This window comes from Tursiops truncatus, chromosome 5 (assembly GCF_011762595.2).
Source record: "Tursiops truncatus isolate mTurTru1 chromosome 5, mTurTru1.mat.Y, whole genome shotgun sequence".
NCBI classification, from domain to species: Eukaryota; Metazoa; Chordata; class Mammalia; order Artiodactyla; family Delphinidae; genus Tursiops; species Tursiops truncatus.
Window position 1 is genome coordinate 62,904,791 of NC_047038.1, and position 72,089 is coordinate 62,976,879.

Below are 72,089 nucleotides of genomic sequence, written 5' to 3' on the forward strand. Positions count from 1 at the left end.
GATGACAAATCTAGAATGCAAAACAAAGTGTGACTGGTTCCCAAGTCTGTGCTTTTAATCACTGCATGATGCAGCCTCTCTGGTGCTTACTAGCCATCTGGATGACCCCGTTGGTCCAAGATTAGGCTTCTGGAGATCTCACACACACCCACAAGGTACCACCGGAAAAAGTGGACACCTGAGAACAATGGGAAAAGCCAAAGATGTCGCTACAAAACTTCTTCAGAAAAATTGTAGGTTTATGTCAAATTCTGGAAGGCTCAACCTGGTGGGCACCTTAGAATTTCTCTCTTCTGAACAACTTAATATCCCTCATCAGAAGGATGGCTAAATCAAATGGTATATTCATCTAACAGGACATTATACAGAATAAACCAGAGCCACTTGCATCAACATGGATGAACCTCCAAACGTGGAGTTAAATTTTAGAAAAGCAAACCGAAAAAGGATGAGAATAGCCATCCCCTTCATTTCAAGTGTAAAAACAAGCAAAACGATGTGAGACGTTGTTTGCCATCAGGCGTAGGGTGTCAAAAATACACATGAGAAGGATAAACCCCATTAAATGGATAATGATTGTTTCTCGGGATGAAGAGAGGAGAATGGGATGAGGCCAGGGTTCAGAAGAGGCTTCAAAGGTATCTTAAGAACATATATAAAGAAGCAAATATGGCTAAGTAATAGGAGTTATTAGAGTGCGTGACAAGCACGTAAATGTTATGTTATTCTATACGAACTTCTGTTTAAAATATCTCATACAAACTTCTGTTTGAAATATCTCATAGCTTTTTTTTTTTTTCTCATAGCTTTTTAGACCCTCTAGTCCATCTCCCTTATTTCGTAAAGAAACCAAGGTCCAGGGAAATAAAATAACTGGCCCCAGATCACATAGCTGATGAGAGAGACAGTATTAAAACACAGGTCTCAGTGATCTGGGTTGTTTCTGTTCTGTCTTTCCATATCGAGGAGATTCCCTTGGGCTTTTGCTCAAACTCCACAGTTTAAGAATTGTGAGGCTGCCGTGTACCAAATGGACTGGCCTACCCTCTTGTCCATGTTTTATGTTTCTGGGTTCCCAGTTCTCAATCCTCATGACCTGAGAACTACAGACATTTTAATATTTGGAGACCTTGAAACTGGAAGTTCAGAGGACTTGCAAATGGATAGAATGATCGTGAACCGCAATTCTAACATGTTTGGTTAGCAGCTTCCCAGTTAATCAGAACATCACTGGAAGATTCCATTGAGAACACAGTAGAGGAGGAGGGAGGACAGATGGCTCCTAGAGGTGGAATGGTGGACAGCAACAGCAGAGAAAGAAGACATCTAAATGGCAAATTAAAGCATTATGGATCCTGACTCTTTAGTGTAAGTGGCAATCAGTTCATAAAAAATAAGTTAAATTTAAAATGTTTGGGGGCGGTGGTTGTCAAATCTAGATGCGTGAGAGGATCATCGGAGAAGCTTTTTCGAAAACATCCACATCTGGGATCCACCCTCACCAAATTCCATTCAGTTGTGTGGGTTTGGACCCAGGTATTGGCATTTCTATAAAGATCCTCAAATGATTCTCAGATGATTGCCAAAGCTGAGAACCATCATTTTAAGGTGTTAAGTCCTAAAATTCAGCTATTGCAAAACAAATATATTTGAGGGACTCTTTACTCCCCAGTAGAATGTGGTATAAAGGTTGTACTGCGTGTGAGTGTGTGTGTGTGTGTTTGACTCAGCTCTGCGCTCTAGACAGCTCCCCTGCCCCGAATCTCTGACCCTGACCCTCCCATGTACAACTACCCTGCAGCGACTTTCTAAGATCTCGGGAGTTTTCTCAGGCCTCTTTTCTCTCTCCATCCCAAACCTCCTACTTTGTCCAAAGCTTTTCCATTGATTCTATTTTCATGCATCCACAGCTCTGTTCAGCCTCATTAAAGTAATGCTTCAGGTGGGCTGTCTGCTTGTCTTGCAATCTGGCTTTACCTCTCAACTCTGACTTTTGGATTTCCTCTGCTCTCTCGCCCCTGCTCCCTGCCCCTTCAGCTCAGATCCCCAGAACTCTTGTCCAGGACTCACTTTCTGGGCCCCCTCCTGCCTGGAACTAAAGTTCAGACATTGTATACTCTTTCTTATTCATTCACTCTGGCAAACGAGTACAGTATGACTTTAGCAGCTCTAAGTTTTCTTGAGCAGCAGCCTAGTTAGACATTAAGAACGACCGATTTAAGATCTGTGATGTGGGATGTGCAGACTGGGTTGGCCAACCCTCATGTCCGTGACCCATGGGTCTGGGCGCCCCATTTCAAATCCTATGACATAAGATCTATACACATTTCAAAATCTGGAATCGCGAAGCTGAAGTTAACGGGTATGAAGATTCACTAGTCAAATGGGTAAAGTAATCAAAATCTATAGAACTTCTAAAACTAGGGAAGTGGACCATGAGTTCCATACAATTTTTTCTGAGCTTTCATTATACGTAATAATGAACGTTGTCATTCATTGAGCACCTCCTATGTGTTAGCACTAAGCAGTTAAGGTTATACACATTTTGCGGATTAAAAAACTGAGGTCATCTAATTCGTCCCAAATCACTTAGGTAATAAATGCTGGAGTCAGGATTTTAACCTGTGCCTGTCTGATTCAAAAATTATGTATTTTGGGCTTCCCTGGTGGTGCAGTGGTTGAGAGTCTGCCTGCCGATGCAGGGGACACGGATTCGTGCCCCAGTCTGGGAAGATCCCACACGCCGCGGAGCGGCTGGGCCCGTGAGCCATGGCCGCTGAGCCTGCGCGTCCGGAGCCTGTGCTCTGCAGCGGGAGAGGCCACAACAGTGAGAGGCCCGCGTAACGAAAAAAAAAAAAAAAAAAAAAAAAAAAAAAATTATGTATTTTACTTAAATTCTTTATATAGCAGCAACTCTCATTCATTCATACATGCACACACACACTCCTATCTTTCTTTTTGACCGCCTCTTCCAGTTCAATTTTGTTTAATTTTTTTTTTTTTTTTTTCAGTACGCGGGCCTCTCACTGTTGTGGCCTCTCCCGTTGTGGAGCACAGGCTCCGGACGCACAGGCTCAGCGGCCAGGGCTCACGGGCCCAGCCGCTCCGCGGCATGTGGGATCTTCCCGGACCTAGGCACGAACCCATGTCCCCCGCATCAGCAGGCGGACTCTCAACCACTGCGCCACCAAGGAAGCCCCATTTTTGTTTAATTTTAAAAAATCCCAGAAAGCATGAGATTCACTAAGATGGGAATAATATAGTACCTTATATTAAAAGAAAACAAAATGTCCCTGAAAAAAAGTTAATTTCTGCAAAACAAGTCAAATTTTCCCATTTGTGATTCCAGAGCTATGTACTTACAGAATGTTTTGACCTCAAGAAAAAATATATAGTTCAAAGTTGAAATGCCCTTCATCCCTGAGCAGTGCTGTGCTTTGTCAACCAGCAAGAGACTAAGCCCAGCCTACAAGAGGACTACGTGTGAGGCAACTTTAGCCTCTTTGTGCCACCTCCACGCCACACCCTTGCCCAAACCCTGCAGGGGCCTGAGCACCTAAATTTATTTCTTCCCCTAAAGTGACCACCTATGGCTCTTGCTAGTTTAATATGGAATAAAAGGGCAGATCTGTCAAGGAGGGAGGACATCTCTGATGCTTCCGGTTCTCCAGGGCATTGGGGTCACGCTCTAGGCCTGATCTCCTGCGAGGGTGGTGTCTGGTTGTCCTTTGGGGACACTCAGAAGGTGGTGACGACTGTCAGGAGATCATCAGCAGAGAACCTCTCGTATGACTCACTGTTAGGGCCTCGGGAGTTCCAAAGTCAGGAACTCCTCCCACAGTGAATGAATCAGACTCATCTGTTTTTCTGCTCAAATCCTTATAAGGTGTGCCTTTGTACAGTGGGAACCTTCTCTACCAAATAGGAAACCTGTAGATATGCTTTTTGTTTTTAACGTGGACTTTTAAGAAACATATCCTTACACAAACAAAGGATATTAATTAGTTCTACAGTGTCTCCTAAACTAAGGCCAGTTATGATAAGCAGAATTTTGAGTTTACAGTAAGTTGCAAAGTTGTATTTTTAAAAAATGTTCCCTGTACTTTTCCACTGACCTCACGTCAGCCCTGGAAGCATATGGTGTCTGTCTGATCATGAGTATAGAATAGCAAGTAGAATGTGCCAGGGCCATAGAAATCTAGAACACAGTAGGTATTTAACTAGTTCTTTGCCGTAGATTTGTTGATTGATGATAGGAAGCATGTGCCCTGCCTTGCTTGATCCATCTTCTCTGTTGGGTTTATGGCATTGACAGTCTCCCACAACTGTGCCCCTCCCCAAGGCCCACTGTCTCTCTCTTTCTCAGTTACCTGGACCTTGCCAAGATAACTCTGTTCTCTACTGAATGAGGTAATGAAGCAGTTAAAAAAAAAACGTTTTGGGCTTCCCTGGTGGCACAGTGGTTGGGGGTCCGCCTGCCGATGCAGGGGACACGGGTTCGTGCCCCAGTCCAGGAGAATCCTACATGCTGCGGAGCAGCTGGGCCCGTGAGCAATGGCCCCTGAGCCTGCGCGTCCAGAGCCTGTGCTCCGCAACGGGAGAGGCCACAACAGTGAGAGGCCCACGTACTGCAAAAAAAAAAAGTCTTATTTTTGAAAAACAACAAAAGCAGCAATAACAAAAGACTCCAGGAATGCACAAGCTTTCAAAACAGTCCGTCAAGACTTGAAAAAAAAAAAAAAACAGTTAGGGTCTGACTGTACTCTCTCCCACCCCCAAATCACCGCAGCTTATGACAACAGTCACTTAGAAGGACCACAGAATTACTGACATTGAACCGCGCTGGCCTCTAGTTTTACATACCCCCTCTCCGATAAACAACATCCTCTTTGAACCAGTGAGATACCAGTGTGGGGTTACTCCTGACTCATTCTAGTGGGGAAAGTACTCCTGGTTCAGCCCTTGTGGTGACCACGAGAGAATGATTGTTTCCTCCACGCTGAGGTCCTGATGCAGCCTCAGGAAATGTCACTGACACCATCACCAGATACCTTGAGAGGAACGGTTTCTGAGGCTTAGCCATGGCCAGATTTGTTGGGAAAGACCCTCTTCCCTTTCATCAGCACGGTGAAGCCACACACCAGCCACTTGAATTCTAACCTTGACTGACCAGACCTAGGATCTCAGTTGGAGCAGCGGAACTCAACTTGGTTTCTACTCACAGGAATAAACTTTTGTACTATGAGTGACCTGAGTATATGCACTCATGTAAAAATTAAAAAAAAAATTTTTTTATTGAGGTATAGTTGATTTACAATGTCATGTTAGTTTCAGGTATACAGCACACTGATATCTATCTATCTATCTATATCTATCTATCTATATATATATATCTTCTTTTTCAGATTCTTTTCCCTATATGTTATCACAAAATATTGCATATAGTTCCCTGTGCTGTACAGTAGGTCCTTGTTGGTTATCTATTTTATATATAGTAGTGTGTATATGCTAATCCCAACCTCCTTTCCCTTTTGGTAACCATAAGTTTGTTTTCTATATCTGTGGGTTAAATGTTTTGATGTCATTAAAATTATTAAAGTAAGAAAGCTGGTAAAAAATTAATGCATCTCTATTTACATTTTGGGGGAAAACATGGAAGAATAGAATTAGAGCAATGGTTGGCAAAGGATGGCCTGAAGGCTAAGTCTGGCCTTTCATGTTTTGTTTGTTTGTTTTTGCGGTACGTGGGCCTCTCACTGTTGTAGTCTCTCCCGTTGCGGAGCACAGGCTCCGGACGCGCAGGCTCAGCGGCCATGGCTCACGGGCCCAGCCGCTCCGCGGCATGTGGGATCTTCCCGGACCGGGGCACGAACCCATGTCCCCTGCATCGGCAGGCGGACTCTCAACCACTGCGCCACCAGGGAAGCCCTGTCATATGTTTTTATATGAGCCACAAGCTGTGAATGGTTTTTATATTTTTAAATAGTAAGGGTAAATCAAAAGAAAAATAATATTTCATAATCTATAAAATTATATGAAATTCAAATTTCAGTGTCAATAAATAAAGTTTTATTGGAACCCAGCTATGCCCATTCATTTATGTATTGTCCATGTTGGCTTTCACACTGTAATGGCAAGGTAGAGTTGCTACAACAGAGACTGGTGGCCCACAAAGCATAAAATAAAAAGAAAAAAAAAACAAAAAAACCTAATGTTTCACTTTCCCGAAGATATGTTTTTTTTCTATTTTTTTTCTGTTTTATTTCTATTGGTAAAGGAGGTCTTTCATTATTTTGTGTTTTCTTAAAATCATATTTTTCTCTTAAAAGAATATAACTTAACCACTATAGAAATGGAAAGTTGCACAAAAGAATAAAGAAGGTAAACATTCCCAATAAATAATCTCAATATCCACAGATAGCAAATGCTAACATTTCAGTACATATTCTTTCGATCTTTTCAATGTGTATTTTCCCAGTTTTTACAAAATTGAGCTCATGATATCTGGCATTTTGCTTTCTTTCACTTAAATTTAAATTATGAACATTTCCTGCAAACTTTTCAATATTAAAGTCGACCAAAATGAAATTTTTCTCCTCATTCCTTGAATAATGTCTTATGGACTATTTTATCACATGATAGAAAAATGGTCTTTTCCCATATATATGCTGTCTACAAGAGACCCACTTCAGACCTAGGGACACATACACACTGAAAGTGAGGGGATGGAAAAAGATATTCCATGCAAATCAAAAGAAAGCTGGAGTAGCAATACTCATATCAGAAAAAATAGACTTTAAGATAAAGAATGTTACAGGAAACAAGGAAGGATACTACATAATGATGAAGGGATCAATTCAAGAAGAAGATATAACAATTATAAATATGTATGCACCCAACATAGGACCACCTCAATACATAATGCAACTGCTAACAGCTATAAAAAAGGAAATTGACAGTAACATAATAAACCTGGGGGACTTTAACACCTCATTTACACCAATGGACAGATCATCCAAAATGAAAATAAATAAGGAAACAGAAGCTTTAAATGACACAATAGACCAGATAGATTTAGTTGATATTTATAGGACATTCCATCCCAACACAGCAGATTACACTTTCTCCTCAAGTGCGCACAGAACATTCTCCAGGATAGATCACATCTTGGGTCACAAATCAAGCCTCAGTAAATTTAAGAAAATTAAAATCATATCAAGCATCTTTTCTGACCACAACGCTATGAGATTAGAAATGAATTACAGGGAAAAAAACGTAAAAAACACAAACATATGGAGGCTAAACAATACGTGACTAAATAACCAAGAGATCACTGAAGAAATTAAAGAGGAAATCAAAAAATACCTAGAGACAAATGACAATGAAAACATGATGATCCAAACCTATGGGATGCAGCAAAAGCAGTTCTAAGAGGGAAGTTTATAGCTATACAAGCCTACCTCAAGAAACAAGAAAAATCTCAAATAAACAATCTAAGCTTACACCTAAAGGAACTAGAGAAAGAAGAACAAACAAAACCCAAAGTTAGCAGAAGGAAAGAAATCATAAAGATCAAAGCAGAAATAAATGAAAGAGAAACAAAGAAAACAATAGCAAAGATCAATAAAACTAAAAGCTGGTTCTTTGAGAAGATAAACAAAACTGATAAACCATTAACCAGACTCATCAAGAAAAAGAGGGAGAGGATTCAAATCAATAAAATTAGAAATGAAAAAGGAGAAGTTACGACAGACACTGCAGAAATACAAAGCATCCTAAGAGACTACTACAAGCAAATCTATGCCAATGAAATGGACAACCTGGAAGAAATGGACAAATTCTTAGAAGGTATAACCTTCCAAGACTGAACCAGGAAGATATAGAAAATATGAACAGACCGATCACAACTAATGAAATTGAAACTGTGATTAAAAATCTTCCAACAAACAAAAGTCCAGGACCAGATGGCTTCACAGGTGAATTCTATCAAACATTTAGAGAAGAGGTAACACCCATCCTTCTCAAACTCTTTCAAAAAATTGCAGAGGAAGGAACACTCCCAAACTCATTCTATGAGGCTACCATCACCCTGATACCAAAATCAGACAAAGATATTACAAAAAAACAAAATTACAGAATGATATCACTGATGAATATAGATGCAAAAATCCTCAACAAAATACTAGCAAACAGAATCCAACAGCACATTAAAAGGATCATACACAATGATCAAGTGGGATTTATCCCAGGGATGCAAGGATTCTTCAATATATGCAAATCAATCAATGTGATACACTGTCTTAACAAATTGAAGAATAAAAACTATATGATCATCTCAATAGATGCAGAAAAAGCTTTTGACAAAATTCAACACCCATTTATGATAAAAACTCTCCAGAAAGTGGGCATAGAGGGAACTTACCTCAACATAATAAAGACCATAAATGACAAACCCACAGCAAACATCATTCTCAATGGTGAAAAACTGAAAGCATTTCCTCTAAGATCAGGAATGAGACAAGGATGTCCACTCTCACCACTATTATTCAGCATAGTTTTGGAAGTCCTAGCCACAGCAATCAGAGAAGAAAAAGAAATAAAAGGAATACAAATTAGAAAAGAAGAAGTAAAACTGTCACTGTTTTCAGACGACATGATAATATACATAGAGAATCCTAAAAATGCCACCAGAAAACTACTAGGACTAATCAATGAATTTGGTAAAGTTGCAGGATACAAAAGTAATGCACAGAAATCTCTTGCATTCCTATACACCAATGATGAAAAATCTGAAAGAGAAATTAAGGAAATACTCCCATTTACCATTATAACAAAAAGAATAAAATACTTAGGAATAAACCTACCTAGGGAGACAAAAGACCTGTATGCAGAAAATTATAAGACACTAATGAAAGAAATTTAAGATGATACCAACAGATGGAGAAATATACCATGTTCTTGGATTGGAAGAATCAATATTGTGAAAATGACTATACTACCCAAAGCAATATACAGAGTCAATGCAACTCCTATCAAATTACCAATGACATTTTTTATGGAACTAGAACAAAAAATCTAAAATTTGTATGGAGACAAAAAAGACCCCAAATAGCCAAAGCAGTCTTGAGGGACAAAAACGGAGCTGAAGGAATCAGACTCCCTGACTTCAGACTATACTACAAAGCTACAGTAATCAAGACAATATAATACTGGCACAAAAACAGAAGCATAGATCAATGGAACAAGATAGAAAGCCCAGAGATAAACCCAAGCACTTATGGTCAACTAATCTATGACAAGGGAGGCAAGGATATACAATGGAGAAAAGACAGTCTCTTCAATAAGTAGTGCTGGGAAAACTGGACAGCTACATGTAAAAGAATGAAATTAGAACACTCCCTAACACCATACACAAAAATAAACTCAAAATGGATTCGAGACCTAAATGTAAGACCGGACACTATAAAACTCTTAGAGGAAAACATAGGAAGAACACTCTTTGACATAAATCACAGCAAGATCTTTTTTGATCCACCTCCTAGAGTAATGGAAATAAAAACAAAAATAAACAAATGGGACCTAATGACACTTCAAAGCTTTTGCACAGCAAAGGAAACCATAAACAAGACGAAAAGACAACCCTAAGAATGGGAGAAAATATTTGCTAATGAATCAAAGGACAAAGGATTAATCTCCAAAACATATAAACAGCTCATGCAGCTCAATATTAAAGAAACAAACAACCCAATCCAAAAATGGGCAGAAGACCTAAATAGACATTTCTCCAAAGAAGACATACAGATGGCCAAGAAGCACATGAAAAGCTGCTCAACATCACTAATTATTAGAGAAATGCAAATCAAAACTACAATGAGGTATCACCTCACACCAGTTAGAATGGGCATCATCAGAAAATCTACAAAGAACAAATGCTGGAGAGGGTGTGGAGAAAAGGGAACCCTCTTGCACTGTTCATGGGAATGTAAATTGATACAGCCACTATGGAGAACAGTATGGAGGTTCCTTAAAGAACTAAAAATAGAACTACCATATGACCCAGTAATCCCACTACTGGGCATATACCCAGAGAAAACCATAATTCAAAAAGACACACGCACCCCAATGTTCATTGCAGCACTATTTACAATAGCCAGGTCATGGAAGCAACCTAAATGCCCATCGACAGACAAATGGATAAAGAAGTTGTGGTACATATATACAATGGAATATTACTCAGCCCTAAAAAGGAACGAAATTGAGTCATGTGTTGAGACGTGGATGGATCTAGAGACTGTCATACAGAGTGAAGTAAGTCAGAAAGAGAAAAACAAATATCGTATATTAACGCATGTATGTGGAACCTAGAAAAATGGTACAGATGAACCAGTTTGCAGGGCAGAAGTTGAGACACAGATGTAGAGAACAAATGTATGGACAACAAGGGGGGAAAGCCACGGGGGCGTGGGTGTGGTGGTGTGCTGAATTGGGTGATTGGGATTGACATGTATACACTGATGTGTATAAAATTGATTACTAATAAGAACCTGCTGTATAAAATAAATAAATAAAATAAAATTCAAAAAGAAAAAAAGAAAGAAAAAGAAAATGGTCTTTTGGTCTAGAATAAAGAAGAAAGTAGTTGAACCCAATTTCTGTGACTAAAGTTACCCAGAATCTTTATGGTCTGTTTTATATTTCTTTGAAGAAATAAGACCTTTTTCTTTAATAAGCAAACAATTAAAAATACAGAATGCCTTTTTCTAGGCTTTTGCTTTTGAATCTAACAGGAGAATGTGAATCTTTCCAATTGGGGTTTTATTGGTTTCTATGTTGTTAAGGGTGTATTTCTGCATGTCTATAAGATCCTCCCTGTATCTATGTACAAATACTAATATGAAACATAACTATACTTGCAGAATTATGCCAATTCCTTTGTGAGAGTGATTGTTGAAAAGCATTACTAATTACTAGAAGGGTCATGTTACTTTATTATCAAGGGACATATATTGAAAAATAAAAGTTGTCTTGAAACCACACCTAGCAACAGGTTATGGTGATGCATACCTATTATCTTTAAGCCAAGTTATTTCCTTAGGTCTAAGTGGCAAAGAATCAACATAAAAAGATTAAAGGATTGGATTGGGGGCGGGGTATGCAGGGAATCTTTGCTGCCTTTTTCAAGCTTTCCTCGCTATCACAAATGGGGATTGCCCAAACTGTTGGAAAATAATCTACTTTGAAAAGGAGTGGTTTCAATTCCACACATGGCCCTTATTCTATGCAGAAAAAAGAGTTGCTTTTGTTTTACATTACAACTTCTATTATCCAGATGGAATTGAGGGACATTGAATCAATTTGAAAAACCAAAGTTTTTATTGTAAGTGATGCATATCAAGGGATTGGTCCTCGTTGTGGATAACCAGACTGCGGAGTTGGATTTATTTTGGTTCCCTTAACTGTGCAGAGGGCATCAAGTAAGTTTACTGTAGTGAGGACAAACTAGTGATTAGCTATGATGCATAAACCTTAGTTCACTGAAACCCCAATCTAGACTGTTTATTGCAATCGCAGTGATTTATATGCACCCCAAAAAAGGAGAGCAAAGAAAAAGTGGGGAAATGGGAGGAAGGAAAGAAGGAAGGGAGGGAGGGAAGGAAGGAATAAAAGAAGGGAGAGAAGGAGGGAGGAAGGGAGGGAGGGAAGGATGGAAATAAGAAAAGCTATTGACTTATAACATCTTTCACAAGCATCTCTGTGTGTTAACAATGGAACCATTGCAGCTGAGGAATTCTTTGATGATTTACAGCCAAGAAGAACTTCAACCCTGTGGACTGAAAATACAGGCATGTTTTCAAATGCCCTAGGCTCTCAGTCTTTGCTGCCAGATGTAGTGATGAAGTTAAGGAGATAATTCTTTCCATGGGGAGGAATGGGGCAAGGCAACAACGTCCTGAAATGCAGTAAGAATGACCACAGAAGTCTGAGGTTGAACTGTCCTAAGTGGTCAGATTGCTCATCAACAAAGCAGGCTGACAGTACCCCTGCCACCCCAGAAGGCGGAAGCCCCAAGGGCTATGGAAGAGCTTGGCACAGAGTAGTCTGCAACAAATGATTGCAGACCTTGAACTGAGGAAGTTCAGCGAAACTGTGGCTACCTGAAAACAGGAGTGCCTTTTGGGTTACGTGTAAGGAAGAGCTGGTATTTTATAAGCCACAGCACCAATTATCCCTCAGAGAGGTTTGGGTAGCTTTTCTTAACTCGGGATATTTGACAGGGTCTTTTCAAATGGATTAGCCATGTCTTGGCGCGAGTGTATTCTCCAACAATGTTCTAGGTGCTACTTCTTCTGGAAGGAAGAAGCTTCTCCCTCCCATCTGATTTAGCACCCGCATCATTAGCCAGCCTCTGGAAACAAAGCCAGCAAAAGGCAATCTGGTAAAAATTATTTTCTAATAATAATTCATTGTCAACTTCAGCTAAATGTGGCTGGCTCTGGGGTGGGTTGGCCGGGGGCCAGGTCGTGAGAATGGAAGCAAGAGGACTGAGTGGGGAGTCGGCATACTTCTGCTTGAAACTGGATTGCTGGGTTTGGGAGATGAAAGGTAAGCTTTGGGCATGGCCGGGCGGCAGAAGATGTAGCCAAACTCTGCTCCACACCTCCACCCCCCACCCCTAGCCCATGGTCCTCTGTGAGCTAGTAAACAGGGCAAAGAAATCCTGGCCACTGCCAATCCCTTTTCTCCTAGGAATCATGTGGAATGTCCCTTTGTTTATCATTGTTGGAAGGTAATTGTTTTGGTCACTGAACCCTAACCAGAAAGGTCTTTAGAAGATTCAAACAAGAGTTTCCACTGCAAAGAAGTGGCAAGGTTAGGATCCTGGCAAGCTGGGTGGATGGTGCTATAACTGTTCCCAGCCTCAGGAAGCCAGTAATAATCATAGCTAGCTTTATTAAGTGCTGAAACACATTCCTCTTTAATCATCACATCAACTCTGCGAGGTAAGCTTTTATTATTCCCATTGTACAGATACAGAAATGGAGACACAGAAGTTAATTAGCCCAACGTCACACAGCTGGTCCCATAGTGATCGTACCTCTGATTTTCTGAACACGTAACCTTTTAGAACAAAGACTTCATTTCCCAGCCTCCCTTGCAGCTGGTTACAGACACAGACTGAGATCTGGCCAATGGGCTATGAGGGGAAATGGTACAGTACAGTATGGGTAACTTCCTGGACTTACCGTTAAAGGGAAGGGGCTTCCCCGTTCTCTCCTCTTCCACCATCCTGCTGCTTGAAATGTTGAAGTAGTGAGACATCTTGGGGCTTACGGTTGTAGGCATCATCCTAGAGATGGTGAAATAAGGTTGAAGGAGCCTGGCTCCTGACAGCCTCATTGCACAGACCAGCTATACCATTCCTGGGCCACCTACCTCATACTATTAAGTAATGGAAAAAATAGACTTCTCTCTTGTTGAAACCTCTGTTATTTGGATTTCTTTTATATAGCCAACCAACTTATTTCAAAGCTGAGCTGGAATTTGAACCCAGTTCTGCCTGATGCTAAAGCCACGTTCTTATCCACCATGCAGTTATCTTTCTAGGTGCTATTATCAGATGAACAGTAATTCTTAATGGGAGAAGTATTTGTAATTTCTTCTTTAAAACAGAGGACCACTTTTTGACTTTTTGATTCTAAAGAATAACGGTGTCCAATTAAAAGACCCTCTCAGTATGAAGCTTCTATAAAATAAAGTTTGTGTGGCATTCCTAGGTAGTAATAGGGCCAACAGTCTCTGTGAGCTATTCACATTCATGGTTTCCATTAAACGAAAGAACCCGAAGACGTTCCCTCTTATTTCTGATATGGTTAAAAGTAAGCAGGGTGCGCTTAGAGGAGACTTTACATCGATGTACTTGAGGGTGGCTTTTGGTGCAACTTTTCACCCTTCCCAGAGGTGATTCCTCTCTTAGTTCTGGTACCTGGGCCACCTCCTTATGGCTCACCCTTTGCCAAAGCAGGAAAGGCTCTGATATCTGGAATCCATCGCTGTGACATCCCAGCCTCCCTTTTCCTATACACTTTACTCCTAGTCCAACAGTGCCAGGAAGGGGCAATCTATTCCTAGGAGGTGCCTGGGACAAAAGCACCAATTTTCATCCCCTCTTGAGGCCTATGGTCAAGAGGGGTTAAGTAGCAGGGGTTACTATGTAACCACAGCCAAGTCCCTAATCTCTAATAGGAATAATAACAGATCTCACAGGGCTGTTGGTTGAATTAAGCAAGATGATAAATGTGAATGAACCTGGCTCACAACAGATGCTCAGGGAATGACCATTCTCTGAACTTAATTGGTTCTCTGCTTCTTCCTTCCCTTTTTCTCCTGAGCCAATAAGGTTCACTCCACGTTCCAAGCCGTAATTCCTCTTATTCCACCATTTCAACAACCTAGGTAGTTTTCAGATGATGCCTTATGTCCTGTCATTGTATCTTATATTTTAAGTATCCCAGCACATTAGTAATTCATAGGCCTGAAAGGCTAGGGGAAGGGTGGTGGTTACAGGAACCCAGACAGGACTATAACTGCAGCTCTAGGAAAGGCTGTCTGACCAGAGCTGTGGCCTTTCATAGAGGACCTGGGCCACTGCCACCTCTTGGCCCAGCAGCAGGGCAGCCAGGGGAATAGATACCCCATCTCCCTCTCCTCCTGCTCTCTGATCTCAGCTGGTGCCTCCCATTGGCTGATCCTGACCGGGAAGCTGGAGGGCAGGAGGTGTCCACTGAAGTACCCACATGGCTTGCCTCCCAGGGGCCAGAGCAAAGTGGAGAAGGAAGGAGAGTGGATCTGGGTAAACAAAAAGCGTCCAGCACAGGAACCTGGCGTGCACATCATGCGTTTTCACAGCTGGTGGGATTGGGTGAAGGCCACATAATCAAACACATTAACATCTCTGTAGCAAAACATACAAAAATCTACACTGCGTGGAATAAATAGAGAGGAAACAGCCCCTTATCAGTCAGGTAGTGTTGCCAAATAAAGATGAGTCCCCTTGCTCCCAACCCCATCAGAGGTATAGGTAAGGAATTAAGGCCTGCACCAGGAAAGGAGAGGTATTATGGTAAGTGCTTCCCAAGTCACTCCCCTGGGCGGGTCCCCTCAGCTTTGTGTGTTCCTGCTGCCTCTCCCAGTCCTGCCAGGGACCACCACAAACTGTGCTGGCAGCCATGTCTAGCACACCTGAGGATGTTCCCTGGAACACAGTCCCAGCACAGAGGAGGCAGAAGGGTGGGCCACCCCTGAGTTGCTGGCCCTCACTGAGACGGCCACAGAAGTCCAGAGTCTGCAGACCCTGACTGTGTCCCCCCAGGGGAACGCTACAGCGCCTTCTGCTTTGGGTGACTATCTGCTACAGATAGCACAGTAGACATGCAATAGATACTTGTTGAATAAGAAGACAGATTAAGTAATAAGTTGTATCTTCTTCCTACATTGATCACCCCCATGACCACAGCTTAAACATAAGTAGCATAGTTAGAATTTGGACTCTAATAATATATGTAATGCAGATACCCTTCACCCCTCCAGTCTTTAATGCCACCCCATAATAGTCTGAATCACCATCTTCCTTAAACATGGGGAGTTCCTGATTCTCTTCTCCATGTTCCACCCTTGCCCACTTGTTTCTAGGAATCCTTGGGAGTCCATATTCCACGAGCCTGTCCTGGTTGACGAGTGTCCCTTTGATTGGCCATAACCCTATCTGCCCTGACATCATTATCTCAAGAGGAATATCTTTCACATTATTAGAAAGGTAGACTTTGGCATCAGAAAGCCTGGCTTTGGCAATCAATGTATTTAATATCCCTGTGCCTCAGTCTACTCATCAAAGGGCCATTTGAGGATTAAATGAATTAACGTATGTAAGGCACTTAGAAGGGTACCTGGCACATGGAGATGCTAGTTGTCATTATTGTTAGTATCTGGGCCTGACACATAGTCCCACAAAGTAGCCCTCCCCAAACCAATCTGTGCCACTGACAGATGGCAGGCTCCATCTAACAGGCATCAGATGCTTTCAATCTTCCCAATGGCGGTTTTCTAGGTTGCAAGAAGTCAAGATCTAGTCCCCATCAGCACCCCACTATATCATAAGAACAAGAAAATAGTTCAAGAGGTTTACTGATTTTAGCTAATAATTAACATTTAGAGAATTTTAAAAGGAGAAATTGACCATCTAGTAACATTACTCTTCTCAATGTATCTATCAAAGTTATGATCCTTGACCCAGCTAAAGTCTAGCAATGATTAGCAAGTGATAGATTCAGTCTGTGTAGATATTTGGGTTTCATCCTATAGCTTATTTATTTAACCGATGACTGCCCTCCTTCTGAGCAACTGGAAGAACATAAAAAGAACATTTGTTGATTGTGACAAAGTTTACCAACATTTGTTCTTTTCAAGTCTAATACGTATCAGGTTTACTTTTTTATTAATAACTTTCAGAAGACAGTACTCTTCTCGACAGGCAAATTGTTATTGCAAACAGACCTGTCAATAAGGGTATGATAATCCCTTATTATACCGATAATCAATTCAAATTAGGCAATTTACAGATGTACACTGTTATATCTCTACCCACCTGCAACCAGCAGGACACTGTACCATTAATATGGCATACTGCACAAAAATAAAAGCTTCTGCTGAGTTGAAAGAAAAGACAAACGTTACAGACTAGGACTAATATATACAAATATATATGTATATGTACGTATGTATATATATATATAAATTGTAAATATATATGTATATTTACAATTGCCTTGGATATTTTATATGGAAAGAGAACAGGCTTGGATGAATCATCTGTTAAAATGTATCTGCTCTCATCTTGTTTAATTCAGAGGAGATAATATGAAATTAAATTAACCATATGTTCCAAAAGCTAATGTTTTATCCTCTCAAGCAGCAAGTCACTGTTAGCAGTATTTATGCCTCCTGAATCTTCAAACTTCATTGTGACTTTCTCTATTGATAGAACAACTTTCTAACTCCGTAGCAGTCAGCTGTGTGACACGCTTTCCAGCGGGAAGCCAGGCCTGAAAATAAAATCTAAGGTGAAGGTATCACACAGAGACACTTAAATCAGGCCTGATTCCTCAGTCCATTGTGAGTTGTGAGAATCTCGGTACTTTGTGTCCCCAAAAACCGTCCGTAGCATGAAGTTCCCCATGGAGGTTCCCAGGTTAATATAGTCACTAAAGATTTCACATTTAGTCAATTTCCCTTTGCTCTCAAAACCATATCTCCTTTTTGTACTTTTTTCTGATTTGAGTCAAATCAGGACGTATTCACTTTACACCAAAACTTCCCCATCCTTTCATTAATGAGGAGGGCAGGATAGGAAGGAGAAACTGAAAGTGGGGAGGGTAGATGGAGCGGTGTGGTCAGGGCACCTCCCCTGTCCCCGCTGTCCCAATTGTTCACTTACAGTTTTACCTCTAGGAAGTCTACCTCTATAAATATTTCTTCTCTAACCCACCAAATTCCAGGATCTCTGAACAGTTTCTTGTCACTCTCTTTTTTGCTTTTAATGAATTTGTTACTTGTAAAACAAAATTATTCAAAGACAGTTTCTACAATTACCTCAAATATATATATATATATATATATCAGCAGCTGTCAGCAGGCTTGATTTTCCCAGCAGACCTGAGATAAAAGGGTAGTTCCGTTTCTCTTACTAAGATTAGGAACCGAGGTGTCAAGGGTGGCAGTGGTGACGTTCCCTCTGAAAGCATTTTGGCTTTTCTGTAGATCACCTTGCCTTCAAATGCAAATTTAAACGGTCTTCATTAGGAAGTATTAGTTCCCTTTTTAACCTCAAGCATCAATGCCATTTGTGATAGGCAATTACTATAATTGGACCCTAGGCTGACAATATACCAATAAAGCAGGCTGCTGGTTCATGGGTGTGGTTGTTAGGGTATCCACCCCATGAAATTCCCACCAGTTAAGGTACTTTCCTTGAAGGAAGACATAGTTTTTCTTTTAATCTGCAAATATATAGTGAGCTCATGATCCGGCTCCCCTTCAGTCCCTTTAATTCTTATTAATTATCACAAAAATGAAGACACTTGAAGATTTTAGTTCCGCTTTCCACTGCCCCAGTCAGGCCTCGACATCCCTGACTATTGTCCTAAACACCTAACTCATCTCCCAGTGTTCAGGTCTCATTTTCTAAAGTTTGAGTTATTGGTCAAAGATGTGATCACATCACTGCAGGATAAGGGCCAGGTTCCATTTGTCTGCAGTCAAAGCCTTCATAAACTACCTCTCACTTTTGCAGCCTTTTCCCCACCATGGGTATCTTACACTGAGATTATAGAAAACCAGGTAACCTGAATCACTTTGCTCCCGTTGTTCATGTAGTTTCTTTGACCTAGAATTTCCTTCCCTGCATTCTAACACTCAAGCCAATCAAAATCCAACTGATCGTCAAGACCCTGTCAAATGTATTTAGTAAGCCTTCCAGAGCCCCTGTTCTTCCCTCTCACCATCATCCACTCATAAATCTATTTTTCTAGACATACAATAAAAACTATGGATTAAACCAATGGTTAACTGGACAATCTTTCACCTCCTCCCCCTGGCCCCCATAAGGGACATTTAGCAAGGCTGGAGACATTTTTGGTTATCACAACGGGGGCTGGGGGTGGGGTGGGAGGCGCTGGCATCCAGGGATGCTGCTAAACCTCTTCAATGCACAGGGAAGCCCTTTCCCTCCGACAAAGAACCATCTGGCCCCCAATATCAACAGTGCTGAGGCTGAGAAACCCTGGATTAAACAAATGTATTTATTACTGCCCTACCGCCAAGCCCCATTAAATTGACAGTAAAGGTATTTAGAAAGATCAAAAATGGAAGGAGACCAAAGTTTAGAAGAAGAGACAAAAGTGGGCCAGAGCTGTCCAAATTTTGCACATGGAAAGCAGATGGTGAAGTTGATGACTGCCTTAGTAAAGAAATCATTTAACCTAAATCACTTTGCTCCTGACTTGTTCATGTAATTTCTTCGACTTAGAATTTTCTTCTAGAATTTTCTCCCCTACATTCTAATACTCCAGCCAGTCTTACAATAGTCAAAATCCACTGATTCTTCAAGACCCAATCAAAATGCCATTTCCTTTGTAAACCTTTCAAAGCCCCCTTTTCTCTTCTCTCTCTACCATCCATTGATGAATTTATTTGCTAGACATCCAATTTTTTTAAAAATGAAGGAAGTGAAAAAGTGAAGAAAGCAGAAACCTAACTCTCTTGGGGTCAGGGGATGATGCCAATAAAAGCAAGCCCATTCAAATCACAGCACCCTGGAAAGACTCAGTAACTGGAAGCCCAGTTTGCAACCATGCAGGGACAGGTAGGTCTGGAAATATCAGGACTGGTTCAAAATCTTAATGAAGGATAATCAGATACCTAGATTCCTACCTTCACCCAGAAGAGTGAGGCAGCTGCCCTTCTCCCACTGGGTTTATTCTCAGAGAAGCCAAACTGGAATTTTCTGTGGACAGAGGAGGGCAAGTGGGGAGCTCCTTGTTGAAGTCAAGGGGGTTATGTGCTCCCTGAACAGTGAGATTTCTATGCCTTCCCCCTCTTGACCCCAGAGAATTCTTCTCCAGAGGAATACAACTTGGAATAAAAAAGACTCAGAAATACAGGCATTTATGAGTCCCCCCATTTGAGTCCCATTTAATCACCTTATAACCCACAGATCAACAAATCCTGTGCACAGAGCTTTCATCATCTTGTTAGTGCCTCACTCTTAACTATAAATGGACATCCAAGGATCATCAGACATTTGAGGAAAATTAACATGAAAGACAGAGACCAAACCCAAACAACCAAATAAACAAATGGAAGAGGAACTCAGAAGAAACAGAGATAACAGTGTGGGTAGAGGGAGCAAAAGATAACTTGAAAATGACTCTAGTAAGACTACAGAAGATTTGAACAGCACTACCAGCAATTTGACCTCACTGGCATTTATGGGACACTCCATCAAACAACTGCATAATATAAGTGTGAAAAAGGGGTTCAGGGACTTCCCTGGTGGCGCAGTGGTTGAGAGTCTGCCTGCCAATGCAGGAGACGCGGGTTCGAGCCCTGGTCCGGGAAGATCCCATGCCGTGGAACAACTAAGCCCGTGCGCCACAACTACTGAGCCTGAGCTCTAGAGCCCGCAAGCTACAACTACTGAAGCCTGCGAGCCTAGAGCCCGTGCTCCCCAATAAAAAGAAACCACTGCAAAGAGAAGCCTGCGCATCACAACGAAGAATAGCCCCCGCTCGCCACAACTAGAGAAAGCCTGCACGCAGCAACAAAGACCCAATGCAGCCAAAAAAAATAAAATTTTTTAAAAAGGGGTTCAGAGAGACAACTGGGGCATTGGGGGCTGGGAGACCAAGCAGCTGTTGGTTGAGGAGGAAGTCTGGAAAACCAAAGTGGTCTACAGAGAGTTTTGTTATTTGCTACACTGTGTGTCATGTAAGCCCTTTTCATCTCCTCGTTAAATTCTCCGTGTAATCTACATTACTCTATAGCTTTACACATTACTCTGTATTTCATTTTGGAGATATGAAAACGTATGGACAAAATTTGTGGTTGGCTTGGGGTGAAACCGGGCTTCGTGTGAGAAACCTGGGCTGTGGTTCTCCGTCCCACCCAGGATCTTCAGGGCAGAGGAGCCAGCCTTAGTCACATTAAACCATCCTCCGAGAAGAGACTGACGTGGGCAACCTCAACCTGACTGCTGGAGACAGAGGATGTCAGGCTGGCACCATAAAATCCCAGGCGAATGGATGGTGTGGAAGCTGGCCTTGCTGGAAGCCCCTTAGTCCTCGAGAACTGGGATTCTGTCCCAGAAGGTGACAGGAGAGCCAGTGCAGAGATGACCTGCACTCCTGAGCCCAGCCTCACCTGCTGCTGCGGGCTTACCCGGGGCCTGGAGGCCTTTTGAGGGGCTGACCGTCCAGCAAGCACTGCCCGAGGCTATGGACACCTGGGGAGAGCGCCAGCCAAGGACTGCAGAGGAGACCTCGAGCTGTAGGCTGACTACGCAGCAGACACACTGCAGACCCGGCTGGCAAGCCCAGGGTGGAGAAGCAACAAATTAGTGGAAAGTTTGCAAGGTTCTGGTATTAGGGATTACGCGAGGCCTCAAAGCCACAGAAGCCTCTCTGTGGTGGAGCGCCCGCTGGCCCTCAAACAAGCACACGCTGGTGCAGTGAGAGGCTGGCTTCCATATGGCAGGTCTCTGACCTCGCAGCCACAGAAAGGCCAGAGACCCCTCTGGGACAGAATCGAAAGACTTCGCAGCTACTCCTAGCTGTGTAAACACAGTTTTGAACATCAGGCCTAAAGGAGTGTTTATAACAAAATAAAGAAAATAAATAAATAAACACCTCACCAGGGAACAGGGAGGCTCCCAGATTCACTCGGGAAGAGGAAGCGAAGGCTGGTGGAAAGGGCTGTCGCCGGGGACACAAGTGAGCAATATGGTGCTGGGGCACCTCTTTGGTTTTAGGGATGGGAGGCGGGGAGTGCGCCTCAGACCTCTGAGGCTCGGAGGCTCAGAGTGAAGCTGCCTGTGGCCCTCCCCGGCCCGCCCTGCCAGCTCACCACCATCCCTCCCCCCGGCCCCGCCCTGTCCTCGGCACACCAGCTTTTGCTCCCGCTGCAGTGTGTGTGTGTGTGTGTGTGTGTGTGTGTGTGTGTGTGTGTGTGTTTATCTTATATCTTTATTTTAAAAGGATTTAATACCTAAATCCAAAATTTAGGAATTGCAAACAGTGCAACAAATGGTACATAAAATTGTTTATTTGATGATTTTACAATTTAAAATATTGTTGTATCCCAGAGATTCCCATTCTCACTAAGGCCTTGAAAAATGTACTCTGAATCTGCCCTTACCTTTTTTCCACTTATTTGGGTCTCATTTACTGTGTCTAGCTTCTGTAAATGCACAGAAATTATTTTTTCTGAGTCACCAATGACCTTCTAACTGTCCCAAAGTTGCCTCTACTCAGCTTTCATTCTGTTGCAGCTGAAGGCTACCTCTTCCTTTTTAAACTCTTAGCTTCTAGAACCCTGTGCTGACCGTTTTCTTACCTTGGATGCTCTTTCACCAGTTCTTTCACTGGCTCTTGTTCTTCTACCCTTTATTCCTCTCAGCATTATTTTTTTCTTATATTTTTAAAATACCATTTATCTAATTGTAAACAATACCAAAATATACAAAATCAAACATTATGGAAATAGATAATGTAGTAGAAAGTGATAATCTCTCCAAACCCTGCTATCAGAGATCGGGCAGGATATATATAAAATATGCAATTTGTAAAAATTAAGGGTAAGATAGATAATATAACAAAACGATGCTAATTCTAGTCATGAATAACCTAGTCTTTCCGAGTGTCCAGATCATTCTGTATGACCGGCACCCCTCCCTAACCTTTGCCTCACCCCTCCTCTGCTGCCCCTGTGCTAACTCTCCTCCTCGCACGTTGACTGCAGCCGCATCCGCCGCAGGGTCTTTACACTTGCTCTTCCCTTCTCAGATCCAAGGCCAACCTCCCCTCTCCTTTCCCTGGCTGGACCCCTCTTGATACGCTGCTTCCTTATTCAGCTCAGTTGTTCAGCTTCCAGAAGGGTCACCGTGCTTCCTGTCTGAGGGCCTCCCACCCCAGCCTGGCCAGCCAGGCACCCCTTCACGTCCAGGTGGAGCTGGGTCTTGTGTCTCGTTTTCTCTTCCCGCACTTCTTACAGAGGAAAGTCTGATCGGTGAGTCAAAGGTGGCAAACATTAGCCCAGCGGGAGAGGCACATACAGAAAAGAACCATGGTTTCCTCAGCAGCAGAAGGAGCTCCTAGGAAAGACCCACTTTTGTCAAGTCAAGGCTTCGGTAAGCAAGTGGAGAGGCAGAGCCCTTGGATGGGCACAGCTAGGCAGAGCTGAATCACGCTGTGTAAACACAGGGGAGGTGCAGGGACGGCTTGAGGAAGGGGTTGAGAGGAAGACCCAGGGGAGGAGGCCTAAAGGGTCAGAAACCTTAAAGGGTTATTGGCTAAGTGGTTTACTGTTGGCTGTGTGATAGACCCACCCTCTGCCCGCTCCCCTCACGGTCCTCCGTGAAATCTCCGTGGTTCGCTTTGGGGCACCTGCTTCAAGGCCGCCCCTGGAGGAGCCACATCCAGGTACGCAGGTCTCTGGGATCCATTGGGTGGAGGGAATTCATTTTCTTCATTTGTACCTTTGACAGCATCCTGAAAAATAAACATCTAAATCCTTGAAGTGTGTGGCCTTTTAGGAGCATATTATAGCAAAATGAGAAAGAATCGACAAATAGACAAATGCTATCGGAACAGAGCCAATAGTATTCACTCGCCCTCTGTATTCATTTGCTGGGGCGCTGTAACGGACCACAGACTGGGTGGCTTAAATGACAGAAATTTATTTTCTTAAAGTTCTGGAGAATAGAAGACCAAAGGGTCGTGAGAGTTGTTTTTTTTCTGAGGCCTCTCTCTCCTTGACTTGTAGATGGCCTTCTCTCCCTTCACCTTTACATAGTTTTCCTCTCTGTGTGCCTGTGTCCTCATATGAACTAGGGCCCACTCGGATGACCTCATTTAACTTTTTTTTAATATATAAATTTATTTATTTATTTGGCTGTGTTGGGTCTTTGTTACTGTGCGCAGGCTTCCTCTAGTTGCAGTGAGCAGGGGCTACTCTTCGTTGAAGTGCATGGGCCTGTCATTGTCATGGCTTCTCTTGTTGTGGAGCACGGGCTGTAGGCGCGCGGGCTTCAGTAGTTTTGGCACACGGGCTCAGTAGTTGTGGCTCGTGGGCTCTAGAGCGCAGGCTCAGTAGTTGTGGTGCACAAGCTTAGTTGCTCCACGGCATGTGGGATCCTCCCCGACCAGGGCTCGAACCTGTGTCCCTTGCATTAGCAGGCGGATTCTTAACCACGGCACCACCAGGGAAGCCTGACCTCATTTAACTTTAATTCCCTCTTTAAAGACCCTGTCTCCAAATACAGTCACATTTTCAGCATATGAATCTCGGGGGGGAACACAGTCCAGCCCATAACACCCTCCATGCAGAACAACTTCCTGCTGCCTACGTTATTGGAAAAGGCAGTTATTATTCTCCAGGTCATAACACTGCATTTGTTCCTTTTCTTCTATCCTTTCCAGAGATTTCCCTCCATGTAATCTTCTCTTTCTAGAAATAAAAGCTCATCCTTCTAAATTTCCTCTGAGGGCTCAGGACCGTCTTTCCAGAAATAAACCTTCTGAGAAATACACGCCTCCAATACATGCCACAGGCTGCTGTATTGTGTTTTGTTTTGATTTGATCTAATCCTCTAGAAAAAGCCAAGAAACCTGAAACTTGTTCATCTTGGAAACAAGAGCTGTCTTTCCTGTCTTTGTCCAGACGGGCTAGTCCACTGTGACTCTCTTTCAGCCTCTGCCCCTCCCCCAATCCCAGGCAGCCGGCAAGGAGTTGGGACCTTATCTGAGAACACCCTGGAGGAGGTAGAATGCAACACCACAGTTCCAGCACCCGCAGGAGAGGCATGAAGACAGATAGCAAGATAGTGATGTGCAGGGTCAAGGGGAGGAGCCCCAGGCAGGAGTGAGCACAGGTGAAGCAATTCTTGATCTCAGCCCATTTGAGAGACCAGCTTTGAGAAGACAGTGGAAGCAGACTATGAAGGAAAGTTTCACGGAATGCTTCCTAGAACATCACCTGACTTGTGAGGCGTTCACTCTTTCTGCCTTTTCTCCACCAGGCTCCTTACAAGACACCTACACTCCAACCATCAGTAGTTATCATTCCCCAAACTCATTGTGCTTTCCTGATTCTTTGCCTCAGCTAAAATCCTTCCCTCTGCCTGGAATATTCCCCTGCCTGCCCCAAGCTCAACTTATTAAAAGTCTATCCAGGGCTTACCTGGTGGCGCAGTGGTTGAGAGTCCGCCTGCCAATGCAGGGGACACGGGTTCGTGCCTCGGTCCAGGAGGATCCCACGTGCCGCGGAGCGGCTGGGCCAGTGAGCCATGTCCGCTGAGCCTGCACGTCCGGAGCCTGTGCTCCGCAACAGGAGAGGCCGCAGCAGTGAGAGGCCCACGTACTGCAAAAAAAAAAAAAAGTCTATGTCTTCTTGAAGATCAAGTTCCAGCATTGCAAGAGGCCTTTATTGATCATCACAGATTGAAATAGTCATCCTCACCTCTGAACTCTTGAAGCAGTTCATTTATTTCTCCTTCCTCTAAGGATTTGCCAAGACATGGAAGAGGCCACTTTGCTATGGGGGAAATACACAGGCTTTGGTTTAATGGTGATAATGATAAATATTTTTTGAACATTTACTATATGTCAAGCACATGCTAAGTGCATTTCTCATTTAATCTTCACAGCTCACACAAGTGGATATTATTATTAGTCTCATTTTGCAGAGGAGGAAACAGCAGCTCATGGGCATTTGTCATGTAGCAAGCCAGTGGAAATCAGGATTCAAACACAGACTTGCAGACTCCATAGCCCATGCTCTCAGCCTGAGTCCTGAGATCAATTACAGCACCTGCTAGCTTTATGACTTCGCACAACTCAATCTCTCTGAACCTCAGTTTTCTCATCTGTAAAATGGAATCATAATACTACCTTTTGGGAGTTATCATGAGGACTAAATGAGATCACATGTCTAAAGTCCCTTGCACAGAGTCAGTTCTCTGTAAAGGGTGGTTTCTTGGTAATTCATGGTGCATATAACTGGTGGTCTCTCTTTCTAGAATGTAAGCTTCTATAGAGTCAGAAATGAGTCTCATTTACCTAGTATTTCCTTCAGCCTCTGGCAGAGTGATTGCTGCATGACATTTATCAATTGAATACGTCATTTATCTTCTCCCCTGTAAGCTTTCAAAAACAGAGTCTGCATGGGAGGAATTATAGCCCCTGCTGTGTGGTGTTGAAGCATGGCCCCCAACATCTTTTCTACCCCTAAAGTTCTAATCTAGAAACTATGCATGGGGAATTTTCTCTCTTCTAATTACTTCGTAAATCCCAAGAAAATTTCTTGCAACAGTTTCAGTATTTTGTCTGGCCCAGATCTAGAGAGTCAAATAGGGTAAGCAACCATCTTCGTTTGCCTGGGTCTGTACCAGTTTCAGCACTGAAAATCCTGTACCCAGGAAACCCCCTGGTTCCTGGACAAACTGGGACAGTCAGTCAGCATAAAGTCAAACAACAAGATTCTTGACAATCATAATAATTTATTGAACACATACTACATGTCAGGCACAATGCAAGTGCTTTATGCTTGTACTCTCACCAAATCCTGCCTGCAACTCTAGAAGCTGATGGTTCTACAGAAGCAGATGTAATAGTTCACGGTACAGACCTTAAAGAAATTCTTAGGAAAAGACTAAGTCTCAGAAAAAATCTAACTAGTTTTCCATGGGCTTCTCTCACATGTGGCTTTTGGAGGGGCACAGATGTTCATATTTGCTTTCCCCGGAAGTAGCAGAGGGAGGAGCCAAGCTTCCTGTTGATTGCATTTAATCTCACTCACTCAACTACAAGTTCTCTTTCATACAGCTTGGAAATGCAGGCTTTGCATGGCAGCGTGGGACCATAAAAATGACCGTACAAGATGAAACTGTGCTGAGCAATCTTAATAATCTAGGAGAAATGATTCTGGTTTTGTGATATTTAAATTTTTGGTCAAAACATTAAAAACACTGTCAACCATAAATGTATAGGGAAATAAAAAAAATAGTAAAACTAATGTTTGTTTATTAGTTAACATAGTTTATTAGTTAAAACTAATGTTTGTTTATTAGTTAAAATTTGTTTATTAATGTTAAAATATTAGAGACATTGAAAATTGAAGTGTTCTAGTTCTTTGTCAAAAACTTATCAAGGGCTTCCCTGGTGACGCAGTGGTTGAGAGTCCGCCTGCCGATGCAGGGGACATGGGTTCATGCCTCGGTCTGGGAAGATCCCACATGCCGTGGAGCGGCTGGGCCCGTGAGCCATGGCCGCTGAGCCTGCGCGTCCGGAGCCTGTGCTCTGCAACAGGAGAGGCCACAACAGTGAGAGGCCCACGTACCACAACAACAACAACAAAAAAAAGAACTTATCAAGAGCAGTGTGAATGGTGCTTGTCTTCGCATCATGTAACTTAGGATAGAGAAAAATCCTTTTTTCCTATGCCAAATTTCCAAACTGTCATACTCCTAAGTTTGGATGAGCTTCCAACACCTCTTCCTTTGCATTTTCAAGGTTCTAAAAGATATCTGAGAATTCCTTTAGTTTTTGCTAGCATCATTTCTCGGAAATCTTCATCTTTTTTATCACAGCCACTTTCCTCATTTATGTTGCTAAGTTCCCCCCCTTGACTAAGTTTCTCTGGCTGCATGTCTAAAACCTCTCAGATTCAGCCATTTCTTCTATTTACGTACAATTCGAATTCACTTCCAGCATTGTTTTGTTGCTGCTGTTGTTTTCTTGCTTCCCTTTCATTTCTGTGGCCAATTCCTTCTTCCGACTATCCATGTTTGTAAAATGTCATATGGGTTTATCACTGGGAGACAAGGAAGCAACACAACTGCAGACTCTGCTGTCTGTGTATGAACTTAATAACAGACGCCCAGTGACCAATCACAGCAGACTTTGAAAGAAGTGAAGTGATTGCTCACGATCATACCGCACATGTTATTTATATAGGGATTAGTGGACGAAAGATTTAGCAGCAAAGCTTGTAATTTCTTGTACTTACACAATTGCTCACAGTGACTGAAATTTAAACTATGTTGCTGAGATCTGGTGCTGTTTAACTAAACTGTGGTAAACTGAAATTTGTGCATGTTAGAACCAAGCAAAATGAGCACTGGTGATACTTAAATATTTCATCTCTGGTTCAGTCCCCCCTGCTTCAAAAAAGAATCTGTTTCCTGTTCCTGTGGACCATCTCACCACTCTTTAAATTGTGGAATGCCAATATGGGGGAGGGGGAATCAATATTCAAATTCTGTTTAAACCAACAAACAACTGGATAATGGATTATTTTCAGTCTTTGAAATGGAAATATCAGATAGCGTTTGTTGACTGCCTCTGTGTGCCAATAACTATTTGGTACTTTAGCAAATTTTTCAACAATCATCAGTGCAAATATATGGGGAAGACAATAGTATGCTCATTTTACAGATGAGAGAACAACCTCAAAAATGCTGATGATGATGTAATTTGACCAAGATTACAGATCAAGTGGCAGCACCAATATTTTAACATGAGTCTGTCTAAATTTAAGTCCTTGCTTTTGCTCTTCACTATTCTGCTTTCCACAACATTTTACATCATTAACCCTTCATTGCTTATATAGCTGGGGATCTAATTCCATGCTTGTGCTATTTGTGACCCATGGCGTTGTCACCAAAGCAGCATTTAAATGAGGAGTTCTGTGGACTTATCCCAGAGTTCTGGAAAACAAATCTCTTTTGATATGTAAATTTTAAAGGGGAAAAAAACCTCCATAGATATCCCAGATTATTCCCTAAGCTTTTACTGATGGCTCAGAAGAAACCTGTTACGATATTTCCAAATTATCAGAGAAGAAATGACAATAAAAGGCTATTTCTCAACTTTTCTTTTTGTTGGTGGCCACGAGAGAATAGGTTCACCTGATCTGCCTGGGCAGGCCAAGTTTCATCCCTGGGAGCCTGGATGAATGACTAATTCAGAGCCTCTCTAGGGCTTACCTGGTGGCGCAGTGGTTAAGAATCTGCCTGCCAATGCAGGGAACACGGGTTCGAGCCCTGGTCCGGGAAGATCCCACATGCTGTGGATCAACTAAGCCCGTGCGCCACAACTACTGAGCCTGCGCTCTAGAGCACACGAGGCACGAATACTGAAGCCCACGTGCCTAGAGCCCATGCTCCGCAACAAGAGAAGCCACTGCAATGAGAAGCTAACACACCATAAGGAAGGGTAGCCCCTGCTTGCTGCAACTAGAGAAAGCCGGCACGCAGCAACAAAGGCCCAATGCAGCCATAAATTAATTAATTAATTAATTAAAAAAAAAAAAAGGACATTTCTAAACATGGATTTGAAGGAGAGAAGAGTTCTCCAAGAATCAGGCTTGAGGAGGCAGAATCCAGACATCTCCTAAGCCTCTGGCCCTCAAACTTGGCTGCACAGTGGAATTACCTGGTCATCTTTTAAACTACTGATGCCTCTGCCCACCCTCAGAAATTCTGATTTCATTGGCCCTGGGTGAAGCCTGGGTATTAAGATTTTTTTTAAGTTTTCCAATAAGTCTAATATGTAACAAAGTTTGAGAATTATTGACCTACGCAATCTAATAAGAAAAGGTTGTCACAGATACTAATGATATTAATTATTAGTAATTGGAGTACATATTCACTGGATGAAGTTATAGCTGTGAATGATAACAGCTAACACATGAATCACTGAAATCATTCTGAAAGACTTTTTTTTTTTTAATAGATTTATTTATTTATTTTTGGCTGCATTGGCTCTTCCTTGCTATGCGCGGGCTTTCTCTAGTTGCGGTGAGCGGGGCCACTCTTTGTTACGGTGCGCGGGCTTCTCATTGTGGTGACTTCTCTTTGTTGCTGAGCGCGGGGTCTAGGTGTGTGAGCTTCAGCAGTTGTGGTTCACAGGCTTTAGAGTGCAGGCTTAGTAGTTGTGGCGCATGGTCTTAATTGCTCCGTGGCATGTGGGATCTTCCCGGACCAGGGCTCAAACACGTGTCCCCCGCACTGGCAGGCACATTCTTAACCACTGTGCCACCAGGGAAGCCCTGAAAGATGTTTTTTAATCAAAGGCTATAGGCTGAAAGATAAAATGGTATGCACTTTACTTAAAAACAAACACAAGATAATGCCGTGTGTGTGTGTGTGTGTGTGTGTGTGTGTGTGTGTGTGTGCAAACTAAGTGTCCTGAGATTGAGTCGATAGTCAATGGAGACTTCAGGCTTATCTGTAAGAGAATATATTGATGTGTCACTTTGTAATTAAGAATAAGAATTAAGAACTTTTCTAATTTATTTTTTGGGAGGTCTGGGGGGTTTTCAGGGGGTGGGTTGTTTGTTTTTTGTTTGTTTTTTTCTAAGAGAGGTGTTTTATCCCTTTGATCTACAACCTCTGGGTGGAGAGAGGATGCTTCACTCAGAGTGGGCAGAGTTGCCAGACAGTTGGAGATAACATAGGAAAAAAGAAATAAACAAGCAGTAACTTAACTTTATCCCAGACTTTGGCATAGGCACAAAAAAATAAGTCATTCTTTCTCCCAAAAGAAAGGACACTATTTGTAACTCTAGAAACAGTCTTGTTCTGAATCATTTCCCATCTGTTTTGTGGGAGAGACACAAGCTCATTTTTTTCCCCTCAACCATCATGGAGATTTTGTTTAAATTGAAGCACAACTCAAGTGACTAAGTAAAGTGCAGGAAAACCTCCTGAGGTTGCAGAAGTGAGCAAAAATATGGCAAAGAGGCTTTACATGTGAGATCATAAATTATAGGAAAATTATCTAAAATGTTTGCACAGGATGGCTGGCCCTGGGGTGATAGTTATTGCCAAGAAAGAGCACCTTGAAGACATTGCAGACTGCAGAACTGGAGGTGGCCCAACAGAACATAAGAAAAATAATACTAACTAATGTCTCTTATTGAGTGGATATAATATTCTAGTTACTATTCTGAGCACCTTGCTTCAATGATCTCATTGTGTCCTTATAAAGCAATATATTATGATCAGCCTGATTTCACAGATGAAGAAGAGATTAACTCACCCAAGGTGATTCTAGTAAGAGGCAGCGTGGTCCCCTAGCAAGGTACTCAGCTGTTGTACCACACTGCCCATCAGCAGGACGGGCAATGTTTCCCAAAGCCAGTGCTGTGGAACACCAGGCACCATGCGAGCCACAATGTCAAAAACAGCTCTCAGTCAGATTTACAGAGAAAAACCACTTTCTTTACTAACAACATGTCTGTAATATGCTAATAAGAATCTGATAAAGAAGACGTGGCACATATATACAATGGAATATTACTCAGTCATAAAAAGGAATGAAATTGAGTTATTTGTAATGAGGTGGATGGACCTACAGTCTGTCATACAGAGTGAAGTAAGTCAGAAAGAGAAAAACAAATACTGTATGCTAACACATATATATGGAATTTAAGCAGTACTGATGAACCTAGTGGCAGGGCAGGAATAAAGACACAGACGTAGAGAATGGACTGGAGGACACGAGGAGGGAGAAGGGTAAGCTGGGACAAAGTGAGAGTGGCATGGACATATATACACTACCAAACGTAAAACAGATAGCTAGTGGGAAGGAGCTGCATGGCACAGGGAGATCAGCTCGGTGCTTTGTGACCACCTAGAGGGGTGGGATAGGGAGGGTGGGAGGGAGACGCAAGAGGAAGGAGATATGGGGTATATGTATATGTATAGCTGATTCACTTTGTTATACAGCAGAAACTAACACACCATTGTAAAGAATTTATATTCCAATAAAGCTGTGGGAAAAAAAAAATCTGAAAGTGATAGAGATTGCATAATTTGACTTTAGAGCTCTATTTTCACAGATTGTATGGTGGAGTGCACTATGGAAAATGATGTGTAAGGAGACTGAAGAGTTTCTTTATGGAGAAAATGAAACGAGGTAAACCTTCTGCGGAAGGGTAATGCATAAAGGGATCTGGCGATGGTAGACCTATATATTTGCTCCTAAAGAGACTCAGCTACGGGGAGGTCCAAGGCTGGATGCAGGGAGTGCAAGGGGCTGGAAAGGAAGAAATGGCCCAGAAATGGAGAATAGGGAGGAAGCAAAACTAGCAGGATCAAAGCAACAGCTGTGGTCAACATCAAGGAAGAATAGCAGCCATCAACGATCAGGGATACAACTCGACTCGAGGAACGCCATAAGGACTCAGGCAAGAATTGAGTTTCCAGAACAAGAACCAAAGATGGGCCGTGAGAGTCAGCAACAAGTGAGAAGAACTGGATCAGGGGCTGCTGCTTTAGGCTGCCTCCAGGGCTTGGGTCCCACCAGCCAGAAAACAGATCATTTCTCACATCTTCCCTTTTATCTGCACCAGAGTTCACTCCTCCCTTGCAGAGAAAATGCAGAGAAACTACCAGGAGCCCCTGAGGCCACGTGACCCAATCTGGCTTCTGCTGAGCCTGTCCCTGAAGAGCACTGTGTCAGCCTTGATTCCAGGCTCCCCTCATCCCAGACTCCGGCGGCGCACCCCGTCTTCTGAAAGGGCACGTGCGCGGCACCCGCGCCTCGTCCTTTTGCTCTCTGTCAGCACTTACTTGTTCTCGCCACTGGAAGTCAAGGCTGAAAAATCTGAATCGGTTACACCTGGCTTACTGGCACTATTTACTGGTGTGCACAGCAGATTTGATTTACGATAAGTATGTCGAACACGTCAATTTGTTGCTTTGCGGTATGGTAGGGGTAAGGGGGTGGGTGCTGCACTGTGTTTTGGAGAAGACGGTGGAACTTTTGTCTATGTTTTTCACCGGAGGAATAATTCAATTCCCAGTTTGATTCCAGAGGAACCATAAAATCAAACCAGAGAAAAATCATACAAGCAAGCATTTAGAAGAACCCAAGCCGCCTTCTTTTCCAGGAGAATCTCAAGTTACAGTTTGGAAATGAACACGGTATTTCCAAGGAAGGAAAAGTGAGCCTTCCTTGCTGGCCCTTCCTCTTCCCCATCTTCTCTCTCCTCTTCCTTCCCCTTTTCTTTTTTCATCAGCCCTTCAGCTGCCAACTACCATAGGAAAGGAGGAAAGACCTGTGCTAAATCAGCACTCTACTCTGCCCCTTATAAAATACAACAAAATCCTTTTAAAAATGGTTTCGAAAGCATGTTACCACACCCAGCCCTCTGCTTCAGCAAGGGCTCTTGTTTCTGATAAAGGCAGAGTGTCAAGAGATCGTGGGATAACCCGAGTCAGGAGATTTAAAAACCCTGACAACCACCAGTCTTGTTTCATGTCATGATTGCACCACTGGTTACCCTGGTGTTGAATCAGCATTCTGCAGACCACATAAAGTTCAGCTCTGTCTTCGCAAAGTGAAAGTGCTGAATTATATTGAAACTGTAGAAAAAAACAAACCAACCTTGACTCAAGTGTCTAAGTATCAGCTCTGAAAGTTTTATTTTTATCTGGAAATACAGTAAACTCATTTCAGAATGGTTGAGGAATGTGGTCTTCGGAGTAATTTACTCTTCCACTTGATGGCAAGTTACCACATTTACCACCAGGCCCTTCCTCCTTTCCCTGGCCTTTGCCTGCCCTGGGCTAGTTCTCCTATTGGCTCCATCTACTTGCAGGCCCAGACATGCCTCTGTTTCTGACTGGGGCAAGAAGTCAGTGGCCTCAGAAATACCGGGGACCTAATAACTCAGTCACAGAGTCAAGCAGAGTTGCACCCTGGGTGTCCTGGAGCTCCTCGGAGCACTGCTGTCAACCCTATGCTGGGGAGGAGGGTCAGACGGGTCTGTTTTCAGATTTGGTCTTGACCTCGGCCATCACACTCTGGCTCCTATGCTCTGGGCCATAGTCTGGCTGACTCCCAATTGCTGGACTACGCTCGCCGATGCCAGTTGGTGCCAACACTAGTCTAGCCTTGGCTGGAGCATGCACTGCCCTTTGACCCCATTATGCCGGGGCCATCTGGCCTCCTCTCCCAGCCTGGCCTCTGCAGCCAGAGTAGCACCCAAGTCACTCCCTGTACCCCGAGGAGCCCTGCAGCTTGTCTCACCTCCCTCCCAACCAGTCCCCCACCCTAGGCTGGAGCTTCCCACCCTTATGCCCAGACCTGCTCTTATTTATGTCATGTGCCCTCTACGGGTTTCAGATTTTCAAGAAAATACAATACATACTAATGACTTAAATATATTGAATCTAATAACTTCTTGATCATTTCAAAAGCGCCTCGGGTACTTAGCAGTGCCTTAGGCACTTCTTCCTGAGCACCAGGGCTTTTGGAGGGTGGAACATCCAGGAGTAGAATTAGGAGAATGATCTAAATGGTACTGATCCCAAGACACCCCTAAACACTAGGTAACTGCAAGCAAATTGCTTAACTTCTCTAAGCCTCAGTTTTCTTACCTGAAAAGAGGACAATTACACTTAACTCATGAGGTTTCTGTGAGGGCTAAAGATCATGTATATAGAAGGGCTTGATTAGTTAAAACATTCCGAATATTGGCTTGACATTTCCATTTCCATAAAAGCAGGGATTTGGGATTTTTAGCTGTTTATATCCTAAGGAGGAAAAAAAAAAGGCTACCTAATAGCCCTCCCACTGTAGTGGAATGTTCCCTGTCTGGCTCCCCCAGCAGACTATTAGTTTCTCAAGGCCAGGTGTTATGTCTGGTTCTCACGTACCTGTGCCAGCACCAGCACAGTGCCTGCCCCATGAGTGTTTGTTGAATACATGACTTCCATCAGCTACATCGCTCTCCTCGCCAAGCCTGAGGATCATGTCTCTAATGTACATTCCTAGGTACCTCTGAGGAAGGAATTGTGCCAACCTGGCAGAAGCTACAATGAGTGGGGATAATTGCTCCCATTCCTTCCTTCCTACTGCCAATACCATTAAGACAGGGTGAGAACGTCCAGTAAATGTGGGCGAGGAGCTTCCGGGTGCCTCCTGTTGCTACTCCCCACAATTGTGCTACGAGCTGGACCAGCTGGGTCTAGGCCAAGCAGAAGGGCCAGCTGAGTGGCAGAGAGACCTCTTTGCCCCACCAGCCCAAACCTCCACCACTTGGCCCTCCGTCATCAAGACAGTGTGTTTCCAGGAGGCCCAGGTAAGTGCAATACTGCTTTCTAAAAGACAAATGGGTGATAATGAGGTCTCATTCCTTCCTTCATTGTTCCATTCATTCATTCATTCTACAAACATTGATTGAACTGTGTGTGCCACTGTGTCCCACTGACTGTTCCAGATGTTAAAGAGGCACGGTCTGGTCCCTCAAAGAACTCTGGGACTACCGAAGGAAACTAACAAGGAAATAGACAGCAATGATACAGTGTGATGAGAGCTGGAACGGTGGAAAGCACTGGCTGTGAGAACACATGGGAGTCAGTGCAGGACTAGGTAGAATGTGGAGTAGAGGTTGAAGCTGAAAAGAGCTCTGGGCAGGGTGGAATTTAACTTCTTGAAGGAAGAGTAGGCATTAGGCAGTTACATCAAGAAAGTGTGGAGAGGAGGGGAGAGTATTCAGTAGGACACAGGGACAGAGACAACAGCCCATCCAAGAAAGAATGGAGGGTCAAGAAGTGGTAAATGGGTATCTGATGAGGAAGAACCCAGAGGATGAGATCAGGATGTGAGTTCCAAACTCCAGGGCCAGGGAAGGGAATGTCTTTTGGTGGAGACCTGGGGTACTAGAAAGATAGGTGGGAGGGGATGTGAAACCTTTATCCACCTCTGGCTTTACACATAAGGAAGCTGAGGTCTGGAGGCAAGAAATCATTAAGGTCACACAGCGAGTGATCAGCATAGCCAGACCTGGAGCTGGGCCTCTGGACCAATAGGATGATAAGAAATTAGCTTCTTAAAACGGTCAAGAGCTCCAGACCCCTCTCTGCTGGAATCCACATTCCCACACTCCTTCCTCCAAAGAGCTGCCTTCTCCACAGTTGGTCAAAGGTAGTGAAGGCAGCCACTGGCTACTAGAGGTGGTGGTGAAGGTTCAGAGAGACCTGGAATGATGGGCTGGGCCCTGCAGTGGTGAGCCAGACACGTGGTCTGTACCCTCCCTCTGGAGTGCACGGAAGAAAGGAGTGTAAAGAGTAATCATCCCTCATCGAGGGTCAACGAAGAGCTTTCTAAGGAGGTGACATGTAAGCTCAGGATGGATGAATGACTAGGCTTCAGCCAGTCCAGGAGTAGAAGGGAAAGTCTTGAGGCCAAAGGAAGAGTACAGATAAGAGATTGGAGGAAAGACTGGAACGTGTGGAGTGCCGGAGGAACCGTGGGGAGTGCAGCACGGCTGTAGTAAAGAGAACATGATGGGGTGTGGCTGGGGGAAGATGGAGAGGTAGAAGAAGACCAGCCCTGAAGCAAGGTTGGATTTTATCCTAAAAGTAGTGAGAAGCTCTTATGGGTTTCTTAGGCTACTCTTCGCTGCACAGTGGGCCAGGAAAGGAAAGAAATCAACGGTGCTGTCAGTGGAAGAAAACCAGGGGTCCTTCCTGGTTCCTGATGAAACAGGAAGTTAGCCTGCACAGTGGCACTGGCAGGAAGTCCTGGTTTGATAGGTGCTTCGACCTTTGCTGTGGGCTGGGATCCTACTACCTTGGAGCTCACGCTACTCCACAGCCTCATCAGCAGACTGGAAGAGTAGGAAAGGCACATCCTCCCTCTTCTACCATCAGGGTCCTCACAGTAGAAAATGTGTTCAAAGCCTCCTGTTTTGTACCTAAGCAGCAATGGTGTCCATGAACTTGGTAGGCTGGCAATCAGTGCACTCCATGAAGTTTCCCGGACCTACTTAACACCATTGTGTCTATTGGAACTTATGTGCTCACTGGTTTGCTTTCCCTACCAAAATATCAGCTGCTTGAGAGCAAGAAATATGTCTTACTCATCTTTGTCTTCTAGCTCCTCACAAGGTAGGCAATAAACATATTGGTAAATTGAATTACACCAAATATAGTTATACTCACTCAGGGTACAGTATGCATTCAGTCATTTGGGGAAGACAAATTGAAAACTATTAAACGTGTATAATTTTTTTTTTTTTTCCGGTACGCGGGCCTCTCACTGTTGTGGCCTCTCCCGTTGCAGAGCACAGGCTCTGGACGCGCAGGCCCAGCAGCGACTGCTCACGGGCCCAGCCGCTCCGCGGCATGTGGGATCTTCCCGGACCAGGGCACGAACCCGTGTCCCCTGCATCGGCAGGCGGACTCTCACCACTGCGCCACCAGGGAAGCCCAAACGTGTATAATTTTGATAAGGAAAAAGCCTTTTGGGTTCTGAAACATCAGCTTTAAAAAAATTGGGGGGACCCAATTTTTTTTTTAAATTTGGGGGCTGTTCAGAAATGATCAAAGCAAAATAAATAAATGCAAAACACTTTTTAATTTAAATTTTTAAAAAATTTAAAAAAGAAATGATCGAAGCATATGTCTGTTTGATTATCAGCTCCTTGGCAGACAGGACTATTTTCAACTTCGATCTCCCACAGAGCATGGCATATAGTAAGTGGCTCATTATTCAATGAATGTGTAGGTCACACACATATATATACACCAACTCACGTGTACTTTTTGCACCATTAAAGGGTTTTAAAGGTACAGATTCAGTTTGCTTTGTTTAAATGTACAATAAAAGTATAAACAGTAAAGCACACCATAGTATAAATGATGCATCTCAAAGGCATGTGAATGTGTAGTTATTATACATCAAAACTCATAAAGGTGGATGATAACATCACTTACTTAGTAGCAGCATTTCTCCATGTGATGTTTAATAGGAAAATACACAAGGAGGGAAATGCGATGACACACTACATACTTTCAAACTTTAAAAAGAAGTGTAAAATGATTTAGATAAAATGCTATAACTGTAAAATCAATTCAGGGAGGAAATATCAAGAATAAATGATTTTCAAGAAGTATGATTTTATGATCTGACATCAGAGAAATACTTGAACAAATGAAAGAACTGCCCTACCCTGGAGTGTTATTAACGAGCCAATGAAGGGTTTTGGTGAACCACTTGTAACTAGAGAGCTGGCCGGAAAAAGAGGGGGTAGAGTTTCTGGAACCAGACAGAACTGGGATTTTCTCAGCTGAGTTTGCAGTTTCACTTAGGTTCTGATCAAAGTAATCTCTAACATTTAATAAAAACAGATGCAATTTTTCTTATAGGTCTTTAGTGCCTGGAATACAAATCCCCCATCTTCTCACTGACCAACTTCTCCATCCTTAGGAATCCCTTCAACTTCTCCCCCTTTGTCCCTGGGATCCATGGTTATCCCCAGACTCTGGCGAACTCCCTCACTTCCTGATAACTTGCCGCCATCTCTCCATTCCTACAGCCTCCCAGGGAGGAACATAATGGGTCCCTTGAACACCCGCCCTCCGTGAAGACAAACACAACCATTCCTTTAAGCGGGAAGACACCTTAGACACCAACCGACAAAAGAGGCCAGGAGACTTGCAGTGACTTCCATGACGTCACAGAGCTGTTTCAGTTGCAGAGCCAGCATCAGAATCTTACTCTCCCATGCCCTGGTGCCTCCACAACTTCTCAATGTCTAGCCCAGGAGCAGCAGGTACAATTGGCTTCCCGAATTATTATAACACATAATAATTTCATGTATTAGTAGTTGAACTCTAGACCACTCTAAAAGGTAACGTTTAAATCCACCTGGTGTATTTATTTCCCTTGTGGAAATAATTTTAATGCTTCCTTGTCTTGATTAATCCATGTTCAGGCACGTATATGATTTTTATATTAATGTAATCTGTGGCTGCGCTTCTCATGCTACTTTTGTTTCATTTGAACAGTCACGTGTAAACATCTTTCCAGCTTTCTAGAATATCACTGTCCAGCAGAACTTCTGCAATAATGAGAATGCCCCATACCTGCACTTTGACGGTAGCCACTAGCCACCTGTGACTCTTAAGCACTTGAAGTGGGACTAGTGTAACCAAGGAACTGAATTCTTACCTTATTTAATTTTAATTCATTAAATGCAAATTTAGACAGCCACCTGTGGGTAAATGACTCCAGTACTGGCCACACATTTCTAAAGATTCATGGTATGTGTTTCTTACAACGGATATGTAATATTTCACAGTACTGGTATCTTGGTTTATTTTATAGTTTCTCTGTCCTTGGATATTCAAAACACTTTTCATTTTTTTGCTATTCCAGCAAATACAGTTATACAGACACTGCCATAAAAATTGTTGTTTTTGGAGCTTCCCTGATGGCGCAGTGGTTGAGAGTCTGCCTGCCGATGCAGGGGACGCGGGTTCGTGTCCCGGTCCGGGAGGATCCCATGTGCCGCGGAGCAGCTGGGCCCGTGAGCCATGGCCGCTGAGCCTGCGCGTCCGGAGCCTGTGCTCTGCAATGGGAGAGGCCACAACGGTGAGAGGCCCACGTACCACAAAAAAAAAAAAAAAAAAAAAAAAAAAAAATTGTTGTTTTTATGGCATCTTTTTCTTTTGATTTATGTGTTTAGTTCAATCTTCTGCAAATGAAATTACAACTGGGTAGTGTTTTGACTGAGATATTCCTCAAAATCCCCAAAGAGCTCCCAGCTGTCTCCCTTATCCTCCCATTACACACCCGCAGGAGCAAGAACTCTGTCAAGAACCCAGGTCTTCCGCTCCCAAATCCTTTGGTGGGGCCTCACTCGCATCCCTTTCTCCAAGCCCCCCATCATACCTCACTCATGCTTTAGGGCTCCTCTCCCCCAAGCCAGCTTTATCCTTTTTCATTATCCTTAGGAACAAAGACACAGGTCATTTTGATTTAAGAGACTAGCTGCTAATCCAGACAAAATAGAAAGCGTAGGGATGTCCCAAAAGTTGAGTCTGGGGCACATCCCACAACCCTAATCCCACGTCCCCACTCCTGGCTGGGGAAGTGGGGCAGTGTGGCTGCAAACACAGTGTTTGAAGCTAGAGAGATCTGGGCACATGAGTTCTCCTGAACAACCTCAGCTCACTGTGGTGCTTGCCATGTTTCTCCCAGCCTCACAATGCCACAGTCCTCTCCAAAGAGAAGATACTCATGAAATGCTGCACAGGGAATATAAACTCAACCCCATCTGTTAGGAAAGATGAACAGAACACTCTCCAGATCACTTTAATGGAGAAGCTGCAAACGCTGAGCAATTCCATCCTGATTTTCAGGTCGGACAATGTCAAACATGAAGCCGGCACTAAAGGGACACAATATGGGACTCTAACTCACGAGACACTAGGGAAAAAAAACACCTCAGGTAATGCTTTAGCAGAAAAGGAGGAATGGAAAAAAATAAGGAGATTTATCACTAGATCATAGAAGATAACTGAATTAAAGAGGTACTTTTAAACTGTGAATAAGCACAAGCATGATCAAGAGAACCCTGGGTGCCAGATACCCACAATGCAAGGTAACTGTCAGCTTGCTATGGTTACTGGTTCATAGATGGGCCAGTCAGAGCAAAGGCCGGGATTACTTCATGATTTCAGGATTCTCATGCTTGTCCCTTCAGACAACTATCACATGGGGAGTCAGGCTGAATTTAACCCGTGGAAGAGAGCAGAGCTTACAGGATGAGAGCCCTGATCAAACGGAACCTAAAGTCCATCTACCTCTGGGATCTTCAGTTGCATTAAGTCCTTCCCCTCTGTGACAAGGGTTTACAACCCTAAGGCTTTCCTCGTGTGAGGTTCCTGCACGTTTAGCTGTTCCAAAGAAATCCAACCTTGCAGGCATTAACGTTTTTGGAGGAAACTCCCCCTTTCATAATCTGTGGAAACTGAGCATTAATTCAGGGATAACAATATACTGGTAACCGGAAGGGAGGGTATTGGGGAACTCAGTTGTAGTCTGCCACTTGATCAAGTCATTTGAACTTTGCTGGGTGTCAGCTTCCTTATTTATAAAATAAGGATGTTGGGGAAAATAAGTGGTTTTTAAACTTAATTTTGACTATACGAGTAATTTTAAACTGGGTTTGACAATATAAACCTTCTCCACCTTTTTCTCCTGAATTAATTTTACAAGGAATCCCAGTGGAGAGCACAGATGAAAGTGGAGATGTTCTGGTTAACTGAGGGTCAGGGCTGGAGCCCATCTACTCAGCTTCCTCTCATCCCCCCAAGGCAGCCCCAGAAGCACCACCGGGGAAGTCCAAGGACCCTGGTAAAACAGTCTGAGACCCTATAGACCAAAAGTTCCCCAAGTTCCCCTCTAGCTTGGACATTAGGAATATTGAGGTGCTGGATGTAGAGGTCCTTTCTTCATTGTTCTCAGTCTTCCAGCCTATGCATCCGCAACCCAATTTGACATTTAAGCTGTATAAATACATACTTCAAAAAATAAAGTTAGATAGGGAGGGTGGGAGGAAGACGCAAGAGGGAGGAGATATGGGGATATACGTGTACGTATAGCTGATTCACTTTGTTATAAAGCAGAAACTAACACACCATTGTAAAGCAATTATACTCCAATAAAGATGTTAAAAAAATAAAAAATATATAGTTAAAGAATATTTAACTCCAAAAGCATTGATTTGCTTTAAATGTCAGGACATGTCCAGTTAAATACGTGTCTCCAAAAGAATATTTTAAAAATTAAGTATAGCTCCTTATAACCAAAATTCAGGATTCCTAAGTTTCTGATACACAGTGTCTTAGTTCATTTGGGCTGCTATGACAGAATACCTAGACTGAGTGGCTTATAAACAACAGAAACTTATTTCTCACAGTTCTGGAGGCTGGAAACCCCAAGATTTAGAGGCTGGTGAGAGAAAGCTTCCTGGTTCATAGATGGCTGTCTTTTTGCTATGTCCACGTAGTGGAAGGGGCAAGAGAGCTCTCTAGGCATCTTTTTTTTTTTTTTTTTTTTTAAACATCTTTACATAGCGTTGTGGTCAGAACAGATATTTGATAAGATTTCAATTTTCTTAAATTTACCAAGGCTTGATTTGTGACCCAAGATATGATCTATCCTGGAGAATGTTCCATGAGCACTTGAGAAGAAAGTATTCTGTTGTTTTTGGATGGAATGTCCTATAAATATCAATTAAGTCCATCTTGTTTAATGTATCATTTAAAGCTTGTGTTTCCTTATTTATTTTCATTTGGGATGATCTGTCCATTGGTGAATGTGGGGTGTTAAAGTCCCCTAATATGATTGTGTTACTGTCGATTTCCCCTTTTATGGCTGTTAACATTTGCCTTATGTATTGAGGTGCTCCTATGTTGGGTTCATAAATCTTTACAATTGTTATATCTTCTTCTTGGATTGATCCCTTCATCATTATGTAGTGTCCTTCTTTGTCTCTTGTAATAGTCTTTATTTTAAAGTCTATTTTGTCTGATATGAGAATTGCTACTCCAGCTTTCTTTTGATTTCCATTTGCATGGAACATCTTTTTCCATCCCCTCACTTTCAGTCTGTATGTGTCCCTAGGTCTGAAGTGGGTCTCTTGTAGACAGCATATATATGGGTCTTGTTTTTGTATCCATTCAGCCAGTCTATGTCTTTTGGTTGGAGCATTTAATCCATTTACATTTAAGGTAATTATCGATATGTATGTTCCTATTACCATTTTCCTAATTGTTTTGGGTTTGTTATTGTAGGTCTTTTCCTTCTCTTGTGTTTCCTGCCTAGAGAAGTTCATTTAGCATTTGTTGTAAATCTGGCTTGGTGGTGCTGAATTCTCTTAGTTTTGCTTGTCTGCAAAGGTTTTAATTTCTTTGTCAAATCTGAATGAGATCCTTTTTGGGTAGAGTAATCTTGGTTGTAGGTTTTTCCCTTTCATCACTTTAAATATGTCCTGCCACTCCCTTCTGGCTTTCTGAGTTTCTGCTGAAAGATCATCTGTTAACCTTATGGGGATTCCCTTGTATGTTATTTGTTGTTTTTCCCTTGCTGCTTTTAATATTTTTTCTCTGTATTTAATTTTTGATAGTTTGATTCATATGTGTCTTGGTGTGTTTCTCCTTGGATTTATCCTGTATGGGACTCTCTGTGCTTCCTGGACTTGATTAACTATTTCCTTTCCCATATTAGGGAAGTTTTCAACTGTGATCACTTCAGATATTTTCTCAGTCCCTTTCTTTTTCTCTTCTTCTTTTGGGACCCCTATAATTCAAATGTTGGTGAGTTTAATCTTGTCCCAGAGGTCTCTGAGACTGTTCTCAATTCTTTTCATTCTTTTTTCTTTATTCTGCTGTGCAGTAGTTATTTCCATTATTTTATCTTCCAGGTCACTTATCCGTTCTTCTGCCTCAGTTATTTTGCTATTGATTCCTTCTAGAGAATTTTTAATTTCATTTATTGTGTTGTTCATCATTGTTTGTTTGCTCTTTAGTTCTTCTAGATCCTTGTTAAATGTTTCTTGTATTTTCTCCATTCTATTTCCAAGATTTTGGATCATGTTGACTATCATTACTCTGAATTCTTTTTCAGGTAGACTGCCTATTTCCTCTTCATTTGTTTGGTCTGATGAGCTTTTACGTTTCTACTTCATCTGCTGTGTGTTTCTCTGTCTTCTCATTTTGCTTAACTTACTGTGTTTGGGGTCTCCTTTTCGCAGGCTGCAGGTTCATAGTTCCCATTGTTTTTTGGTGTCTGCCCCCAGTGGCTAAGGTTGGTTCAGTGTGTTGTGTAGGCTTCCTGGTGGAGGGAACTCGTGCCTGTGTTCTGGTGGATGAGGCTGGATCTTGTCTTTCCGGTGGCCTGGACTGCATCCAGTGGTGTGTTTTGGGGTGTCTGTGACCTTATTATGATTTTAGTCAGCCTCTCTGCTAATGGGTGGGGTTGTGTTCCTGTCTTGCTAGTTGTTTGGCATAGGGTGTCCAGCACTGGAGCTTGCTGGTGGTTGAGTGGAGGTGGGCCTTAGCATTGAGATGGAGATCTCTGGGAGAGCTTTTGCTGTTTGATATTACATGGAGCCAGGTGGTCTCTGGTGGACTAATGTTCTGAACTTGGCTCTCCCACCTTAGAGGCACAGGCCTGACAACCGACTGGAGCACCAAGACCCTGTCAGCCACATGGCTCACAAGGAAAGGGAGAGAAAAAGAAAGAAAGAAAGAAAATATTAAATAAAATAAATTGGTTAAAATAAAAAATAATTATTGAAAATAAGAAATATTTTAAAGTAATTTAAAAAAGAAAGAAAGGGGATTCCCTGGTGGTGCAGTGGTTGGGAGTCCACCTGCCAATGCAGGGGATGTGGGTTCATGCCCCAGTCTGGGGGGATCCCACATGCCATGGAGCGGCTGGGCCCATGGGCCGTGGCCGCTGGACCTGCGCATCTGGAGCCTGTGCTCCGCAGCGGGAGAGGCCACAGCAGTGAGAGGCCTGCGTACCGCTAAAAAAAAAAAAAGAAAGAAAGAAAGTAGAGAACAGCCAAACCAAAAATCAAATCCACCAATGATAACAAGCACTAAAAACTATACTAAAAAAAAAAAACGAAAAGACAGAACCCTAGGACAAATCATAAAAGCAAAGCTATACAGACAAAATCACACACAGAAGCATACACATACACACTCACAAAAAGAGAAAAAGGAAAAAATATATATATCATTGCTCCCAAAGTCTACCTCCTCAATTTGGGATGATTCATTGTCTATTCATGTATTCCACAGATGCAGGGAACATCAAGTTGACTGTGGAGCTTTAATCCGCTGCTTCTGAGGCTGCTGGGAGAGATTTCCCTTTCTCTTCTTTGTTCGCACAGCTCCCGGGGTTCAGCTTTGGATTTGGACCTGCCTCTGCGTGTAGGTCGCCTGAGGGCGTCTGTTCTTCGCTCAGACAGGACGGGGTTAAAGGAGCAGCTGATTCGGGGGCTCTGGCTCACTCAGGCTGGGGGGAGGGAGGGGTACGGATGCGAGGCGAGCCTGTGGCGGCAGAGGCCGGCGTGATGTTGCCCCAGCCTGAGGCGCGCCGTGCGTTCTCCCGGGGAAGTTGTCCCTGGATCCCGGGACCCTGGCAGTGGCGGGCTGCACAGGCTCCTGGGACGGGGTTGTGGATAGTGACCTGTGCTTGCTCACAGGCTTCTTGGTGGCTGCAGCAGCCTTAGCGTCTCATGCCCGTCTCTGGGGTCCACGCTGATAGCCACGGCTCGTGCCCGTCTCTGGAGCTCGTTTAGGCAGTGCTGTGAATCCCCTCTCCTCTCGCACCCCGAAACAATGGTCTCTTGCCTCTTCAGTAGGTCCAGATGTTTTCCCGGATTCCCTCCCAGCTAGCTGTGTTGCACTAGCCCCCTTCAGGCTGTGTTCACGCCGCCAAACCCAGTCCTCTCCCTGCGCTCCGACCGAAGCCCGAGCCTCAACTCCCAGCCCCTCCCGCCCCGGCGGTGAGCAGACAAGCCTCTCTGTCTGGTGAGTGCTGGTCGGCACCGATCCTCTGTGCAGGAATCTCTCCACTTTGCCCTCCGAACCCCTGTTGCTGCGCTGTCCTCCGTGGCTCCGAAGCTTCCCCCCTCCGCCACCCGCAGTCTCCACCAGTGAAGGAGCTTCCTAGTGTGTGGAAACCTTTCCTCCTTCACGGCTCCCTCCCACTGGTGCAGGTCCCGTCCCTATTCTTTTGTCTCTGTTTTTTATTTTTTCTTTTGCCCTACCCAGGTATGTGGGGAGTTTCTTGCCTTTTGGGAGGTCTGAGGTCTTCTGCCAGCATTCAGTAGGTGTTCTGTAGGAGTTGTTCAACGTGTAGATGTATTTCTGATGTATTTGTGGGGAGGAAGGTGATCTCCAAGTCTTACTCTTCCGCCATCTTTAAGGTTTGTCTAGGCCTCTTTTATAAGGGCACTAATCCCATTCATGAGGGTTCTGCCCTTATGACTCAATCACCTCCCAAAGTCCACACCTCTTAATACCATCACCTTGAGGGACTAGGATTCAACATATGAATTTTGGGGGGACATAAACATTCAGACCGTAGCACACAGTGTGGGTCACACATCATTTGGGGATCTTTGAGATAACTGGTCCAGATCCTATGAAGGCATTCCACGGTGTCGTCAGGGATCCAAGTGCTTTCCAGCTCTGCTCCACGTTCTTAGCAGGGGGCCTTTTTTCATCCTTTTATGAGATGTTTTCTCATTGTTCCTCTGGACCCCATCTTCACATTCTAGGCAGGAAGATGAAGGAAGAATGAAAGGCCAAAAAATGTTTCTCCTTTAGAACGGCCCTGCCTTGTAGATTAGGAACAGCAGCTTCCCCAAGAACTTCCACTTGCATCTCAGTATCCCAAACCAAAAATGTCCTGTGGACACCTTTCAATGAAAGATGACCAGGGAGAAAGATGGTAGAAGGGGATTGGTCAGCTGACCAACAGAGACAGCCACGGAGCTGATGTACCTGGAGGCGAAAGAGGGGACTTCAGCCTCTAGGAAGCCTCTGCCTCCATCAGAGGATATGGAGGATGGTGAAGGGAAAAGCTGGAGAGACAGAAAGCAGTTCCTCTGTAGATCCTGGGGCACTTCCTGGTGGTTCTGAGTTGATCGCTATGGGGCAGAGACAGATGGCGGAAGCTTATTCTTCACTTCTGACGTCTCCTTCAGGAGGAGGTACACCCCATGGTATAACCTCAGCCTTCCTCTAGGAGGTAGAGCAAGTCTCAGTCCAATCTATTGTTCCTTAGTCCCACAGGTTTTACAAGGTCCTGTGTTGACCGCCTATGGCCATTAGCATTGCCTGAGACTGGGTGTAAAGCCCACTGAGCTCGAGGGTCCAATATTAGGAAGCCCAGCAGTGTCACACTAACGTAGGCTTTATCAGTCATAAAGATGACATTTTCATCCTCATCTGCCCTACTCCCTTACTTTGTCTCTGAATTAGTTCTGAACTCGGGCATTGTGAAGAGATGTCATTTACTGGATCTCCTCTCTGCACATCTAAGCACTGTTGAGAATAGTGAGAGCTTAATAAGTACTTTGTCAAGTGAAAAATAGTTTGATCATTGCTCCAGGACTTCTGTGATTATGTACGTTCATATTCCCAGATACGTGGATCAAAGCAGATGGCAGGCATGTAAAATCTTTGACAAGTAAACAAGAGCACAAAATTAAACTAGTATTAGTGCTGCTAATGAGACGCCCAGCACAGTACCTGGAATTTTTTATTGAATGAATGAATGTTCACAGAAATACACATTCCAGCTCAGATTTTGGCACATTATAAAGGAAAGAGTGAGCAACTAGGAACAGTTTTTTCTCATGGCTTCTAATCAATGGTTAAGCAGGAAAAAATAATAATAATAACAGAGGAAGCCTGAAAGCATGCCTGTTAAAATATTCTTCAACAGAAAAGGGAGGGACTTTCCTGTCAATACAGTGGTTAAGACTCTGTGCTCCCAATGCAGGGGCACAGGTTCAATCCCTGGTCGGAGAAAATCCCATGTGCCGTGTGGCGCAGCCAAAAAAATAGAAAAGGGAACCCTCCTACTCTGTTGGTGGGAATGTAAACTGATGCAGCCACCATGGAGAACAGTATGGAGGGTCCTTAAAAAACTCAAAATAGTGTTGCCATACAATTCACATCCCACTCCTGGGCATATATCCAGAAAAAACTCTAATTCGAAAAAATACATGGAAGCAATCTAAATGTCCATTGACAGATGAATGGGTAAAGATGTGGTATATATATACAATGCAATACTACTCAGCCATAAAGAAAGAATGAAATAATGCCATTTGCAGCAACATGGATGGACCTAGAGATGATCATACTAAGTGAAGTAAGTCAGAAAGAGAAAGACAAATATCATATGATACCACTTATCTATGGAATCCAAAATATGATACAAATGAACTTACTTACAAAACAGAAATAGACTCACAGACATAGAAAACAAACTTATGGTTACCAAAGGGGAAAGGGGGTGGGGAAGGGATAAATTAGGAGTTTGGGATTAGCAGATACAAACTACTGTATATAAAATAGATAAGTAACAAGGTTCTATTGTATAGCACAGGGAACTATATTCAATATCCTGTAATAAAACATTATAGAAAGAATATGAATCACTTTACTACACACCAGAAACTAACACAACTTTGTAAATCAACTATACTTCAATAAAATTTTTTAAAATGTATATATTCCTCAATAGCAGAACCCCTTCTCATGTTAGTATTAAAGGCAGGACTGACCCCTCCCTGTGTAGTAGACAAATGATAATGTCAAACTTTTGCTTTATGTCATGTTAGATTTGGAGCACTAATTTGTTTTGTGAAATGTCTGAATGTATAATAATAAGCAACATTTTAATGAAGTTTTCTGAGTTGATTTTTTTAATAATCTGAATATTTTTGGATGCAAAAATATAAAATTCTTGCATTCACACGAATTATGGGGAAGCAGCTGAAAATATGACATTAGCAAAAACGGTTATTTAAGCTACTCCCCATATTTATTCTTTCTTCTTCCTGAGTTTTAGCTGGACACATGGCTGCCCAGAATGGAGACTACATTTTCTAGATTTCCTTGAAGCTAAGTATGACCTTATGACTAACTTCAAAGCAAAAGCATGAAATACCACTGGTGTGTGAATTCCTACTTTCTAGAATGTAGATGTGATGACTGGTGCTCCAGCAGCCATTTTGATCCATAAGGTGATTTCAGGAATAGAAGCCACACATTGGCAGAGCAACAAGATAAGCCTGAGTCCCTAACACCATGGAATGCTTTACCAGCTCTGGACTGACTCTCTCCAGGCCCGTTAAACACAAGGAAAATGGATAAACTAACCTGCTGCCATTTTGAGTTTTTCTGTTACTTGTGTCTGATCCTAATGAATATATATGCAAGTCTTTATAGTCACATTTCATTCACAGACTCCAGACTCATACAAATTTAGGTTTGAATGCAGATCTACATTAATTTATTAATAGTTGTAACACTGAGTAAGTTACCTAATCTCTCCATATCTCAGGCACCCCATTTGTAAAATAGGGAGAGTAAAAGTACATACTTCTTACGTGAGGATTAAATGTAATAATGCAAATAAAGCCCTGGTACGGTGTCTGGCACGAGTAAATGCTAAATAAATGTTAGCTATTAAAACTGAGGTTGATGATAATGAGTCATAATTAGCCAAAGTGAATGCACTTTCAACTCTATCACTGGACATTTTATGGTGATCTTTCTGATATACCATCATTTTTTAAAGCACTGGATGAATTTTATATTTGTCCTAAGACATCTTAAATTTAATCTGTGGGTCAGTTAGAATCCTGAGACAAAACAGCTACTATTTCTACAACAATAACACAATTGACATTTCTTCTGTAAGATGTAATAGATTTTAAGAAGGGTTAGAAATAGGTAGAGGTTTGAATGATATTTGGCTGTCCTGACTTGTTGCTAAAGCCCATGGAACTCTGTTACAAATGCTCTTAGCAATTGCAATTGAATCTGCTGAGTAGGACATCTGCTTGCTTGGTTATGGGGAAATGGTTGAACTTAAACATAAAAGATTAAATGAAAATCCACATAATAGACAATTATCATTGATTTTCAGATTGATAAGGGCAAGAAATTAAGGTGGTTAGCAAAAGGAAGCATTGTGCAACTGCAGAAGGAGGATCTGTAACTGCCAAGTGATATACCATTGTGTCAGCTTCAAGATCTCATGGACTTTCTCTGTAAATGACAGAGACAATTCCAAAAAGCAGTGCTTGACAACACTCAAAACCAACCGAAAATATCATTACTCTAGAACAACTAAAAGAAACAAAGATACCAGTGGAAAGACATGGATTCAGGAACCAGATTTACAATTACATGTAGAATATTTTAAGAATATAAAAAGAGGGCTTCCCTGGTGGCACAGTGGTTGGGGGTCCGCCTGCTGATACAGGGGACGCGGGTTCATGCCCCGGTCTGGGAAGATCCCATATGCCGCGGAGCGGCTGGGTCCGTGAGCCATGGCTGCTGAGCCTGCGCGTCTGGAGCCTGTGCTCCGCAATGGGAGAGGCCACAACAGTGGGAGGCCTGCGTACCAAAACAAAAACAAAAAAATTAAAAAACTAAAAAGAAAGCTCAATAATTTATCATTATTCATATTCATAATATTTTTAATAATAATAATTGACCAGGCATACTCTGAAAGCATCCACAAGGAAGAAATCCCAAGTTCAAGCCCAGTTCTTGTACAAATGCATCTCAGTCTCCAGGCGTTAAATCCAGGATCGGAAGTACACACAAATTCAAATCAATAATAGTGGTTGCCTGGCACTCAGTGTTAAAAGTAAGATTGCAATTACTTGTCCTGACTTGGTAGGAAAGAATGCTGTGATTGATTAGTGATGTCTTTTATGAGTACAAGGTAGAGATGGTGGGTCTATGCGGTGACTGTATTTTGTATCTTTCCAGTTCAATATTGTGCTTCTGGTCATATCAGGCCAGATGTCCCAGGTATCCCAGCTAAATATCTCCTTCTTCTCCTGGACCCAAGTTCTTGTCTTGGCAACCTGCCTAGTCACAACAGTCTCTCTAGAATGGAGAGACAGAGCATTCACTGTTGCCAGTGATACAAACCCAACTCAAACTAGCTGAAGCAGAAAAAAATGGGATGTACTGTCTCACTTAACTGTGGAGTCCAAGGATACAACTGGTGTCCAGCACAAGATTCCTAAGTTTCATTTTATTGTCAGAAATCTATTTCTCTCTCTTCCTTTCTTCTTCTCTTAAACAGGTTTTCTTTAGAGAAGGCAAGATGGCCACCAGCAATGCCAGACTCAGGTCCTCCCACCTCAGTAACCACAGTGGAAGGTACACATCTTTTCTGATGGCCCTTGAAAAAAAAATCCCAGGTAGGATTCTGATTGTCCTTAATTCAGTTACATGGACATATTAAAACTACTAAAGCTAGAAAGGCTGTGAACTCTGATTGGTTTCAGTGTCCACCCAGGTAGCTGTTAGTAGGAAAAGGTCTCTGTGAAAGGGAGTATCTAAGCACAGGTGGTTTCTGAGGAAAAAGTACCTATGGACCCTGGGGATCTGGAAATTACCTTAAAATCATTTGTGGTCGCAGATCCTGGGAAAGTCTTCACTCACCGAAGTACATACATCCCAGGGTTGGGCCATTTTAAAAGCTCTTCAAGTGCTTTTCTTAATCAGCCAGTTTGGAAACCCTTGCTTAAGATGCAGGGGGAGTTCTCATTTCATACAGAGGTTTCATAGAGATATTTTATTCTCCTTTTGGTAAAGAAGAGCTTCTTTCAGTTTACCAGACAGAGAGAGAGAGAGAGAGAGACTTCTACTTTAAGGAACAAGATCTGGGAAAAGAAATGAAGCCAGGGAAGTGAGTCTGGCACTCACACTGCCTTTATGGAGGGGACACTTGCCAATCTGGAAGAAAAGGCTTAGAGGATGTGTCCACTATTGACAGCCTCTCTGGAATGAGGAGTAAAAAACAATCAAAGAACAAGGTCAGCCCAGTTCTCTGATAAAATATATCCTCTCCCCTTACTTTGAAGTGGGACCCTGAAGACCTGCACCCTAAGTATCAAGGTAAACTGGAAGCAAATAAGCCCTCACACAGACTGCAGCCCAGTTTTATAACATTTGGAGGCTAAAAAATGTCAGTCAATACATACTTGGATTAAGGTGATCCCAGACGGCTAATACACTCATGGGATGCAGAAACCATGAAAACATGTCTCATGATAAAGATAATATCATCTCAGGCCTCAAATTATTTCTACAAGTTTTAAAAATAAGATGTTTAGGACACAATTGAGAATAACTAGACACACAAAAAGGATGAAACTCCTTGATCAAGAACCAACAGAAATAACAGACAACAGAAACAGACCCAGAGATACTCCAGATTCTAATAGATATGGCATAGACTCTAACACAACAATGCTTACTATGTTCAAGGAGATAAAAAAGTAAGCTTTAAAATGTTGGCAAGATCTGTAAACTATAAAAGTGACACTGAAGATTTGAAAAGCAATCAAATAGAAATTCTAGAACTGAAAATACAATGGTCAAAATTAAGAACTCAGGTTCTTAACTCAGGACAGGTTTAACAGCAGATTAGACAAAGCAGTAAAGAATTAGTGAACCAAAAGATATTTAAGAATAAAATGTCCAGAGTGTAGCATGGAGAAGCAAAAGGTTGAAGATGGAAAAGAGAAGGTGAGATACAGAGCATAGAGTGAAAAATCCTAATAGATATTCCACCGTAGTCACAAAAGGACAGCCAACAAAGTCCTAAACAGAATAAATAAAGGCATATGATAGCAAAACTGGAAATTTTTTGAAAAAGAGTTGAAAATTCCCAGAGCTGAAGGCAGTCACAAGTCTTCAAATTAAAAGGCCCATCAGGGGGGCTTCCCTGGTGGCACAGTGGTTGAGAATCTGCCTGCCGATGCAGGGGACACGGGTTCATGTCCCGGTCCGGGAGGATCCCACATGCCGTGGAGAGGCTGGGCCCGTGAGCCATGGCTGCTGAGCCTGCGCGTACGGAGCCTGTGCTCCGCAACGGGAGAGGCCACAACAGTGAGAGGCCCGCGTACCGCAAAAAAACAAAACAAAAAAAACAAACAAAAAAAAACTTGGAGGTATGGAATCAAAATGGCCAACTGAGTGCTTATGAATAGTTTTCCATTCCAACCAACATCTCTAAAAATGACAGAAAAGTGAGATATTTGTTGCTGGGGGAGGGTTGGCAGTGGGAGGAGGTAATGTCAGATCCATAATAACACTACAAAAAAACATGCTATCATCAGATCAGAAATTTTAAGTAATCCTTGAAATAGAGAAAGCAGAGAAGACCAAATTGACAAAGCAAATTACACCAAAAGTCATGTTCCTGGGAGACTGGTGCACGTGTAGAAGTGGCCCCTGGTGTACTCCAAACACAGAGGGAACAGATAGGAGGAAAAGGAGGGAGAAGTGGGGCAGCCATGGGGGATTATAATAACCTAATCCTGGTCGTCAATCTGGGAGGTCCCTCTCCTCCACCAAATAGTGCCAAGAAGTAGATGGTAATGTGTTTGCCTCAGGCTAGAACAGCGAGCATAAGCCCTTAGCAGGAAGAGGGAGGGAAATGCCTCACGGCATCGGTAACACCCGGAAAGAACAGGGAGCCCCTAAAGTTGGCAGATGAGTGACCAATGCTCCCCCCTCAGCACCGAGGCTCTGACTCACCCACAACTGCTGGAGGTGGAAAGAGCATTCATAAACAGGCAACAAGACTTTTTCTTTTCTTTTTTGTTTTTAATATAAGAACTTTTCAAACACATACAAATTAAAGAGAACATTACAAACAACCAGTATACACTACCCAGCTTCAACAACAACTAGCATTCTGTCATTCTCGTTTTCTCTATGCCACTACCACTGCTACCTTTATTATTTTTTTCCTGGAGTATTTTAAAGCAAATACCAAATATCATATCATTTCACTCATAAATACTCAGTGTGACTCTCTAATACATAAAGGACTTTTTAAAAAACAAATCCATGAAAACACTACAAGGAAACAATGACAATAATTTTTTATTAACATCATCTAATAGCCGGTTGTGGCAGATTGCATTTTCCAAAAATGCTTTCAGGTGAGTTTGCCAACAAGAGGAGACGTCTCCATCCCCTCCTCTTGACTCGGCACTGGCCTTCGCCATTCACTGGAAGGATAGACGTGAGAAGCCGCCTGACTCTGAAGGCAAGGTTAGAAAGGGCAGTCTCCTCGCTTCCGCCTGGTCCTCTTACAGCGCTTACTCTCCAGAGCTCCATCTCAAGATAGTCCCTCTCAGAATCCAGCCACCTGAGGGGCCACAGGTAGGTGTCCAATCAACATTCCCAGCTGAGCCTGGCCTTTCAAGTCTTCCCAGCTGAGACTCCAGACATCTCCACTATGCCCTGACCCACAGACCCTGTGACCATGAAAACACTGTGGTTGTTTCATGCCACCAAGTGGTAGGGTGATTTGTCTCGCATCAGTAAAATTCAGAAACACTGGATCATATTTGATTTTCTCCCATTGTTTCAAAATTTTACTTTATAAAAAAATAAAATTTAAATTCGGATCCTGTTTAAATTAGGAGCCAAGCAAGGGTTACACATTGCTTTTGGTTGATATTTCTGTTAAATATCTTTTAATCCACATGAATTTCTTCTTTTTTTTTTTCATTTTTACGCCACTTATCTGTGAAAAAACTGTCTTTTGTCTTATAGAATAACTCACATTCTGCTTTAGTTGATGGATCAATCAACCAACCATTGCTTACTATGTTTCTCTCTGAGCTGTAGTTCCTATAAAGTGATGGCCAGATCCAGCAGAGTTTTTCTGTAAGGGGTCTGATAATCAATATTCTAGTCTTTGAGGGCTACTCAATGCTGCGATCGTGGCACAAAAGAAGCCATTGATTATTCATAAATGAATGAGTGTGTCTATGTTCCAAAAGAACTGTATTTTCAAAATAGGCAGCAGGCAAATTTGGCCCATGGGCCATGGTGTGTGGGCCCTGACCTAGAAAAAACAAAGATTATCAAATACAGAGATGAGTACACAATCCAGAATCACCAAATATGTAAGGAAAATCGACATCATGAAAGGAAAAGCAAACTAAACAAATCTAAGAACCAACATCCAAAGAAACAGAGTAAATAAAATAAACAGAAAAAAACTTTGAAAGAAGTACTGTACATGGAATAGTCTAGAGAATTAAGGATGCTATGACATTTCCTAAGCAAGAAAAGGCTGTTGTGACAATAAGCATTTATAGATCTTAGAAATGAATAATACAATAATCAAAATGAAAATCTCAATAGATGTGCTGAATAACAGAAAGAACACATCAGAGTACAGCACTTAGGCAGCAAAGTATGCTGGGAAATTGTTCCAGAACACCATACTAAAGGAAAAAGAAATGAAAATACGAAAAAGTTGGAGACATCAGAAATTAGACCCAGAAATTCCAATATCCACCTAATAGAAGTTACAGACAGAGACCAGAGAGACGGAGGTGAAGAGATAAGCAAAGAAATGATAGTAGAAGATATTTTTTCTAAGCTGAAAAAATGTTATCCTTTAAATAGAAATATCCCACTGGGTAACAACCAGGGTGAATAAGGGGGGGAGGAAATCTCATGCATGGATCCATGATGATAAAATTTCATAACTTTTGGTATAAAGAGCTCTGAAATCCCCTCCACACATCCAGAGTCTCATTCGGTGACTCTGGGGTGTAATTTGGAAATCTGACTCTCTTTCTTTGTTTGCTTTCAGTTGGAGACAGATGTGAAAAGACGTGGACTACAATGTGATAAGTGTTATCATACAGTGTTTCTCCAGAGACAGTCTGAGGACCACCTGCACCTGACTTTGCCAAAGTTCTTGTGAAATTTCAGATTCCCAGATGCGGCCCCTTGGATCATAATCTTGTGAGGATGCAGCTCAGGAAGTTGTATTTTAAACAAACCCAAGTAATTTTTATGACGGTCAAACTGTGATAACCACTGGCCTTGAAGAGCTATGTCCCAGGACTCTGATTTGATTGGGAAGGAACTTGGGGAGGGTGGGGGAAAGGGAGGTGGGAGAGAAACTGGATTGGTTGTTAAGAGAAGTCAGATCCCACAAGGTCTTGCCATGCTAAGGGCTTTGGGCTTTATAGGATCAGCCATAGGGAGCCAGTGAAAAGTTTTAAGGGAGGAAGGGGGCGGGGCAGCATAGTGTAATTTTAAAAGATGATTCCTATAGCAGGGTGGAGGATGAATAGAAATGAGTTGAGGCTGGGGGCAGAGAGACTAGCCCAGGAGACATGTAATGAGGACCTGACCCAACTCAGTGGCAAGGCAGACAGAGAAGGGGGAGATGGGAAGTCTGGTTGGGAGGTAGAATCAACAGTGCTTGGTGAGAAAAATCAAGGCTGAACTTGCAGGCCTTGTCCTCTGGGCTTGTCCCAGCCCCATGGGAGGGTCAAGTTCTCAGTCCCAGTCATTCTTTGTCTGCCCTGACCCACCATAGTCTGTCAGCAAGGTCATCCCAGGTCCTGTCCTAAGATATGCCAATTATTGGAAGAAAAACATAAAGCATACTTCTTGTGTACTTTTATTTTCATTGCCCTAAATGTTAGACACCTTATCTAATTAGGTTTGATAAATTAATTACCCTTAATATTTTGTTATTACAAAAACCTAAACACTATGTGTTGTTCCCCTGGGCGCTCTTAGTTTTGCAGCCCTTTCAAAGATTCCTGTGTAAACCGCTCTCTCAGGTTACCAAACAGCCTCAGGGCAGCAACTCCAAGAAAATGCAAGGGCAGAGCTGACCAGCTGGACCTTTTTGGATGTGCCCAAACTTTCACGCTGTGAGAGGAATGCTGCACACCCACTTTTCACGGGTTGCTCCAGATGGCAATGAAAACCACACGTTTTACAAGTGAGTGATGCGTGGTCACGCAGAGGAGTTAACTCAACTCATGTCCACTTGGCTGAGAGTTTTGAGGTAAATCCTTTCAAGATTACATAGGTCAACCGGGATTTCAAAAGTAAATTATTTAGGGCTACACAGAGTGAAATATGGCTATTACTGATTAATTCTGATGAACGCTCACAATACAGCAATGAAGTAATTATTACAGAATTTATGCTTGATAAAATTAATTATTTATATGTAGGAGAGATCTAAAACTGCATTAACAATTGAAATAAATTATACGTGTGATAAGAAGATTCAAATAACTGCTTACAATTTACAAAGCACCTTCTCATTTATTACCTCATTTGATCCTCACAAAAATTCCTTAAGATAAATCATCTTATAGTTCCATTTTATAGATGAGGAAACTGAAGGTCAGAAAGATTCAGTGACTGGCCCAAGGCCACACAGTCAATAAGACAATATTTCTATGTCTCATCTAGCATGTTTTTGGTTGCAAGTAACATAAAATCCAAATCAAAATGTACTAAACAGTAAATAGAACAGAGAAACTCTAGAACAGAAAAAGTTCAGTGGTGCGGTGGGCTTCAGGCACAGTTTGATCAGAAATCCAGCTGTTTTATTTTGATTGTGTTGGATTTACCCTTCTTTTTGTGTCAGCTCTATTCTGAGTCTCTTTTTCCATTTAGCAGCAAAATGCTGGAGCAGTTTCAGGGCCCACCACACTATCTAGAAGGAGAAAGAACTTTTCTTTCTCCAGTCATCAAACATGAGACCCCGGCTTCATTTTGTTGCACCAGTGGCCAGGGGAATACCAGGTACTGATTGGCTGAGGCCTGGGGTACATGATCCAGTGACCATGTCAACCAAGACCACAACCCAGAAGCTAGAGGTTGGATCAGTCCCCTCCAAACCCCACAGCTGCTATGCCATGTGGGAGGGGTGGAATGGAGGCTGCAGAGTCAACCACAGTATCCACCACAAGCCAGGAATTGAATTCTATGGGACTTGAACGACGTAGGACTCCAAATCTCATGGGGGTTGAGAGGGGGGTTGTTTGTTTTTTCTCTGTAACTGACACATTGTTATCCTTCACTTCTGGAGCTGACAACTCTAAGTAAAATTGTAATTCGTGTGCGTAAATGTGCCTAAAAAGGCCCGTACGTGACCGGAAGTCCTTTCCAGCTGGCGTGCACCAAGCCCAGACTTTGCTTTGTGTGTGCTGCCATGATCTATCGGCTTTTGCTTCTTCAGTTACTTCTCCAGCTCAAGTTCCTCTAAATTCTTTTGCCCCGTTCATTTTTGTTTCAAATACATTTTTGTTTCTTTGTGTCAGGGCCCAACCAGGAAGACAGAAACCACTCTGAATATTTAGAACAGAGGAAGTTTAGTGCAATGAGATGAAAGAAACTTAAAAGCCAAACAAGGGATGGTGAGGCAATCCAGAGTCTAGCCACAGCAGGAAGTCGCCACCACTCCCAGGCTGGAGGGACAAAGGGAGGAGGTGATGCTACCCGAGCCCTGGGCCTGGGATTACCCAGAGGAAGCAGGAACTATGGCAGGTTTCCTGTGAGAGATGGAACCAAGGAAGAGAGGCAGCAGCTGCCAGAGATACCACCCAGGACTGAGAGAGAGGGAGAAATACCCTAACTTCAACCTCCCTCCTGTTCTCCAAACTCCCACTAGAGCCTCCATGGGCCAAACCCAGTTGGGAGCCGGCTGACATGGGGTCTGAGAACATTGGCCTGGAGGGGTCAGGCCCCCTGAATACACAGCCAGGGAAGGAAGAGTGAGGAATGGACCTCAGGTCAAGCAGACCCAGAACCAGCACATTTATATGACAGTGTCATGCACGTTTATGGTGGAAATTTTATTTTATTTGTTTCCGTTTTTTTAATTTTTGGCTGCGTTGCATCTTCGTTGCGGTGCACAGGCTTCTCACTGCAGTGGCTTCTCTTGTTGGGGAGCATGGGCTCTAGGCATGTGGGCTTCAGTAGTTGTGGCACATGGTCTCAGTAGTTGTGGCTCGTGGGCTCTAGAGCGCAGGCTCAGTAGTTGTGGCTCGCAGGCTTAGTTGCTCCACGGCATGTGGGATCTTCCCAGACCAGGGCTCGGACCCGTGTCCCCTGCATCGGCAGGCAGATTCTCAACCACTGCGCCACCAGGGAAGTCCCAGATGGTGGAAATTTTAGAAAATACAGATATGCAAAGAGAAAAAGGTAAACATCACAATCCTATTAGGGAACTGCTGAGTGCTACCTATTTCTCATTAGTCACTGGGGAATCCATGCTCTCGTCCTTTCCCTGTAAATAGGCCAAGCAGTCTAGCAGTTTGACAGTTTCTAATATACACCCTGAGAAATTCAATTTCTCCTCTTTATCAAGTTAAGCGTGAAAAAGTAAGAAAAAACTTTATCTCTTCTAAGAAACTGACTTGCTTCTTTTCCCAGATAATGTGAGCTATATGATTTATCAGGTTTCCTCTTTTTGTCCAGGCTACCGTGAGACTCAAGGGCACATCTCATGCTCAAGACCAGCAACTTTTAAACTTTATGGTGGGTACGTGCTTCTTCCTTCTTCTCCATGTTCTAAAGTGTATTGCATCATATCAGCTCTATGACATACGTGTATGCATGAAGCCAGCAGGGACAAATATAGGCACCTAAGGGAGAGGCCCTGGAGTTATTTCCCCAGAGGGTCGCTGGGGCATCACTTACCCTGCCCAACTTCGTCCACTCTGAGCCAGCTGGCCAGCACTGGGGAGTCATCTGCCGCTGTGGAACAGATTCTATCACCCTCCTCAACAGCAGATGGCTGCTCTGCACTAATCCATGTCATACATCATTGCTGAGGGAGACACCACCATCGCTGTACAAATCACTAGCATCTTCGCTCCAATTCGCTAGGCTGGGGATTACGCGTGTGTGCTCAAATAGTCTCTGGTTTAATAATTTTTCAGCTAAGCGACCCTATTAGCATCTTAACAATGGAAAGGGGTGGAGTGAAGGGCCACCGGGGAGATTATGGTTAGATTTTTAATTAGATTGGGCATTTTAATTAGGTTGGGCACAGCTTTTTCAAGGAGGTGAAAGCATTGTCTCCTCAAGCGAGCACCTCTCTGGCCTGTTTTAGCTTCCTTGATTCACAAGTTAGCTCCTCTTGAAATGCTTCTCTTATAGTTTGTTTATCTGAGGCTGATAGTCTGGGCATTGGGCCCAGTTTAATGTAATTTTTACTGTTGCTACCGTATCCCCAGTTCTATCGAGAGAGTTATTATCATGTTGTCTAAGACACCTTACCATGGCAATTACCAGGTCAGGTGCACACCCATGCTTCTTTCTACCTCAGCCCTCCCCAGTGCTTTCTACTTCAAATTTTAGAAGTGAAGGTGATTCTCACTTCCATTCCACCGAGACAATGAGAGTTTGGGACTTGATAGCATAGCAAAGTAGATATTTGGCAATTATCTAGATCATTTGATTGAGATAGGCAAATAGTTGACATAACTGAGGTCCTGGAATATATCTGTGTGTCTAAAGAACATTGAAAATCCCCCAGTTGCTTATAATTGATTGTAAGTTATATAAACACATAGGCTGCTTTTACAACAAATTTGCTTTCCTAATTACGTTTTACATAATCTAATGCATTCATATTAGTTTGAATTCTCTAAGCATATACCAGCCCAAAGGTACGTTGCCTCGTAGGCAGGAGAGGAAAACTGACCACAGATGACCATCTGTGTAGAGTTGGAAGCTGGCAATAATAATAAAGCGGCAGCACTGACAAAAGAAGATAAACATTGCAGCATTAGATTTGGAAAATGGTGTGTGTGTGTGTGTGTGTGTGTGTGTGTTTGTGTGTGTGTGTGTGAAGTTCCATTCTTGGTTTCAGTGCAGAGTTGGGTCAGACCCTTAGGATGACTTTAGAACACAGGCATTGAAGGTGAGCGATTGTAATAATAACCCACTTCACAGGTGTGGACATTAGCCAATAGACATGCACATCTCTGGCTTCACACCAAGGCCTAAGGTGGAGCCTGAGCCTGGGCTTGTCCAGGAGGTTCACACCTCCCGCAGACAGAGTCCTGCTGCAGAATTGTATCGCATTAACAATGCGACTTCCTGGAAAAACAAATAAAATGTTTTAAATGTTTAAATGCGTTTTCAAGTATTCATCCTCCAAATATTTAGACTCTGAGCCGACTGGGCCAAGAGCCCAAGCTTCCCGTGCATGCTCGATTGTTCCAACCCTCTCCCCAGGATCAGCAAACATATAGCAACTTAAAATATTATCCTCTTGGAGCCGAAAAATAATTCCCCAGCTATTGTTCCAGGAAATCAGCTAGGTATCTCTGTCCAAAGTCCTCCTTCGTAATGTCTGCAAGAGTTTATTACTTTTTAGTAAGTTTAAGAAATTCTTAAAAAAGCCTCCCTGACGCTGTGGTCTGTGTCCACAGTGAAGCTGCAGCATAAGAAAGAATGGGAATGGAGAATTGGGAGTGGAGATGGGTAGGAAGAAAGGGAAGAAAGAGGGAGAGAGATGCAGGAAAAGCAACAAACAGCCTATTGAGGATAGAAGGCTTGGATGTCTGAATCAAGTCTTAAAAGAGGGACTCTGAGTAAACCAGGGATTTTGTTTTTGTTTTTGCAGAGACGGGAAAAGAGGGCAAGAGTGGCAGAGGCTGATTGCCTTTTGCATTTAAATTTCTCTAAATTCAGTCATCATATAATATATTCTCCTTTTCCCAGGCATATCTATACCAAAACTTCCTCTTTTTTAAGCCTCCACAGCAAAATAATAATAATTCATATCACTGCCAATAAAATTATCTAATTATAGAGTTTAGACCTCTCATCTTTATCTAAGAAGTTCCACAAGATAAAGTAAATACCTTTAATGTAGATTTTGATTCTAGATACTGGGTCAGTATTTAGTTCAGCTTTCCCAATGTACTAGGTAGAACAGTGGAGTGAAATCTAACATACATTAAACTTTTGTAAGTTGGATAATATACGAGAGAGAGAGAGAGAGAGAGAGAGAGAGAGAGGGAATGGGTATTGGTCTTAAAAAGCAGGTGCCCCAGAGTGAACATGAGACAGGACCAACAAATCTGTTCTGCCCTAGGTTTGTCTCCATGCCTACGGACCTTCCCTGTGTAGTCTTCTGCTTCAAATACACATTTTTCATATACATGACCTCAAAATGTAAGCTAACTGCTTCACTGGTACTCAAACAAGAAAACAGCTGTCTGCTCCAATGATGGAGGGAAAACTGGCTGAGAAATAGTCCACCAGGCTTTGGCATGATACCTCCCTAAGAAAACTTCAAGGGAAGTTTTGATTATCTGTGATTTTCTTCTCGTGGCTGACTTCAGAACCTGGCCCTCCCAGCAGACACATCTCTGCTGAATGATTCCCCCCTTGGCAAAGAGAAAATTTAAAAAGAAGTGGGGTCATTCTTCTGATGTCTCTGTTCCAGAACTGGAAACTTTGCTTTCTCCATCTCTGTGCCCAACTGCAAAGCACACGACGATCTCTTTTGGCTTTATCTGGGGGTACAAAAATGGTCCACGAACAAAAGGTATGGGAGACAGGGTCATTCAGGAATTCATTCTTTCCTTCATCAAATATTTGCAGAGTACCAGCAATGTATCAGGCTCAAGATCCCACAATGAGCTACTGCTGAATCAGAAAGGGAATCAAAAGACCCAATCGCGACTTGGTTACACTCAACTTGTGAAGTTGGAGGAACTGCTGACCCTTCTGGGTCTCAACTGTCTACCTGACTAAAAAAAAGTGGAAAAAGTTGTGGCAAATAAGTTCTAAAATCCCTCTCAGTAATAAAATTCTGCGAAATCAACGTAGAAATATTTTCTAAAACCTTAAAAGGACTAGAACAAACTTCCTCATAGCAACTCTATCTACTCCTGACAAGCACCGTGCCCTAAGCAGCTCTTTTCCTTCATCTCTGCTCTTCCAGGTTACGGTCAGTTTCCTCTCCTTGCCCCCTCCACTGTTGTACAATGTAACACTGTACGAAACAATATAGCCATCAACTCCTCCTTCTTCTCCTCTCCGACTCCCACAGCTTCGAAGTAGACATGTGGACAAAATGAAGGGATTTCTTCCGAAATGTTCTCTGTCATAGATGCTGTTGTTCAGGCCCTGTCAGGGTGATTCAGGCTTCAGTGTTTTGATTAAAAGTAAAGATAGCTACACTGTGGACGAAAGGTATGGAAATAGATCTCTTGAAATCACACTTTCGGATTGAGCAAATGCTTCATTTCAATGACTGTATCATTTGTAACGTGGCTTTTGTGTCGTATCATCACACATACAGACCTGTTCACGCTTGGTTGTTGAATCTCCATAGTAATGGCTTGAGCATCCGTTGTCTTTATTCAATCTTATCTAAAAAAAATAATAATAATAAAACACTTGGTTACACGAAGGGAAAAAAATTCCTATAAAATGCTTGAATGTCTGTGCTATTATATCAGAGAATGTTTACCAATATTGCTTTAGGCAATACCTCCTTTTTAGTTGTTCTATTCAGTTAATAAGTATATATCTGAAGAAGACATATTCAATCAGTAGTTGTGCTTAATTCACTCCCGAGCATTAAGGAGAAGATGAAAAGTGTAAAATTTCCAGAAGTTAAGGGCAATAGAGTGGAAAGTCAGAACGCTTGAATCTGAATCCCACTTTTATAGCTTACTAAATATTTGATCCCAGGGAAGGTACTCAGTTATTCTGGACTTTATATTCCCCACAAGGACATTAATAACTCCTACGCTGTCTTCCTCACAAAAATTTTGTGAAGATAAACTGGTCTGTAAGAAGAGGAAGAAAGTATTACACTTATATAATGCTTACTTGCCAAGCACTTCACATATTCACTCATTTAATCCTTACAAGAATCCCATTTTACAAGAAATCACATCACTGAGAGGTTAAAGGATTTGCTTATAAAAGGTGGAGCTGGCACTCAAACCGAGGCAGAATCCATGCATTTACCTCCATATGAGAATCAGTCATACAAAGGGCGCTACTAAAATGTTTCAATGCATTCAACGGGGGGAAGAACTTTTGTTCACCTTCTCCCACTTTTAATGGAAATGTGGTGAGGGGAAGACCAATGTCTGCAATATTTTTAGTGCACGTAATTAAAATGATTTTCCTAGGTTAATAGCATTAAAATTTCACATTGTGTGGTTTTCTCACAAAGTTATAATGCTTTGGACTTATTAGACTTAAAAATATCATGTATTTATGCAACAATTCCACATTTTCCTCTTGAATTTGCATTCCAACAAATTAAAATGATTTTTCAATATCCCGGCAATACAGAGCGCTGAACTCAAGGGAATCTAGCATCTCATGCTTTCTGCCTGCCTCTATAAAGCAGGCAAAAACTTGAAAACCAGAGGCACCAGCAAACTTCCAGCCAACAAAGGCAGTCATTATGTTTTCTGCACTTAGAAGCTTTTACTCTGCCAGGCAGATACAGAGAGTACTGATCTCCTTCCAAGTCCCAAACCTCTTCACTTCCTCTTTCTCCTTCTCTCTGTCTAGGGCCTTTTGAGCGAGATGGCCAATAAGCCCCTTGTTTCCCATCTCTGCAAGAACAAGTGGGTGCTACTCTCAGTGTCCACCAAACCATAAGTCCTTTGAGGATACAGGAAGACATCCACCAATCTCAAGATCAAAATGCAACAAAAGGAAATCTGCAAGCAAAGGAGAGGCTGCCCACCACCCCGTTCTCTTATAAAAATGGCAGAATCTCTGGGGAGAGCAAGCAGTTTGCTTCTGCGTGGTATATATACTTACCAATGGTTCAAGAATACTTAATTTTACTTTTAAAAATGCTCTAATTGTATAATAAACTACACTATTAGGAATTGGGTATTTTGATACATATTCTCTCTCTGAAGTTCATAGTAATCCTTCTATTCACATTAGTAGGAGCCAGCGATAGGATTTGAACTCATGTCCAGCAGACTCCAAGGCTCCTGCCCTTCCCTTAGCAACAGACTGTCTCTGACTGGGTTCCAGGGATCACGGAGTAGTCATTTATGATCATAGTTTCTTAATTAGTTTATCCTACATTCTAAAATATGTGTAATTCTACATTTCCAGGCAAACAACACAAAAAAGATCTAGAGAACGGGAGGGAAATTTTTTTCTTAATTTTTCAGGCTTTAATCATGCAAAGCAACACATCCACTCCAAACACACTCTCCCCCTTTGATTTTGTGACTCCTGTAATGTTTCCCTGGTCCCAACTGGTAGGAAAGGGCAATTGGGTAAACCCAGAGAGGGCTGTCAACAGATTAAAAAATCAACAGAAAAGATCAATTTGAAAATAAAAGGGTTGAAGATGGCATTGGCTACTGGAAAATCAGAGTAGCCGTCTCTTTTTAACAACTCAGCATGCTGTCCTGCAGCCTATAATTTGCCCGCATTGTCCAACAAAGTAGGAACACCCAAGGGAACAGGACTTTATCACCTCTCTTGTCAACCTCTCTTGCCTTGTCCCTACTCCCAAGGACAAGCCAGTGGAATTCAATCCCAAAGATAAGAGTTTAGTCCTGCTACCTCTGAACTGGCCCTGGGCCAACACAACAACCCTGGCATCTGTCGCTCCCCTCCACATGGCTGTTTCCATGAAGAAAACATTCCTCATCATGCAGTAGGAACTGGGTCATCACAATTAATAACCCACCAGTTAAAAGAATGGGCTCTGCATTCTCTTCCAAGTGTGAGGGTATCCTGTGATACAGGGTAAAATGTCCACAGCAATATTCTTCCTTGACAGGGAGGTGGTGGAGTGAGATGCCCGATCCCCAAGAAAGTCCATCAGGAAAAGAAGGCCAGCTTAAGAACATTTCATGTTGCGCAACAAGTCTAACTTAAATCAGGAGTGGTTAATACTTGTAGGTATAATATCTATCATTAGTTATTCAGGAAAGCAACATGGGAAGTCACTACCAGGTCAGATGGCCTAAAGCATGCAAGTCAATTAAGCAGCAGAATGAAGGTGACAGGAGGCAAGAGTGTTGCCCAAAGAAGTTGACATGCCCAGCGTGTCTGGATACGAAACAAGCCTCCTGATAGCTGAACGTGTTTTGAAATACTTGTAAACTACTTGGTTAAACATCTCCCATTCTTGTGATAAACGGAAATTACCAAGGAAAAATATACTAAACCACTCAGCCAAAATAAAACTTGGTGAAGAATGGTAGCATCCCCAACACTGAATGCCCTTGGAGCTCTTTGATCTGTGCTTTTCTAACTTTGGCTCAAGGCCCCGTTAAAACCAAGGAGTTCATGTTTGGGCCAATAAATAGAGCCAATAAAAGTCACTCTTGGACCAGGAATGGGTGGAACCTAGGTCATTAACGGTGTTTGGTGATTGTGAATGCTGACAGTAGTACTGCTAAGTATATACAGCTCCCTTTACACCCTAGATGAGAAGGGCCAGTCGCACCTAAGAGAGAAAACAAGAGCAAAACCTACCCCGAGGCCCAGCATTGAAATTTTATTTGACAAATATGCATTGAGCATCTACTAGGTGCCAGACAGAGCTTAAGCAGGACGCATCCACAGATGAATAGGAAGTAGACCCAGCCCATGAGACTCCAGACTAGAAGGAAGTCAGTTATGTGCCCCCAGCCATGATACAGGTCAGACTGTGATGAGGGCTAAGCAGAAGAAAGAGTAATTAACTCTACGTGGAAAGAGTCTAGAAGACTTTACAGAGGAAGTGCTATTTAGCGGAACCATAAGGAATGAGTGAAAAAACCAACAGCCAGAAAAGGGTGGTATTCTGAGCAGAGGAGACAAGCTAAGTAAGTCGCAGAAGAGCTGAGGGGCAGAGGCAGCTGGGGAGAGAGTGCTAGAATTCTGACATGGAAGGAATTCAAGGCCTGAGGCTGGAAAGGTAACTCAGGACAGACTGCAAATGGTCTGTGATGACTTGTGACACATGCACTTGACCTTATTTTGTAGGCAGGGAATTGTAAGCATTTTATATATTTATATTTAATTTTTAATTTTTATATTTGAAATATTTACATTGTCAAGTGATTCTTAGGAGGAACTTGAATGCATAGAACAAAGAGACGTGATGTTTTATTAGTGAAATTTTTTTTTTTTCCACACCGCGAGGCTTGTGGGATCTTAGTTCCCTGACCAGGATTTCAACCCGCGCCTTCGGCAGTGAAGGCGCAGAGTCCTACCCACTGGACCGCCAGGGAATTTCCTACATTTGCTTATTCTTAGATCAACTAATGAGAAAAAATATAATCGTTTGCACATCAATCAAGATTTTTTTTTCTAGTGCAAGTGACAGATAACCCCATCCAAACTAACTCAGGGAAGAAAAAAAAGTGAGGGAGGAGAAAGATTTATTGACTAAATCCAGAAGTGCTTCTGGGATTCCAGAATCAGTTGACTGAGGGGCTGAAGGAATACCATCAAAGCTGTCTGTCCATTTCTCATCTCCGTGTCCCTCTCCATGGAGGGGCACGGAGAATGGTGGCTGCCCCATTCTCAAGATGAGCTTCCTCCCTGTGGCAGTCCCTGGCAGATCCAGGCTTATAACCATATTCACAAGTTCCAATCTCCTTCCTAACAGGACCCAACACAATCTCAGAACTAAGCCTCAGTGGCCTGGCCTGACTCACATGCCCATCCCTGGCCCTGTCACTGCACCCTGGACCATGGTACACACTGAATGGTCACAGTGGGTCCTGTGTCCCCCCAGAGTCTCCATGGACTCGGAGGGGAGACAGATGGTCTCAGAGGAAAACTGAGGTGTCATTACCTGGAGAAGAAGGAAAGATGCTGGGCAGGTTAAAATAACACAGTCTACTCTAATTTGCAAATAATATGCAAACATTTTAAAGTTGGGTTAAGGAATAACAATTGCAGGCTTATATCAGCCTTAACATCTAGTTTGCTTCTGTATTTTATTTTATTTGCATGGTATTGAGAAAATCCTGATTCACATAGGTGAGCAGTTCCAAATAGTAACTTTTTCAAACAGTGTACCTGGAACACTTAGGATACTCTTTAATTAAATTTTTGCCGAAGTTTAAAAGCAGGCTGTAAGTTTGAGTAATACGTAATTCCATTTCAAAGTTTACTTACCTAAACTGTGAAGAGGCTCCTCTGCTAACTTAAGTGTTCACTGGGAAGAGGTTTTTCAGATATATCTGCAGCATGTGATGAGAAATTCAACAATATGATTTTCATTTATTTTTTATTTATTTTTATTGAAGTATAGTTGTATAATATTATACAAGTTACAGGTGTACAACATAGTGATTCATAACTTTTAAAGGTTATACTCCATTTATAGTTATTATAAAATATTGGCTATATTCCCTGTGTGGTTCATTATATCCATGTAGATTATTTTATACCCAATAATTTGTACCTTAATCCCCTACCCCTATATTGCCCCTTCCCTCCCCCTCCTGGTAACCACTAGTTTATTCTCTATATCTGTGAGTCTGCTCCTTTTTTGTTATATTCACTAGTCTGTTATATTTTTTGGATTCTACATGTCAGTGATATCATACAGTATTCGTCTTTCTCTGTCGGACTTATTTCATTTATAAGTCAGACAGAGAAAGATAAATGCCCTCCAAGTCCATCCGTGATACTGCAAATGGCATTATTTTGTTCTTTTTTATGGCTGATTAGTATTCCATTGTGTGTGTGTGTATATGTATGTGTGTGTGTGTGTCTGTGTGTGTGTGTCTGTGTGTATATATATATATATATATGTACCGCATCTTCTTTATCCCTTCATCTGTTGATGAACACTTAGACTGCTTCCATATCTTGGCAATTGTAAATAATGCTGCCATGAACATTAGGGTGTGTGTATCTTTTCAAATTAGTGTTTTCATTTTTTTCAGATAGGTACCCAGCAGTGGAATTCCTGGATCATATTAGAGTTCTATTTTTAGTTTCTTGAGAAACCTCCGTACTGTTTTCTATAGTGGCTGCACCAATTTACATTCCCACCAACAGCGCAGGAGGGTTCCCTTTTCTCCACATCCTTGCCAACATTTATTTGTGTTCCTCTGGGTGATAGTCATTCAATATCACTTTTTTAAAACTCAGATATCTCAGTAACTGTGGTTCAAAGTTTGAACACAGTAAAATAAACGTTTTGCAATTTGAGTCACAATTTTAAGTGTCATCTTCACTGCTGACAGGTTATCAACAATGGTAGGCGTGGTGATACTGCAGCCCCACATGGCCAGACTGAACTCATTCAGCTTGTTAAAAAGCAGCAGGAAGCTGATGCAACTCTGTTGTATCAAAGCACTATTTTGCTAAGTTTCTTTTCAGAAAAATTAATTAGTGATTTCTTGTCTCGTTTGAAATAGGAAAAATAACTCCTTGCCCTAAGACAGTGGATAAATGTTACCAGGAAAAAAATTCTGGCACTCACAACCTATTATGTTCCAAATAGCTTTGGAAATCTGAAATTTAGAGATCATGTCCTATTAAGCTGACAATGTAGAGAGTACTATTAACCACTGTTTAGAAGATGCTATCTCCTTAAGAGCTAAGCCTTCTCTACTCAACCTGCCAGTGCCTATTCTAAAACCACATTTCAGCAAAGTAGTTCCTCAGCACTTTGTAGCAGCACTGTGGCCATTCTACACTGTTTCATTTCTCTTGGTGTGGATGGCATGCTTCCTTTCCTAGACTGAGAGCCCCAAAGTGCTGGGGCTTTGTCTTATTGTGTACCTTCTCCCCATACAGCTTAGTATAACATATACTATGAGCTTAGTGTCATGTCTGATATGAGGCAGACTAGATAAATGTTATATATTTTTTTAAATGTGTTTTTAAGTTACAACAGAATTAAAGGAGAATATTTGTCTAGCCATTGTTTCGAATAAAATTTGTGAGATTAAAAGGTTTGATACCTTTTTTAATAGCAGACAAAACAATAAACCAGAAATGTACTTCCTTGAGAGAAATGTTCTCTCATTGAGCTCCCTGTGTTTTGAAGGCTGTTTGGGGCACATGCACACTCATACTCCTCACCAGTCATTCATTCATGAAACAATTAGTATGTACACACTACGTGATAAGGTATGTCCTAGTTGCTGAGGATGTTTAAAAAGGCGTAGAACACGGTCCTTGACCTCAGGAGTTTAGTCAGGGAGCATCCTAAAAGCGAATCATCATAATGCCACCTGATACGTGCCATAATAGAGATATGAATATTACGTGCTGTTGACGAGGCTCTTTCAGGTTGCCAGGAAAAGAGACGTGCTCTGGTGACTTGGGTGAATGTGGTGCGTCGTAAGGATACATGAGGAAGTGGGGAAGAGCAGGAAGCAGTTTTAGCAGCTGCCTGACGGAGCTGGGAATGTCACTCAGGACACAGTATACCTCCAGCCACCTGTTTTTCTTGACATTGCTTCAGCAGCGGGCATCTGTTGCTCCCTCTCTATTGCTCTGCCAATATGGTGACTCAGCTACACTCTGCCTCTGCTTCCTCTGCTTGTACCGCCAAATACTTTCTGTATTTCTTTTCTCTACTCCATTGCTCCTGTTTTGTTGTGGCTCCCACTGCCGCGTAGACAGGACTTCCAGACTCCTCTCTGGGTGTCTGCCCATTTCTGCCCAACCATTTGGCTTAGTCCCCCCAATAGGTCTCAAATTCAAATTGTGTGAAAGAGGCTTTGTTTGATTGGCCAGTCATCATTCAGGATACAGTGACCACCTTGGGTGGAGTTCTTGCATCAGCCAGTCTCATTGGCTACTGGACATCCCAGGTACAACTGCCTTTGGCTCAAGCATCAATTCTCTGTTCAGTCCACTGTAGCCAGGGAAGCAGGGCTCCGGTTTACATCATGTCAACCCATGCATAGAGCACTGTCTGCAGCAGCTTGCATCACAAGAGGGTGTGGTTCATCCTGGCGATCACATCAACTGACTTCTCTGCAGAACAATGTCCTAGTGCATTGTTGGCCATCTTGAGTTTGACTATTTCAACTGTTCAACTTTTTACAAATAATGTCAGACAAAATGCTATAACAATTATAACTTGTTAGTACATTTTGAAAAGTTATTTTAAATACATAAGAATTAAGACTATTTGAATACTCCACAAGAAAAAAATAGTTGAAAAAATTATATTTATAAGAAGGAATATTATACAGCCTTCCAAAGGATCATGATTTGGAGAATATATGATGACAAAGAAAAATGCTGACTGATGTAATGTTAAATAAAAATTAGTACATATAAGTTATATAGTATTATTAGTGAATTAATTATACACTCAGCTCTGAAATTGAGAGAGAATAAACTGGAGAGATGAGTTAACAGGAACTCTGGATGGTGGGGTGATGTGTGTGTTGAAAAGTTCTTTCATATGCATTTTTGTATTTCTCAACATTTCAAAGGTAAAAAAAACACAAAAAACCACACAACTATAAGATACATAAAGCAGTATAAAAGACCACCCTTACTTAGTAGGTAAAGCCCATAAATTGGTTTGACAAAAAAAAACAAGATCCTTTGGATCCTGCTTCCAGTAAAAAGTGAGATTTCCTTTCTTATTCATGACCCATAACAGCTAAGAAAACAAAGATGACAATGAAATCAAAAGCATGACAGAATAATGGGATACATGGTGGCTAATTATGCATTCTGTGCGGTAGTATTCTTAGGAGGATGTCTGGGTTGTCAAAATATAGTTCCTGCTTGCCCCAATCATTTGTTCATAGACCACAGTGGAATGGGTTTCAGGGGATGCAAAATGGGAGACAGCGAGTCTGTGAACAACTGTAATCCCAAGCAGAAAAAGTACTCACAGGAGATAACGCGAAGGAGGGCAAAGGCCCCGAAAAGATGGCTAATTCTGCCTGTGAGAGTGAGGAAAGAATTTAGAAAGTTGCTGACATTTGATGTGAGCCTTAAGAAATATTAATTGAATTTTCAACGGAGCTGAATAAAGGGCACCTTACTTCTATTCCTGAGTTCTAAACTGGAATAGAATAGAAGCATGAAATAGAAGAATAGGGTAGGTGGGAGACCAAGCTATCACCTTTACTTGATGAAGTTGATAGTGAAGAATAAGGCTGTCTGACTTCAGGTAAGTGGATTTCCAATTCTAAACCCGGAATTAGACAGATTTATCCATGCAGTCACCAGAATTGCATTACCACACAGGTTTTCTGATGGAGGGCAAGACTCCTATAAAACCTACAACAGGAGAATCAGAGCAGAACACATATTCTCAGCAGGCAGGTTCACCACCACCACCCCCCCACAAAACGAGGAGAGGAGGAGGCTGAAATGTACATGCTCTGCGCGGCGGGTTGAATGGTGACCACTTCTTACCCACTCACCCCCCACCTCAAATGACGTGTCCACTCAGAATCTGTGACTATGACCTTACTTGGAAAAAAGCTTCTTCACGTATGTAATTAAAGATCTTGAAATGAGATCATCCTGGGGTAGGCTGGTCCCTAAATCAAATGGCAAGTGGCCTTAAAAGAAAAGGGCAGAAGACAGAGAGCAGATGGTCAGAGATTGTAGCGATGCATCTACAAGACAAGGACCACCAAGGATTTGGGCGACCACCGGAAGCGGGGAGAGGGGCATTGCACAGGCTGTTCCTCAGTCTCCAGAAGGAACCAAACCTGTCCACACCTCGGTTTTAGACTTCTGGCCTCCAAAACTGCAAAAGAATAAACTTCTATTGTTTTAAGCTACTCGATTTGTGCTAATTTGTTACAACAATTCTGAGAGACTAATACACTCTGTTTCTTCTTCTAAACTCAGCCATCTGTGAGTAGAGAGAGGAGGGAGAGGCCAGATTATTTCCCTAGTGGAGCTTTCTCCA